The following is a 72,089-nucleotide window of genomic DNA, read 5'->3' on the forward strand; positions in this document are numbered from 1 at the left end:
ACTGCTTGGGTACAGTTTTTTGGCAAACAACCAAGACTACTAAGGAATAGTGGTACCGCCTTCGTCCCCAACCCGGTAATATATGGACCTTGCAGACCTTCTCGATTGAGCGATTATGTTGCTTACAAATCTGCACGCAGAGGAGGACCATGCTTAAATTTTATAGACATCAACGATCCATAAGCTCCACAACGCCCCATGTTCAAGGAGGACACCAGAACGGGGCTCCCAGTCAAGTTATCAAATCAAGAGAAAGCACAAAAACAGGGCACAAGCAAAGCCAGTCCCAGGAAAAGAAAAGCATTGGGAAAACGGACTGGAGGAAAGCCAACGAGAAAATTACAAAATCCAAGAGGGATGGGTCTCCAAACGGAGATGGAAAAGACAATTAATAAAGAAAAAGAAGACGACTTGTCGGCCACATCGGAGGAAAACACTTCACCCTCAACTAAACGACAAAATCAAAAAGTAACACCGCCTGCCATTGCAACGAGGAAGTCAACAAGAGCCAGACAGGCAACATTAGCGACAACTCCAGGAAATCCTATCCCAATCAACGCGATACAAACCACAAGCACAACAGGGGCGAAACAGAAGAAATCGAAACAAGATACGCCAAGCCTGAAATCTTTAATTCAGGAAATGGAAATATCTGAAAAAACTCCGCAATACAAAGCCTGCATACAATTTATCCAAGCAATTTGCCCAAAACACAAAACAAGCCTTACAAATGATGTAATTGACTTCACTTTACCAGCGGAGGCCGATGACGAAAAGATGGACAGTAATGACATATTTTGCGAAAATTCAAAAAATATAGAAGATCCAAAACAAGACGAACAACCAAACAATGGAGAAGAACACGGAGCAGTAGATGACAACACTGACAACAACACCGGAGAAAAAAGAGGGGAGAAATGACTAACCAGCTAAACAGTCCTACGGGGACTTAAAAACTCAAATAAAACTTTACCATTTTTGCCGAGGAGGGTAAGGTCATCCGGCATGGATAGATAAAACTCCCCACAAATACTTATTATGTATTTATATACCATTTATGTTTTGCTATTTTATAATATTAATGTGTACTGGTCGGTTGACCTTGGTACAAGGACGAGAACGGCGTCTGAAGAGAACTACGGCTCAGAGAATAATTAACGCTTACGAAAACAAGCTGTTTTAACTTATTTCTCTCACAAGCTTGATACTATCTATCCATACGGATTCAATAATCAACAGTTCATACCTCGAGGAGTTGACGGTATGACACTACAATAAAGTTGCAAAACAGCTTACGAGCGTTTATCCACAAGAATTATTTTGACTTCAAAAATAAACTTTGTTGAAAATTGATGAATTGTTTGAATGCTGTACAATTATATTCATATACAGATAGGTTTCCCTGCTTGTTTTCAATCTTCACGCCCACTGGTATTTTTGAGTGCCGGGCGTTGGTTTTTTTTAAATTCCGGTTCGAGAGATAGTATAAATGATTTCACGATGACACTGAGTATCATTGGTTTTTTGCAATCACGTATTTCTAAACTTTCCTCCCATATTGCATGGTTTGGTGTAGTGTGATTCCAATCAACCAAAAACGTTGAAGCTTTGATTTCGGCAACATTTTCTCGTTTTGTCTGTGTCATTGTACAAAGCTTTGCTTGTTAATATCCAAGTTAAAACCTTTGTTTCTGCTTAGTATTGATAATAGTTGCGTTTTTATTAGTTCTTTGGAATTTTTTTTCAAGTTGGATGAAATTAAAGACTGGCAGACATTGAACCTACATGCATCCAGTTTCAAGCAGTAATAATCGATTGTATTAGGATATTTGTACCAGTCTTGCTAAAATTGAGAAACAATCGACTTTAATCAATTAATAATATTTTATAATCTCTCTTTTTAAGATCAAATTATAATCGATTTTTTATTTTTCCATTTGTTGATACAATGATAATCAATTATAATTGATTATAATCCGTCATTTTTATTCAAACTTCTAATTCCTTAGTTTTGTACAAAAATCCATTATAATTGATTATAACTGATTATAATCCCTTTTGTTTGTTCAATTTGTTCTCGAAGTTACATCTAAGCTGCTTATAATTTTTACTTTTTGTAGACCTTGGTTCCTATGCAAAATGTGAAAAGTGTTTTTGAAGTTTTCCAATCAACTCAAATTTATCAGGTTTTTTTCATTTTTTACCCAATAAAGTTTGTGATGCATAATTTCAACTTTTTATCCACCAAAATATCAGAAAATTGATTTAGTTTCATGATTGATTCAGAAGATTTATTTTTCATCTACTGCGGCAACCTCTCCACTATTATGAAAGGATCTCTTTGAAACTTTGTTTTGAGGCAACACTTTGTTTTCAGATGAACCAAAGTGTTCCAGAGATCTCTTTTTTAGAGATTTTCCCATTGTCACAAAAACAATAAACCATAAGATATAATTCAAATGTAGTTTTGAATTGACAAAATTATGGCAAAATAAGAGATTATAATCAAATATCATTGACTCTAAGCTTTTATATGCGATTGTATTCTCTTGGAAAATCTTATATTTGTCAAAAAATCATCATAATAATCCGTTATAATCGATAATTTACGCCTAAACTGGGATGCGGTCACTCTTAGTAAGAAAAATTGAAAGATCTAGGAGTGGTTGTCATATAAAGTTTGCTCATGAGGTCCTTTTCTGATTTTAATTGGCGTCCTTATCTTTTTTCTATGTTGATTTTAAATATATACTCTTCATACTTGCCTTGATCATGCTCATTTGATTGGAGATTTGCTCTACTTTAACTTTTTTCGATTTTTTTTGAACGAGTACGGGCAGCTAGAATTAAGCTTCAAATAGAACGCGCAATATAATTTTTCTCTAAAATTACCAAAAGGAACCGATATCGAACAGGACTTAACAGTTTAAGCGCAATGCCAGTCTAGTTCCAATGGGTGATGCACTCAATTTTTAACGAACTCACTCAAGCAAAGGCATTTTTTGGCGAAAAACTAGTGACATCCAACAGAACCGAAATTGAACATATCTCCTTGGCTGAGAAAATTTTCAAATTTAGATTGCGAGAAGTTTTCACTGAGGCTTCCAAAGAACAAGGTCACGAAACGCGAAATCGAACGGCTCGGTAATAGAATCAGGAAACTTAGAAAATTAAACTATTTGTAGCGAATACTGTTCAGCTCAAGCACCTGGACCTTCACAAGAACATACGAGTGATCTGTGATGCTAAAGATAGTACTTAAACAGCTAGGATCCGAGAATTTTCTGTCAATCTCATTTGCTCCAAAGCTTTTAAGCCCGGCGGAAAATAAATATTTAACCAACGAGTTGAAAATTTTAGCTGTAGTGTGAGGGCACAATTTTTCCAAAAGTCTAATTTAAGAAGACCATTTACAATAATTACAGATCATAGAGATCAATCATTGTTGAACGGAAGTATTAAAACGAACAATAATCTTTTTTTTTTGAGATTAACCAAATGGGCAGACACTAATACTTTTTGGCTTTGTGGATTATGTCAAGACACTCCAGTGACCCTCAGAAACTAATTATTCAAAATTGCCCTTCTTAAGTGAAGTGAAATTAAACCGTTTAGGAAATCCTGTGGCTTTTTTGTCGAAAATCTACCCCTTGTTTGGTATATCATATCGAAAAACGTCCATAGAGTGGTTCTAATCAAATCAATTCCATCTCAGCCAATCAAAATCAAGAAGAGCAAATATGCTCTTTTGTACCAACGGTTGAGGCGGAAAGTCAAACGCGAGAGAACCAAGCAATCACAATCTAGAAAATCGCATATGGCCGAAACCAATGGAAACCACAAAAATTTCAAGGTGCGGAAAACATCGTACCCCTTGCGAACAATTGAGCTTGAAGAAAAAACTTTGAAGAAGCTTGAATTTCAGAACACATTTGAAAAGTAGACAAAATTAGAACAGCCCATTTCCTGTTACAGAAATAAACTCTGCGCCAAACTCGCCGAAAAGTTTTGATGCAAATTTTGAATTCAGTGAAATTACTGTAACTCAACCAGATTTTGAAGATCTCACAAAAAGTAATCGCAGACCCGAAAATGTACACAGTTGTCAGCCCCGATACAAAAGAACTAAATAAAGGACGAAAGCTCGTGATTGGATGGGGCTTTTTTCATACCCCTACCCTTGCAAGTGCCGGTGGAGTCCAACAAAAACTACAACCCCCACAGAAAAAAGGAACAAGTTTGAGGGATGACGCGACGTCCAGTGCCAGTCTATGTACCGGAGTTTTGCGGCAAAAGCATCGTACTGTCAGCAGTGCACGGAAAGGGGAAGGAAATCTAAAAGCTCGTCTACGCAAGGGTTTAGTTGGAAAAGTTTCCGATCCAGGGGAACCAAATGAGTGTTTACATTCAGATTTTTTCAAGATCAATCAACAAAGTTCTAAAAATTTACAAAAAGTAAATAGCTCGGCACGGAATGCCTGGAAAAACACACATCAACCAGGGATCAAGTCTTACGTCAAACAATTGCAAAAACTTCTGTAACACCGAGGGAATCGAACAAATCTACGCACTGGTAAACAAGCAGCGAGGCCTACCTTAAGAAAAATTGGCAGTAAAAAAACTTTAAACCATTCTAGGCTATTGAAAAGAAAGTATATTGAATTAATAAATGGTAGACAGGGCCTTAAGTGCATTATGAGTTTTGAGAAATGCGACCAGGCAACTGGCTCCGTTCGAAGCACACCACTGTAGAGAGGCCAAAACTGTTTGGCCTGATCTGACTAGGAAACCGAACTGGAAACTCTTGAACTTGAGGCACAGTTAAGCAAAAAATAAACTTCCTGAAACAAAAACGACTCCGAACTCGAAAGGTACCCGTCCACGCAACTTTTCATTTGAGGGAAAACGTCAGATCTGACAAAAATGCTCCAGCCCCAATAACTCGCCGATCGAACTGTTCAGCGAGCAAATGATTGATACGGACCAACTGGAAAAATTCCGGGTCGATTCAATCAATAAAGAAGACTTAGTGAACGTCTACCGAAGGTCTGCGAGAAAATTACAAAGCGGTTTAAATTGCTTAAATCCAAAATAATGTCAGAACCCAAACATAGCCTAAATTTGAATGCTTAGGAGACATGCCACACTGACTTCAAACTCACCAATATTGCCAAAAAGCAAAAACCCTTAAAATTGAGTTGCTAGCTAGCACGAAATTGGCCACAATTAGTAGTCCAAAAATGAAGAGTAGTCCAAATAAGCTGACTCAGATTGCGACCATACACGAGCCTCGGAGACAATCCCACAATCACTGCCAGTGGAAATAGCGGCGCGAACGCCGAAGAGAGGCCATAGCTCCAGTCTAGTGGACAAACTAAGTGAAAGCGAGCAGCGAAAATAAGAAAGGGGAAAATTTCGGACAAAAAAACAAAGAAAGAAAATTGAAACAGACCAGCATTTGTCTCAAGATAGAATCTCTCAAATAGCAGCCAGGAAGGAGAAGAATCGGAGATGCAATGAAAGAGAGCTCGGAGAGCCGGAAAAGCACGAGGAGCAGAGAGCCAGTCTAGGAGGTGATGGAGGAATTTATATCCCAGCGAATAACCCAAAACTCAAAAATTGTTACCGAATGTTATTAAAAATATAACGTCAATTGAAATTTTTGTTTGAATTTTACTTCTAGAGTGGAATGTGAGGAGTTACTTACAACATGCCAATTATTTGAGGTGTTATTTTTAATTATGGTATTTTTTCCATCATTGTAAAGTGATAGCAGGTACCTGCCTGTCAAAAAGTATTTCTTCTGTCTGCCTTAGTCTGACCTCCAATTAAAAAATTTCAAAAATCAACCAGAATTAACAGATTCAAATTTCATCTTTTATGATCCCTTGATACTTGGGAGTGTTTTGTTTTGTTTGTTTTTTTTCTAATCTTTTTGTTTGTTCTAATCTGTTTTGTTTTTTTCCTTATGTTCCAAATGCATATAAAAATTGCAAAAATGCTACAGTTTTGAATATAGCAACCAGGGGCTGGATCTAAGAATTTCTCAAAGAAGGGGGGGCAATTTATCGAAATAGTAATTTTTCAAGACCCAGGTTGGAAATGGCTGATTTTTGTTAGTTTCTTTTTGTTCCTTCTACAATGGGTAAAGTAAACAATAATTGTTAAGAAAAATTTCTATAATAGCTAGAAATGATACGCCCAAAGTGATAGGCAAGCTGTTCTTGAATTGTTTTTACAAAAAAGATTTCCAAACGAACTCATAAAAAATTTGCTCGGATATCAATGCAAAGCATTGAATATTTCGACTGCTCTTTTATCGATCTCGAATGGTTTTTGTAACATAAAATTTGGGGAAAGTATTATTTTGGACAATATTGAAGATCAGGTATGAAAATACTAGTCGTACCAAATTATTACCACCTGTAAGCTAGCCTCAATTCGATTTGGAGCGATTTTTATATGCGGGAGAAGTTGCCGCCCATAAATAATTTGCGTTACATTTTTAGCATTGTGAATAAAATTTTCAAATCTCGGTTAAATTAGTCCAGAGCATGGCCAGATTATCTCTTTTTAAACCCCCAACTTTGCAAAAAACAATCGGAGGTAAAATATCTGTTTATGTTTTGGCCAGAAGGTCAATATCTCAATGGGGAATATTTTTTATTTGTCAAAAACTACTAACTCGATTGCCGAACATTGACTGAATAAAAAATCACTTAGCATAAATATTCCGTTTTCTTTGAGAGTCGGATCAATAAAAGAGAGTGATTGTTTGTTTCAGCGTTCAAAGTTGAAGTGTCTCACAGTTTTAGGGTGTGAAAAACGAAGTGTCTCACAGTTTTAGGGTGTGAAAAACAAGTAATTAGTTGAAATTACTTATATATCAGAGCAAATTCCAATTGTTCCGACTGCCGTTAAATAGAGCTGTAAAATTAAAAAAAATTGGAAATTTATAGAATTAGGACAGTATCGCAGATCAACTGTGAACAAAATAGTAACTATCCTCAATTCAGTTGGAACTTTTTTTTTTGTGCGAGAAAGTTAGCCACGAATAAACATTTCATCTTAACCCTTGTTGACCAAAAATGCTAATCATACATTTTTCATATATGTAAAAATTCTAATCAAACACCTTTCTTTCAATTCCATTTGTTTTCTCAAACTTTTGGGATTTGCTTGTGACCGTTCGGCGGCAATAAACATGGTTTACTCAAAACTTGAGTTAATAAAGGTGTAATTGTCTCGCATTTACAATGCATAAACGACCTCTGAATTGTACAGGGGTTTTTTGAGACAAATCACATACTGAAAGCATCAACTTTTTAAATTTTCGGATAACTTTCAACGATGATTTTTTTAAAATTTGAGTTTTTAAATTATCATACCTTGATCAAGACATACATAAGCATTCCATACAAATAATAAGAGTTTCTAGCGGTATTTAAAAAACTCCATTTCTGTGTATTTAGGACTATTTAGGACTACTTTGCATGCATTTTGAGTGCTAACCTCCATCTGCGGTTGAAAAAAAAGCAATTTGGGGTAATTTCAAAATTGCCACCAAAAAATGTTATTCATACAATTTATATAAGGAAAATATACGATTAGCGTTTTTTGACAAATTTTTTTTTATTTTTTTAGTTCGATACACCGACTTCTATGTCAAAACAAAAATTTATATTCTTTAGAAATTCGATGACACCATTTTAGCAGAATGTATGAAATTTATTAGTATTTTTTATACATTTATTTCATGGAATTGTATGACTAGCATTTTTGGTCTATGGAGGTCGACCCGGAATGTTATCTGCAGAAATACTGTTTATTCAGCTTGTTGCGCTTTTTCTGCAGAACTAAGACGAATCAAAGATAAGTTTTGAACTAAAAATTAAACAGAATGAAACAAAAACACGAAAACAAACGAATTCACAAAATCACTGTTTTTTTTCTGCTGTTTTCTTCTTGTTGCACTTCTTTTCACCTGATAAGAAATGCCTGACAATATTAAACAATTTTGATGGATATAAGTATTACAGGTGAACGAATGGGTCAACCAATGAGCGTAGAAGAAATGCCACTGAAGTGTAATCAACCACGTCCAGAACTAGATCTGCACGGGTTCTGGCTCGAAGAGGCATGTGATTTACTGATTCATGTTATCAAAGTATTGGAAAGCAGAGGATACAAACAGTTCGAGGAAGATATCGTCAAAATTGCTGAAAATATTCAACGAAATTTTTCTTATCTTTTTTGTTTTATTCCTTATGTTCCAAATGCATATAAAAAATGCAAAAATGCTACAGTTTTGAATATAGCAACCAGGAGCCGGATCTAAGAATTTCTCAAAAGAGGGGGCAATTTTTCGAAATAGTAATTTTTCAAGACCCATTTTTAGCCAGTTTTTTTTCGCCGCAGTGAAAAAACAGCGAAAAAAAGGCGTTTATAGGTATTTATTGGAAGGTTTCGACAAAAAAATTGGAAGTTTTTTCGACGTGCCCCTTAAAATTAGTGTATATTGGCGCCAAGGACGCCTTTATAAAAGTTTTAGGATTGGTCAGCATGAAAGGTGGTCCTAATATAGAACCAGAGGGGGGATCCTTGGGTGGTCAGGTCAGGGTGTCGATTTCCGGGAAAAAAAAATAAATTCGCTACTGATGGCAACAACCATTTTTAAACCTCTTCTATTTTGTATGCAATTAATTTTGGCGATACTTGTATCAAGGTCATTACTGGCCAGGGTCATCACTCAAATTCCGCTGGGCCCCGAATTAAACCCATGGTCGAAGCAATACTCAGTCATTATGGTCACACGTGGGAGTACGGAGGGAGAAACAACCAGAATGTCGGACTTCTGATTGTGACCTTTAGATAGAAAACAACTCGCGCAAAATTGAATAATGATAACGACGTCATTAAAGTTAATTATAACGGATTATAACCTTTACATTTTTTTGCAAAATCATTTGCAACATTTCTGCGTTACTCGCGGTCTACTCGCAATCTAAGCTTGCTCAAATCAACACCCCCCTCACTTTGCCCCCATCCGCATTTGCCCTACCCCCCTTCCCCTAAGTTTATCCCTACGCCCACTCCCATGTTTACTAAAGTTTACCCTCAAACCCAACCCCCCTTCCTTTACCCCCCAGTGTTTGTTTACTATTGAACGGGGACGGGGAAGGGGGATGGGGAAGTGGGTTGTTAAAAGAAGCGATGAAATTTACGTAGAAATGAGATAACTCTGAAAAAACCTGCAAAATTTATGATTTCTTCTCCAAAATTACATTATAATCAATTATAATATATTATGATGGATTATGATTATGAAAAAATTCTGCTTATAATTCATATTTAATGAATTATAATAGACTATATTACATTTTTGAGAGATTGTGATCCATTGTTTTTTAAATTTTATAGATACTGGCTAAAAAATGACAATATAATCGGTTACTATCCGTAGAACTCCAGTGCGGGGTCGAATCTATAACTGAGTTTAAGTTGATATCTGATCAAAAAATGTTACTGACCTTAAGACTTTACAATGTTTTTAAAACTTGACGTTTACAAAAAACAGGATTTTTCTCATCATTTTGATTTTCTGTCAAGGTATCTGTTGTTGTTTTCATAAAGAAAACAAACATTATAATTGTATTTGAATATAAAAAGGTATATATAGAAAAAGGAAAAAACCAGTTTTTGCAATTCTTCCTCCGTCAGGCAATTCGTAATTCTTCTCCCGAAATTTTCATCTTTTTCTTCGAAATAAGGAAGAAAATCAATTATCAGAAAAAACTATAGCTACACTTTTCCAAAAAGATTGGAAATCAGTATATTACTTAACCCTTTTCATTTTTGCACGTTTGAAATAATTTAGAAGAGTTCTCAGCAAAACCAACCGTGATCAAACTTTTTACCCTGCCGGAGAAACAAATTAAGACTGGTCCCAATCTTTTGGCTGTTTCTCCCCGGTTAGACTACCTTGTTCTTACCGTTGATTTTCTTGATGAAGTAATTAGAAAAACGGCGGAAAAAAGCCTGTATGACCAACTTTTTTTTCGTCTGGTAAAAAAAAACCGATCAAAAACACGACATCAGTTTTCCCCAAAATTGAAAAAAAAAGGTCGTAGTTTATAATATAAGACGGAAAACAGCCTAAACTAATTGCTCCTTATCAGGCAATTCTTTCCTCGTCAGGCAATTTCAAGTACAAAGGGACGTATATCTCAAACTAGCCTAAACTCAGGATTAGCGCCTAGATAAGCGATTTCATCAGATTTGCGACATCAAAAAGATTTTTGAAACGTTGCCGAATCCAATACAAAATAGGCGAACTCCAGTGGCAATGTATGCGGAATCCAAACCATCATTAAAGTGCCCGAGCTTGGCGTCGTAATGTTTTTTTTTTGGTAAAAGTGGACAAATGAAACAAAGCTCATCAATGTCCGGAAATCGTTTGACTCCAAAATGATATCTATCGTTTCACAAATCATAATCGGGAAGGTTGAATAAGGGCTTTCCTCTCCCGCAAACATGTGAAGGTTTTTCTTGGTCGAGCAAAGTCGTGACATATGTCTTGTGGTTCTTGCAAAATTTCCTTGAATGCGGATTTTGGAAATTTTTGTCACGCAAAAAGAAAAAAACCTGCAGATGCAGGGTGCAAGCAAGGTCGCGCAGAGTCTTTTTGGTCACGCAAAGTCGCAAAGAAATTTTGTGCTCGCGTAACATATCTTTTTTTTTGGGTCGCGCAAAACCGAGACGTATCTTTTTGGGCCGGGCAGGGTCACTCTCAATTCTTAGGTTGCATAAATTTGCGGCATACCAATTTTGAGTCGCACATGCCGCATAATTACTTTTTGGGTCGCGTAAAATCCACAAAAGTTATTGGATGCCGCAAAATCACGACACACCTATTTTGAGCGATAATTTTTTCAACATACACGTTTTGGATTGGACGATTGCAATATAACTAATTTAGGTGGCTATGGTCGCATCATAGTAGGCGACCTCGGCCCGGGTAACAAGTTTGTAGGACTTAATATCCTGTCTTCTTATTTTTCTAATTTCTCACGTGCGAGAACATAAATAAATAAGAAGGCAGGATGTTTAGTCCTGAAAACTTCTGGTAACTAATGAATTTTCTGGGGAACGAAGAACACTGTGTGAGTAAAGTCGAAAACTGAAAGACCAAAACATAATTACCGAAAATAATGGCAGTTCGTTATTCTTTGCTGACCTGTTACTTCGAATAATTACGGTTATTTAACGTATGAAATTAAATGTTTTCAATCAGTAGCTACCCGAAACCGATCTACCTGAACCAAAACGAGGAAACAAATATGGTGTGCTGACCCAGCCAGGAGCAGTTCCTGAATATGCGAGCTGTCCCGGCCGACTTTGGAGCTCTCACCTCTTCTCGCTCTGTTGGGGGGGGGGGGGGGGCGAGGATTTTCGCGCTAGAATTCAGAGCGAGAAAAAATAAGGTCATAACTAATGAGTTTTCCGGTGAACGAAGAACAGTGTGTGCGAAAAATCGAAAACTGAAAGACCGAAACAAAATTCACAAGTTTATGAGGCGCTGTTTTAAATTGATTTATGTGTACTATTATGAAATTCATTTTGCGTTCTTTATGTCATTGAATTCTGCTTTTAAATGCCAAAACTTAAGGCAGTTCGCTATTCTTTGTGGGTTTTTAATTTCCGACAATTACGGTTGCTTTATGTCAATCAGCCAGCTACCCGAAACCGATCTACCCAAAACCGAACCGAGACAGAAATATTCCAGCACACATTTGTCGGATGAAATTAACTGCTTTTTTGCTTATATGGCATATTACACGGATAGTTATTTGTGGTATCCTGCTATAAGACTTGTGTGGTCTATATCTCAATCTCTGGCGACAGAGTGATATTTGTGCGAATAATTGAATCGAAAGTAGTGTCAATAAACTGAGTCGATACTTTTCACCTGTTAGAATCAGTCGATAAATCGTATCTTTCATTCCAAGTCATCGTACCAAAGTTAAGATTGTTTCTCAATAGTAACTTTAGTACTGTAGAGACTAAACAAAGTATACTCTAAGCATGACTTCTGTCAGGAGATTGACTCCAGTGCAACTAATCGAGAAGAAGCGAGACGGATTCAAATTGAACGAGACTGACATCGAGACCTTTGTGGGGTCTGTGATCGGATCTGAGGGGTTCGAGAAAATGGAGGACGCCCAGATAGGAGCCATGCTTATGGCCATATTCTTCCAAGGACTCGACTCGGACGAAGAAACGTATCTGACCGAGTACATGCGGCGCTCGGGCGAGATCCTCTCGTGGGACGAGTCGTCTGCAGTCGTAGACAAACACTCGACCGGAGGCATCGGCGACAAAGTGAGCATTCCGTTGGCACCCATGTTGGCAGCGGCAGGTGCCAAAGTGCCTATGATTTCCGGCAGAGGTTTGGGTCATACTGGAGGCACGTTGGATAAATTGGACTCCATTCCTGGATTTGGAGCTGCCAAAAGTATGGAACAGATCAAAAAGGCTGTCAATGATGTGAGTATAAGCTCAGCCCAATTGACTTGAAAAATTATATAAACATTTTCCGTAAGTTGTCTTTTTGGTTATTTAATTCTGGCCTAAATTGAACTGATTTATTAATAGAAATTAAAAACTTTGGGTTACTTTTTGATCAATTTTGGTTTAAAGTTGGTACACTAAAATAGGTCTGTATTTATAATTTTGGTTTACAAATCCAATTTTGGATTTAAATTTTGTTCAAAATTAATTTTGACCTGCCGAAACGAAACAAGAAATAAAAGATCCATAACAAGCTTCTCACCACCAAAATCTGAATCAATGACTGCCCATACAGATTGCCTGAAAGTTCCTGTCTTGATAAGAGAAAAATGATGGACAAGAAAAATGATGGATAAATTGGTACCGAAAAAAGAGCAAATAATTATATTTTATTCTTTAACAACCTTGCAAAACAATTGGTTAAGCTATGATTTGATGTATTATCTGAGCACATAATTTAATTAGAGCCAAATCCAATAGTTTGTTTATGCTTCTACTTTTTTATGCCGTGTCAGGTTGTTTGAAAGTGAGACGGAACTTTGTCTTCGGATGGGCTTCGGTTTTTCTACTCTTTTCCGCGCTAAAACAAGTGCCACATATAATCATCAGTTTAGACCGATAGATATCATACTAAAGCCACTTCTAAGTTGTAAGTCGAACGACAAAAAATTTTCGAGAAATCTACTCACTTGCTTTTCTTGTCTAATTTCGGGCCCGGTGCAAATATCCGGTGCAAATGTCAAACATCCGAACTTATTTAAAACTTATGTAATACTATGACATTAGAATTTCAAAAACAAGCCATAGTTCAATTCTCCGGTTCCAATTTAGCGGATTCTCGGTTTAAGGTCGCCGGATGGCGTGCTACGCGCGCGTCGCCGCTTTGCAGCGATAACCGGCTCTAACTTTCATACAGAGTCCTACCCTCTATTGGCAAGCTGGCAAGAGCTTGGCGCGACCGCGGCGATCCGCCTTCAACCGACCACTATAGCATCTGTTAAACGAACGCTATAAATTGGATGTTTACCCTATTAGAGCAGTTTTTAGGATGTTTGCATCACTTTTTGGTTATTGAGCAGTGAGAAACTTAGTATTACTCCAAAAAACCAAGTTTTTGACTCTTCGTTTAGCGCTTCCTTGTCAAAAAAAAATTCAAAATTCAATAAAATTTTTTGAAGCAAATAAATCACCAATTTAGCACCAAAAAATGTTTGAAATATATTCTTCATTGTTTTGGTTTTTGTATTTATTGGAAGATAACTGTATTCAATTATGGTTTGATCTTTAAAATATTAAAAAATTAATAAAAAATAGATTTCTTGACAGATTTCAGTAAGCTTTGCTTCAATTTTTGTTAGTTACATCTCTTTTTTGCCCGTTACATCTCTTTTTTGGACAGTTAGAAGTCTTATAAAACTCATAAATTTTTTTAAAAATTCTTTGCTATCTTTGATAATTTTTCAAAATTTTTCAAGATCCTGGCAAAATTTTCAAGATGATTAGACCTGGGAAGCTTCTGCTTTTCTTTTCATCAAACCACGCGTAAAAACGGCAGAAACTTGAAAAAAAAAGTTTATTTCTTTGAATGTGTTCGGAAGTTGCTTCAGATTGGGTGTATTATTGTGGGCACTACTGACAAGATCACGCCCGCAGACAAGATCCTCTACAAGTTCAGAGACATCACAGGCACTGTATGGATCTTTGGACTCATCTACGGTTAGAATCATTTAATACAAAGATAAACAAGTGTAGCCTGCCTGTTGCACTAGAAGTAGCATAAACAAACAAGAAAAAAGATATTCAAGGTTGAATTCGCAACAAAAACTGCGCAAAAACTTTTAACTTCTTTCATCAAAGCGGTGGTCCCTTTAAAAGTTGGCTCCAGAAAACTGATCCCGCACCGAGTTTCAAGGATAAAAAAACGTTTATACCGGAAAATGTTGTCTAAAATGTCCTTATAATCCATTGACCCATTGATTATTGTTGCAAATTTACCGCGACAACTCTTAATTGTCATTATAATCGATTAATGCGTAAAAATTCAATCCGTTGAAATCCAGTAAAATTCAATAAAATTGGGTAACAGTTCATTAAAATAATTTAATAGGAGTGGAATGGAACCAGTTTAAAACTAGTATCTATAACCAAATATATTCTTGATGAAAGTATCTTTATGAAGTATTTCTTACAATCCAATCATGTTCCATAACTAACACTGACAATTATTTGTAGTGCTGAAAGTACTCGTATTTTCCGCACCAGAATAATTTGAAAATAACTTAGAAGACAGTTGTTCTCCTTTTGTTCTCCAAGCTCCAGATATCTAACCCGCAAATACCAATATACGCTAGATCTATTGAGTCTATGAAATATAAAAGTAAGATTAAGATCGGTATTAGACTAAGAAGCTGCATGAATCAATCCGGCCAAAAATAAGATAGCGTGACGAACAGACGGTGTACCATATCTGAAATTACTCGATGAGTAAGCTACTCCAAGCTTAAACTCATCTGAAGCGACCAAAATTCTCGATCAAGACCTACTAAAAACTTACTTAGATTTAGCAAATTAGAATCAAAAATAAGATCAACAAACATATAGCTAAATTGCAAACTGTTAGATAGCATAGACAATTTAATAAGTATGTCTCTATGTCTCAATACGTCTACTCCATTATTGCAAGGAATACAGCAAACACCAGGTCAAAAATTGATCAGCAGAGTAAGCTTCTAAATTGTGAAATGACGCAAACTTCAAAGAAATGACGCAAATTCTCTTCAAAGTTCTCAATGCAGTAGATTTCCATTCTCTAACATGAAATAAAAACTACTTGGAGCCTTACGATCCCTTTTCGAGCTATATACTTCTTGAAGTTGAAAAATCATATTATATAACCAGCAGAAAAAACGATCAAAAATTACACAAATCGTTCCTTTCATCAAATCTGAAGTAAATTGAAAACTTCTGTAAAAATAAAAGTTATTGATAAAAAATACAAAAATTAGTTAGTAATAAAAGTAAAGTAATTTTTATTTAATTTATCAAAAATCTTTGCTTTTCAAGGAACCTAATCATCTTCGCGTTCTTTTTTCTCGTTCTCTTCATCCTTGGTTCCTCATCTAAAACATAACCAAAATTGTTTAAAAACTAAAATCATCTCAATTCACATTATAGCAACCATTTATTCCCAAATGTAAATATTCTAATTCTCTTGAAACTTAAATCTAAACCTTATCAAGGACTATCCTTGTTTTTTATTACTCTAAATTTTCTTGAAAAATTAGATTATCAGAGCTATCTTTGGATTATTCGACTTCAAATTAATTTTAGAGTTTTAATTACTAAATTTCTCACTTACAAGCTATTTATTTAATATGCAATGTAAAAAGATTTCTGAGAGAAAACGGAACGAGCAGCAAAGGGAGATGAAAACTCGGCGACATTCCGACTCTGGAATGGCAAATCTGTTGATTTGATGCCGTAATCACAACCCTCACAGGATTTAAAAAATGGACTCAATATCGCAGCAAAGGAAATCATTGAAAAAGACCATGGCCAACTCGATGTTGATCTCACATACCGATCCTAGTCACTTGGCACTTCACACAGAAGAGTCGAAGTTGATCTTGTGTCAGCGAGCGACGACCCAACACTTACGAGTGCAATCGAGCGACCGGTTTTCTGTGCGGATCCTACACGGGATAAGGTTAGAGCCCTCGTTTCGACTTTAACAGATAGGTTTCCTTTTCTGGATTCACTGTTAAAGTCAATCCCCTCTCTTCCTTTTTTCCGCTCCGCTGTTTTTAAGGCTTGGCAAATAGGTTTCCCTCTCGGGATTCATTGCAAGCAAGTCTTACAGCAAGCAATCATTACCTAATAGACCCATATCGATATAATTGGTGAGACCAGGACCCGCCTTGGTTCGGTAGATGCGAACAACTATCGCTCACTTGATCAAATTCTGTCTGCTCACGACGATGATTTAAACAAGTTCCTAAGTAAAACGAAAAAAGACAACATTGTTTGTCTATTCAAAGAATTCAACGAAAAAGAGAGCATTCAGAACGACCTTAATGCTATCAAAACTTCAATAAAAAAGTGCACGATGACGTTAAAAGATCAGCAATGTCAAAAACGCGATCAGCAGGGGGAACTTTCAACGGTAGCTACATCTCAGCACTGTTGAAACAGAAAAACTCCGAAGATGATAAAACATGTTAGGTGAGGATCTCCGGTATACTTTCTTTGAGTCACAAATTGTTGGCTTTCTTTGAGTCACAAAACTGACTAATTTACTGATTATTCGATTCTTATTTTTAATACCCGAAGCTTAGTGAACTCAAGTAGGCGCACATCTCTATCAAACTTTGTCGTCACCAACAATTTTGACATCATCTGTTTAAGCAAAACATGGCTCACAATTAACATCAGCGACTCCGAAATATTCCTCCCTGGCTTCAATATCTTTCGTTCTGACAGAAACACCAAACAAAATGAAAAAACAGCCCATGGTGGGGTCCTTATTGCAACAAGGTCTGCACTAAAATGCCATGAAATCTCTCTTCCTGACCAATTTCAAGGTTATTGCACCGCTATAAACTGGTAAACTTCCGAAGCCACATTACTAATTGCCACATGCTATTTCCCCCATCCTAGCAGCAAATTTTATCTTCCGTATTTGTCACCTAATGGAATTCTTATCGAACTGCAATGCAAATCATCGTATAATGAACGGAGATTTCAAGCTTTCTTCAATTGACTGGTCCATTCAAGCCTCAGAACCGCTCCATCAATGTATACTTGACAAAATAGATAAATTAAGCTTAACTCAAACTGTTCATTTCAAAACAACGAACGCTTCTATACTTGACTTAGTCCTTGTTAGCAACCAGGTTGAAATAATCGACACCCTACCACTCGACGTATTTACTGCACCAAAATCTGATCACAAACCTATTAACTCTATAATCCGCAATAGAGGAACTCAAGAAAAGCTCCACTTTTAGTAAAACCAGTTTCAATAGCTATTGCAAAGCTGAATTCAACGGTTTAAACGATGCGTTTTCAATCAACACCTTCTCACCTTACTGCTGGTCAAATGTTACAAAAATAGTGGAACTATGGTACGAATGAAATCATAGCTTTATGTACAAAATTCATCCCGCGTAGAACTCAACATAGACAAAATCTTCTTCCTTGGATAACTCCTGAGACGTCAAATTCAATGAAACGTCTGTCAACATTACGCAAACAAAAAGGTTCGCAATGTGCCTCGGTGATTGCAATGAATGAAAAGGTACAAACCGCCGTAGAGAATAACAAAAGCCAATACGAACAACATTTGTCTAACTCGCGTGATACTAAAGCCTTGTTTAAATACTATACAAAAATCCGTAACTCAGAACTACCTTCCGTCATGAAACTTGATAATTCAGTTGCGAAAACCTTGCCAGAGCAAGCTAATCAATTCGCCAAATTTTGTATTTCAGTATTTATAATCCCTCTCAACCATCCTGTCTTTAAAAACAAGAGCAATCAATTAAACAAATAATTCATAATATAGAACCAGACAGGAATCTGATTGCCAAACTGTGAAATGATCTAGATCTAAGTAAGTCGAGAGGTCCCGATCTACTACCTATTATATTTAAGCAATGTATTGAATCTTTAACGCCCTATCTCTACCATATCATATATAAAGCACTCCAGACCGGTTGTTTCGCTGATCAATGGAAACACTCTATTGTCAGCCCAATTTTCAAAACGAAAGGAAGCAAGGCCTCGATAAGTAACTACAGACCAATATCACTACTTACTATTGTCAGCAAAATCTCCGAAAAAGTTATTTTCATCGATCTATATAAATATCTAGAACCTATGTTGCACAACAACCAATTCGGATTTCGCGCGAAAAGGTCAGGGACCATCAAAATGCTGCTCTATCTTGATACTATATATTCAGCTATAAGCAAAAATGAAGAAGTAGACGTAATATATACCGATTTTGAGAAAAAGTTTGACAAAGTATATCACTGTATTCTGATTGATAAGCTCTACTCATTGGAATCAGAGGCAAAATATTAAAGCTAATTTATAACTACCTGACAAATAGAACACAATGTGTCAAAATCAAAGACTGTCTGTCCCAGTCATTCTATGTCACAAGCGGTGTTCCTCAAGGATCAATCCTCGGGCCATTGTTTTTTCTTGTCGTGATTAACAACCTACCAAGTGTATGTAATCATTCCACCAGCTTTCCATATGCATACGACGCAAAGTTCATACGAATTGGTACACTCAACGCAGAATTTCAGCTTGACCTAAATAACATCTTCACGTGGACTCAACAAAACTAGATTGCGTTCAATTGGTCAAAATGCATTCACCTACCGGTTAAGAGTCCCACAAGCAGCGAATTTTACTTCGACTCAATTTTAATTAAGAAAGTCTCAGAAGAAAAAGACCTAGAAATAATTGTAAAATCGGATATAGGCTGGACATCGCATATTAAATTTAGAAGAAGAAAAGCCTCCAACACTCTATGCATGCTTAAGTGCAACCCACTGCCTCTTAATACCAAGACCAAACTAAATCTGTTCAAATCCATGGTAATTCCAATTTTGCTAGACGGTTCAGTGTGCTATCAATTGAACGTCGAAGAAATGAAACTCTTTGAAGGTGTTCAACGCAATGCATGCAAATGGATAGAAACAGACCCTAATTACAGAATGTCGCCTCAGCGTCTAGGAAAACTGCCTTTACCCATGTACATTCAGCTCAATAATTTACTTCTACTATCTAAAATCCTCAATAATCACACGACTACAACTTTTTTGACCGTTTTCGCCAAAAAATGACCTAGCTAATTCAAGATCTCGTTTATTTGAATGTACACGCCCTACAAAATTTGTTTGTGAAAAAATTTTTTGGTTTCATGCAAAGAGGCTGGCTATTTTGATTCCTCAAAAAGTGGACTTTACCAACACGATAGGACTCAAAGAACGGTTGCTGCAATGGATGAGGGAGCATTTCGAGAAAAGATTCGATGACTCCAACCCCTGTAGCTGGAAAATTCTGTGCGACTGTACCCGAAACAACTGCATAAATATGTCTAACTAACTGAACTGAAACTGTGAGGGAAACCCCTTGCGTACGCTAATTCATATTATCATTATAGTCTCGCTCTAAACTTAAAAAAATCAATACATCAATGCCTCAATCTGAAATTTTGACACGATCACTGAAGACAATCTAGGATAAACGAGACCCACTACTGAAGACGAACAACTGTTCTCACTCTCTCTACGAAGACATATACATCTCTCCTTCCTTCATGCAGTCATTGCTTCGAAAGAAAACTGCTCCGAAAACCAAAAAATCTTTCCATCCATTCTTCACTACAATAAACAATTTGAAAACTAAAATACTCGTGTTGAAACTATCTCTAAAAATATTTCTTACTAACCAATCAAGATCCATAACTAACACTGACAATTGTTTGTAGTGCTGAAACTACTCGTATTTTCAGCACCAGAATAAATTGAATTTAACTTAGAAGACAGTTGTTCTCCTTTGGAACAAGTTCCAGATATCCAAGCCGCAAATACCAGTATACGCTAGATTTTTTTAGACTAGGAGATATAAGAGTAAGATTAAGACCGGCATTAGACTAAGAAGCTGCACGAATCTATATGGCCGAAAATAATATAGCACGCGAAGAGAGAGTGTACCTTATCTGAAATTACTCTATGAGTAAGCTACTCCAAGCTTAAATTTAGTAATCAGGGGTGAATTTAGGGGGGTAACGAACGCAAGCCCCCCCTCCCCCCACACCTCAGAGATTCGACACCCTGCCGACCCAAAGGGTCTCCCTTTGGTACTTTCTAAGAAATCTATTGCTAGCCAACCGACCCTAAATTATTCCGAAAAATTCTCAAAAACAGCTTTTTAACCAAATGTGCCCAACCGGTTTTGGCCAAAACTTTTGCCCAATTAGGGTCTTTATAGTGTTCTAGGAAACTCAATTTGGTCGACTTAAAAAAAAGTTGACTTTTTTTATGAGAGTATATGAGAGTTTGTTTTGCAACCCCCCCCCCCCCCCCCCCCGAGCATATCCTAGTTCTGCCCCTTAGTGTAAACGAGTAGAAACATTTCGAACTTATTAGATTTTTTCGTTATAAATAAACTTTCCTGGCCTGATGATTTTGTGGTGCTGTGCTTTTTCAGCGTCTATTCTGAGCAAGAAAGCGGCCGAGGGTGTGAAGCACTTGTTGCTCGACCTCAAATGTGGAAATGGGTGTTGGCTGGACAAATTTGAAAAGGCGGAGAAGGCTGCCGACGGTTTCAGAGCCATAGCTGCTGGACTGGGAATCAACTGTATTTGCATGATCACCAACATGGACACGCCTTTGGGCTTCTGTGTGGGAAACGCCCTCGAAATTGAAGAGTCGATTGATTTTCTAAAGAAGAACAAGGCACGAGCGAAGGATCTGGAGGAACTCATTGTTACGCAAGGTATTTTGTCACGCAATATCAACAATGCAGTCATCTGGCATGCGTTTGTGGTGGTACAAAATGCATTTTGATAAATATAAAATGAGTTTGTTTTAGTGTGTACTATCTATTATCCAGTACAAACCGTTTTTTCTTTTTCAGGAGCGGTTCTCTTACACTCAAGTGGGTTGTGCTCTACAATTGAAGAAGCCAAGAAAAAGATGCTGTCCACTATTGAAGACGGGTCAGCTCTGAAGAAGTTTGAGCAGATGATCATCGCCTCTGGTGCTACAGCAGAAGTCGCCGCCCAGCTATGTTCCGATCGGCTTGACTGCTACTCGTGTCTTCCCCAAGCGGATTTCCAACATAGAATCTTAGCTTCTGCTTCTGGTTAATTTCATCTTAATCATTAAATCAACTCCGTAGTGAGTTAGGACTGGAGTGTATAACTCATAGAGTAATTTCGGATAGGGTACACCGTCTGCTCGTCACGCTATCTTATTTTCGGCCGGATAGATTCGTGCAACTTCTTAGTCTAATACCGATCCTAATCTTACTCTTATACTATCTAGTCTCAGGTTGTTTAACTAGTCTCTGCTAGGCTCAATAGATCTAGGGTATACTGGTTTATTGCGGCTGCTGAAGTGCTCGGGAGAGTCCAACTAATTTCTAAGTTAAATTCAAATCTCTCTGGTGCTGAAATTACAAGTAACTTCAGCACTTACAAATAAGTGGGTTGTTAGTTAGATGGATCATGATTGGTTAATATTAAATACTTTACATTGGTAAAATATCTAATTTATCCAATCATAAAATGTAGTTTAGATCAGGTTCCACCCATCCGGGTTTTACAGAGTTTTTTAGAATAGTTCTTCTGCAATTTGAAGGATGGATGATGGACGTTGGTTTTTGGCGAACATCATTTTCTTCCGTTTCCTCTTTGTTAAAGAAGTTCCAGGAAGCTGGAGTTAGAGACATAAGACGTTGTGTCTTCTAGTGACAACGACTAAGTCTTTGCAACAAACTCAAATCTGATTTCAGAATGGTTGGCTATGTCAGGTTTTTCTGTTCTGCGTGGAGAACTTCTTTTGTGTCTGATCTAGTTTGGGAATGGCGTGGAGATTGTGCGTGGAGGGGATGCCTGGTTACTCGGATCTGTACGTATACTTGAACATCGAGGTGGTCATTGGTCTAGTTCAATGAAGTCCTTTTCTGCGAAGTCAAGTCGTACTCTAAATCCTTTGAGTTGTGATTGTGAGTGGCATATCGATGGTGGTTGGTCATTCTCTCTCGAGTGTAGTGGGGTCGTTTTGTCTTTAGATGTTCGTCCTTGGTGTTGTATTCTGATCTATGTATTGCATAATGTAATTTACATTTTATAAAACATTTATTAGTTTAATATTTTTTAATTATGATTTTAGTTAGTTGTTTTCACAAAAGCTTTTTGTTTTAGTTCGGTTATTTTGAAGAGTTACTCACCCTTGAGTAGCTCTTATTAAAAATAGAGGTGTGGTCACAAAGCGTGGATGTAGCGCGGTGGGTTAGGCCGGCTATAGAGCATGCTCAGGACGTCCTTCCTGGTGGGTTAGGCCAGGAGTGGGAGTATGATTTCATGCGGTTTTTATGAGGGGTCCTGTTATGTGACAACGTTTTATGTTGGGTTTGTTGTGGTTTTTCTTATGTCTTGTTGGTTATGTCCTTTTTCCAAAAAGCAAATTGTTCGTGGTATGGGTTTGTCTTTCGACTTTTTTGTGTTTTATTATTTCTTTTTTAGACTTTATAATAGTCTTCAAAAGAATAAATTATCCAGTTTTAAACTGGGTTAATCCGGTTTGGGTACCGTTGGTTTCCTTTTCTTAGTCATGCTGTTATTCTATGATTTGTGGTATTTAGTAAGCTGCGTTGGTTAGTTTTGTTTAGTATATGATTCCTTTCCAACCGGGTTAAAGGAAGGTTTGAAACATGTTATTATATGTTAGAGTTGTTGAGTGTGAAAACTTGAAACTGAAATTCATTATTTTAAACAATTCTTCGTGGGCGAGCTGTGCGAGTGTGGATAGAATTTCTGTGCGAATGAATGAAAATATCAAAAGGTTAGTACTGCATTTGCATTTTATTAATTTACTGCATAGAATTTGGAAATTTACTGCTAGTTATGGGGGAATTTTAAGTTACAAATTTTCATCATAATTAGATTTACTGCTTGTGGGGAAAATTTTAGAAATGAATTTACTGTATTGGTATTAAATTTATAAATTTATAAGTGTAAGAGATTAATAGAATTTTTGAAATCTGTTTGATGAAATTTGCGATTTTTATTTGTCTTTTGTGGTTTTTGTAGGTGATTGTCGGATGAAGGCTAAAAATCTAAAGAAAACATGGATAAAGTATGGTGAGTTTTTTAATATTTTAATTAGTTAGTAATATTTATTTAATTCATACTTACCTGTTAGTCGTCGGGGAAAAAACCGTGGGGGAAGATGTCGTGGATGAGATCGGAAGTTGTTAGTAGTTTAGCTAAGATGCGGATGATATTTTTAGTCTGAAGCAGTGGCCAAAGCAATTGAAGTGCCTTGATAGTGGTTAGTTCTTCAGTGCCAACTGCAAACTCATAAGGTGTGTTTTGGATTAGATTATATAATTTGTGATTGAATTTAGTGTTGTGGATGAATTCTAAAATTGGGATTTCTATAGGTTGTACAAACTCGTGCGGGATAAGGAAGGGTCGGGATTCTTCGGCGTTGAAGGTCTTGGTGATGGGACAGAAGATGTACATTTGGGTTATGGGATCATAATTGCGAAGAATACCATGAAGGTTAGTATCTTTAATGCAATATGTGAAATTTAGGAAAAATGGTGAAGTGTATTTGGAATTAATGAATTGAAAACGATGGTGTGGTTGTCTAGAGGGTGTGTGTAGGTCAAAGTGATTTTGGATGAAGCGATAATAACTATATGTGTGGGTTTGTTTAGTGCGCAACATAATATCGTGTGAGCAGTGTAAATCTCTTTCGTGTGGTGCAAGGAAATGAAAGGTTAGTGAAAATATTTGGAAGCGTTCTTTAAAACTTTCGTATGCTTGTGTGTCTGTTAGTGCTTCTGAAATAATGTGATCAAACTTTCGGTCGAAGATGTTTAGTGTAAATATATATGGTGTCTTGATGAAAAATTTCTCGGTAATTTGTGGATTAGCGAAGCGATCGTCGTCTAAGAATTGATCTTGGTTAGCTCTGATGATGTTGTGATCATAGTATTCGAGTGTATATTCGTTAGCTCTAGGTGCAGTGTGTGTTTTTAGTGATTTTTTATATCCAACGTAAGTAAATTGTCTAGCGGTTAGTGGTGTAGTGAGTCGATATAGCATGTCCGTATTTCGCTCTATATCGATGTGAGTGTTAGATAAAGGTAAGCAAAGAGGGTTAGTAAAATGATAATATGAGGTCCAAGAGAGAGTGGGCATTAAAACGTATTCATCTACAAAGTTGCGTGTTTCGTTAGTGTCGTGGGGGGTGTTTAAGGTGTATTGTGGGAATGAGGGTAAGGTGATGGCTAAAAATTCTTTTGTGTTAGTATGCTTGGGGTGGTTGATGTATTCACGGGCTGTTCCTGGTTTTGCTGGGAAAGGATGGTTGGGGAACTTTCTTTTAAAAGTGCGGTAAGCTCTATTAGTGTTGAGTGAAGATTCAGTTGATGTGGATGATGGTGCTAATGATTCAGTATAATTTGAAGAGGGTGTAGGGGTAGGGGGGTTGGATGAATTTATTGTGGAGGAGATTTGGTTTATTGTTGGGGTATGGAGGTGGTAGGGTTGTTGTTGAAGGGTAATAAAATTATCTAGCTCTGGGGAGATTCGGGGGGTGTCTGGAGAATGAGATGATTGGTCAGAATGAAGTGAGGAGTAGGTTGGGGTAACTTGGGAAGCATAAGAGGGTGTGGAAGTGATTGGGTCAGGGTTATTGGATAATATGGGTTGAAAAGGGGGTTGAGAAAAATTAGAAGAGTTATGAAAATTATTGGATGGGGATGGTTCTGAGTCGGCAAATTCATCGGGGGTTTCAATATTCGGGTTATTTAGCTGTGAGATGGAGTATAAAACTGAGATGTGTGAATTAGTGTCGGAATTCATGCCTGATGTTACATTACTAGATGGAAAATCGGGTGGCGGAAAAGCAAAAAGTGGTATTATTGGGATTGGAGAGGTAAGATTGGTTGGGTGGGAATTTGATCGGTGTAGTGATCCAAGTTGGCGGCTCATCGTGGGCTAAAAAAATGATTATTTTGAGACTGAAAAGCGGTGGTATGGGGTTGTTCAATAATTTGTTCATAAGTATTTTGATCTTGTGACTGGTGTGTCATTATATGTTGGATGGGACTTTGTGATGTGGTGAGTCGAAAATTTGGATTATGTGTGATGGCTAAATTTCGAAAATTTCGTGGGACTAGGGATAGTGGATGGTTATTTGGTAGGGGTGGTAATTGTGGTGCCGTTGGCGTTATGTCTACATTGTTATGTTCTTCGTCGTATGTATTTTGTCGTGTTGCTATTTTTGTGTCATATTCTTTTATTTGTGCGTCTAAAAGAATTTTGTTTATAGATGTAGAAAAGATTCCAAAAAATCCTGCAAAGAGTATGCGTGCTACGCTTGCTTGTCTGTTTACTTGTGTGTGTATAGCACATGTGTTGTAGATTCCTTTTAAAAGTGAGAAAAGAAATCCAATAAAGTTAAACATTGCGTATAAAATAGTCAATTTTTCTAAGATGTAGTAGGGCCATCCTAGAAAATCGAGGATCTCATTTTTGAGTGTAACAAAGCTAAAAATGTTAATTGGTGATATATCTTGGGGACGGTATTTTTCACCGTTTAGATATATATAATCTTTAATGTCTTTAAAATATCCGCTATAGTCTTGCGTGTAGATATCGGCAAATCCTGCGGTTTCTGCAAGTTTGCGTAAATTTTGATCTATTGATTGTCTTTGTATAGTGTCCATTTGTGTTAATAATTCTTGGAATTGTTGTGTTCTAATGTGATGTTGAATATCTGATTTTGAATAGATTCCTATTGATTGTAAGTCTATATTTGGGTTTCGAGCAATAGCGCGAATGCTTTCTGGTGAAAATTTTTTGAGTGATTGCATTAATGTGGGATATGGAGTGAGAAGATAATATTTATTTTCATCAGGGTTTAGTTGTACTACATTGTGGCTGTTTTCTGATCCACATGGGACTGCGGTATCCCAGAAATAGGTTCTTCGTGAAAGTGTATCTACGAAATGTACTTTATTCTTATAAAAGATAGGGATTCTTTTATAACATCGTTTATCTTCAAAAACGTATAGTGGTGATACTTTTTTAGTACAAGTATAAAACCATAAGATGTTTCCTTCATAGTCTAAAAAATTTGATCTATTTCCAGATAATAAGTATCCTGCATAGGGTATTTTTAATACTGCTAGTGCAAGTGATTGTAATATTTGTGTTCGTTCTAATTCGCATAGTTGGTGTAGTGTTTCTAATTCGGAGAGTGACATTTCTTGAAAAATTCGGCTAATTGTATAATCTAGTTTCATATCTAAATGAATATCATAGTGGATATTACCGAAATATGTAGTATTCATTAGTGATAATTCTTGTAAGCGTGTGCTTCTGGTGTCATGGGGTTTTAGATGTCCACCAGGTTGTCCGTTGCTTTTTTCAAAATTAACTGGTATATAGGATGTTCCTTCGTTTGGAGGATGACCTGTGGCATATGGGTCAAGTTTTATTTTTCCAGTGGTCATGTCGAATCCTTTTTCGTATTCAACTAATATTTCAGAGTATTGTGTTCTGTGAAGTGGATTCCTGTATTTACATGCAAGTTCTGTTTCTTGATATATTTGAAAACGTGTCAATTTATTTTCTATATTGTGTATGTTTCTAAAATTAGTACTTTGTTTTCGTGATGGATGTACTTGTTCATATGGAATTGATTGTATAAAGTATTTTTCGTGAAATTTTATCATACGAACGTGTATTCTTGCTACTTGAAATGTTGTACATGTATCTTCGGGGAACCAAACAATTGTTGCTTGTGTTCTCGTTGTAGGGTCGCAATAACCTTGATCATTTTTACAAGGTAATCGGATTCCTTGATAGATCATTGTATTATCTGATAAATCTCGTGTTAGTTGTATTTTTTCGAGTTGTATTTTCCAATCGAAAAACATTATTTCTTGGTATCCTTTATTTTTTGTGTCTGCTTTGCAGTTTGATGGGTCATTTATACCAATGTGTGGTATCCAATGTTTATCGTGTAGGTCATAGGTTAATCGTCCGTGTGCGCCGTTATACGGGTATTTTTCGTCTAGTTTTATATGTCCTTGGTGTCTTTCAAGTTGTGATTGATGTACAGAGTCTGAAAAAACTTGAAAATTAACTAACTTTCTTGCGGAGTTTTTATTTTGTGTGATGTTTAGTCTAAGTAATTCACTTTTACAATCGTCGGGATTGAGATGTAAAAGACGTTCTATATTACTCTGATAGAATGATTCATGGTCAAGTCGGTTTTTGTTTCCGTTCGAGACTTGTGAACAATGTACTTTCTTTTCGGAAAATGTTGCTGTGAATTTATAACCTGTAACTGTTGTTGCTCGGGCTTTTGAATAGAGTGTTGCTATTACATCTGTGGTTTCTATAGCTTGTGGTTCTGTTTCACATTGTGATACTTGATTTATTGCATATTTATGTAGTGTTTTTTGTTCATTTTCTTCACAATCGTAATGTGTTACTAATAAATCTTGTGGTCCTGTACGAGGGGAAGGGTTTATGTTTTGATTTGAGATTACTAGAAAAAGGAGTTGGAGAAAAATTAATAATTTTAGAATATACATGTGTATGATAATCCTGAGTATGGATTATAAAATGTAATGTAGCCAATTGTGTTTTTGGTATATCTGTCGTATTTGTATATTACTTCAGTAGTTATAAACGGTGGTGGTAGTGATTGAGCTGTTATGTTAGGTGGATTTAATGGGTAGGGATGTTGGGTAATATTATTTAACTTAACTGTGATTTCAAACTTTAATTGTAAACTGTTTTGTTGGAGTATTTGAATATTGTGATCACGGATATCGTTGTGAATATCTTGGCGATATTGTAATCTATTAAGTGCCCAGTTATGAAGGCGGTTACTTTCTTGATGTTGTCCAAATAATGGTGGAGGTGCTGTAAATGTATTCCAATCTAGTCTTAAAGGAATATTTATTGATGATTGTTCTCGATATCTGGCGTCGAGATTATTTGGAAAATTTAAGTTAAAAGGTGGTGGTGAAATCTGGCTTATTGATGGTGTTGATGGTAGTGATAATGTTTCTGGTAGTGATGAGGATGTTGTTGTATCCGTAGAAATATCTATTGGATTTTTGACTAAATTTAATTCACCTTGTGTAAATGAATGTGTTGTCCAATATGGTAGTCGTGATGCCTGGTTTGGGGGGTTAAAGGGATTTTCACGTATTTGTTCAGATGTTGGTGTTGAACCTAAGTAATCTGATGGTAGGCTTGAGGTGCTACGTTGTGAAAGAAGCGTAGGGGTTTCTGGTAATATACCAATGGGGTTTTCTGGAGTGTTTTGTGATGGGGATTGAGGTATATCAAAATGAACTCGGGGAGTTTGAAAATTTCTGTTTCGTCGAGGATGTATAATTTGTCTATTTATTTCGACTGTATTTTGGTTTTGACTAGGATTTCTTATTCTACTTAGTTCTTGTGGTAGTGTTGGGTATAGGTTATATGTTGGTTCGCTTAAAGGTGCTTGTCGTTGAACTGGTTCTAGTGGTTCTGATAAACGAGCATGTCGTTCTTCAAAAGTGTATGGATTGTCTTGAAAAGAAATTCGTGTAGATGTTTGAGGATTTTGAGTAATTGAAGGTGGTGTTTGGTTATCTTGGGATGTTGTCGGTGAAGACTGACTTTGTGACTGTTGGGTAGCAATTTTTGATGGATTTTTGAATTGTTACTTTAGTGGGAAGGTTTATGTTTATTATAATATTCTTCCAAAAAAAGAATTAGAAGGATTGTTGCTAGGGCAAATGTGAAGATTGCTTTCTTTATACATTTACATATTGTCAAAATGAGGGATGATAAGAATGCTATGAAAATTACAAATAATAAAAAAATATCAGTTCTACTGAAAATTTTTCGTATCATTTAGACAAGTTATATGAATCGTACCTGTGGATGTAATCAAGGGTTTTGGAAAGTTGGAGGAATAGTTCGAGTATGGTGTAGAAAATTAAAAAAATGTTACAAAAAAAGATTAGGATTATTAGAAAAGATTCAAGTATATCAAAAAGAAATATTATAAAGGTTTCAAGTATTGTAAAAAAATGTTTAAAATTTATGAGTATTTGAGTAACTGATTGAGAGAAGAGCATTTAAGAAATGATCTCTTGGTCGAATATTTTTTGCTGTTCGAGGCGATTTTCTAGTGTGGTCGGATTATTTATTAGTTTTTTGACAAGTGGGTTGAGTTTTGTAAAAAATTGTTGGGGGCAATTTTCATGGTGATTGGGAGGTCGTCTTTTTCTTTATTTTTGTTTGTCAAATGATCCGGGGTATGGTGAGATTTTTATACTTTAGGCTAATTAAAATGTTCATTTTGTTACTTTAGGCTAAGTTAACAAATTTGCTTTGGGGGTATTCGTGGTCTGAGTTGGGGAAATATTGTTGATCTTTGGGTTATTAGATAAGGGAGGGGTACGGTATTATGGTGATATTTATTTTAGTTGTCAAGTTGGAGTGGTTTGCTTATTTTTGACCTGGAGGTCGTAAAGTTATAGTTATAGATGTGCCTGGAGTTCTATATGATTCGTCTAATTGGTCTTAGTTTGAGTTAGAGAAAGTGACGGATTGGATGAATCCTATTGGTCTATTTTGAACTAGAATTATTACGTACTTGTCAGCATGTTATTTTGAAAAATGTAAATGGAAAATGTTTCGGAGGTTTCAAGATTGTGAAGTATAATGTTAAAATTACTTTTGAAATTCCACTTTCTTTAAAATTTTAGATTGGGGGATGAATATTTTATAGTTTTTACGTGGTTGATTTCGGAGTCTTGTTGTTTTTCTATTTTCTGATTTGTCGATTTGTTCTTGGGGTATTATTTGTTCGGTCATTTTTTTATTTTTTCTTTGTTTTGGGGATTCTTTATGGTTTTGTGTATTGTTTTTGGTGGCGGTTGGTTTTGTGTTTTGATTTTCGGTGGGGTTATCATTTTGTTCTGTGTTTTTCAGATGTGGTTCATTTTGAATGATTTTTAATCCTGTGAAAGAATATAATTGAGTTAATTCGCGGAGTGCGTATTCTTTTGGGTAATAAGGTAATAGGTTGTTTCGATGTTGAACGATTTCTTTTTTGTTTGAGTCGGTAATTTTATATGTGACATCAGTGGGTTTTGCAATTATTTGGTATGGTCCTTTTCGAAGGGGTTGTAATTTTTTAGAAATTCCTTTTTGAGTATTAAAATTAGGTATTAAAACAAATGTTCCAATTTTTAATTCGGAGGCTGGTGTAAAACGTGAATTGATTTGTTCATTAATGTTTTGTCTTTGTAATAACTTTTTTGTTATTTTTTGATAAATTTCATTGTGTTTTTTATCTCTATTTAGAATCCATTCGGTGTGTGTACCGGAGGCTAGTTTAAGAATTTGTGGGTGATGAAAATGATCTTCATCGTGTGTATGTAAAGGTAGGTTATAACAAATTGAGTCTTTATTTGGTTGACAATAACCTTGTGCGTTTTTATGAGAATTTGCTGTAAACATTATTGGTTTGCGTGGCTTTTGGTTAAAAACCATTTCGTATGGTGACATTCCTAAAGTTGTCGTAATTTGTGAATTATATGCTAAGGGAAATAATTTTACATCTGCTGACCATTCGGTATATTTTGTATCATTTCCGTTGATGATACATCTAAGATATTCTTGTAATGAACGGTTCATACCTTCGACTAAGCCGTTTGTCCAAGGTGCATGAGATGTACGTGGTTTGTGTTTAATGTTGTATAAATGACATAGTGTGATAATTTCATTATTTATGAATTCTGTACCGTTGTCTGTAACTAAAATTTCTGGTAGTCCGAATTTTGCTATCCAGTGTTCATAGAGTGTTGTGTAAGCGTAATAAGCGTTACAATGTGGTACTGGGTTAAGTGCTACATAATGTGTAAATGCGTCAACAATTACCATAATGTAGGAGTTTCCTTCGGATGAGGGTGAAATTGGTCCTTTGGTATCAAATGAGATACGATGGTTAAAGTACAAGCTTTGTCCTTTAAAATCTTGTTTTTGTGCTATTTGTTTTTGATTTGGGTAAGGTTTATTTAGTTGACATACTATACAGTCATTGCATAGTACTTTTATCCAAATTGGTGCATTTGGGAAGTAAAAATTTTGTATAAAATTTGAATATGTTTTTTCTGATCCAGAGTGTCCTTTAATATTTTGTGTATGTGAAATATTAAAAGCTATAAGAATCATACTTAAAGGGAGACAGGGAACTGTAGATTCATTCAGGTTATACTCTAAAAGGTCTGTATTTTCGTTAATTGTTGTGTTGTTAAATTTGCGAAAGTATCGGAGGAGTGTTTTGTTTCCTAGAATGGTTGAATCTGCCTTGACAGGTTTAGTTTTATATTTGTGCCATGATTTTAGTTGTCTAATTATCGGGTCAAGATTTTGATATTGTTTCAGTGTTGAAATTGTAATTGTTTCTGTTGGAGGGAGAAAAATGTTTTCAATTTCGAATTTAGATAAGGGTATTGTATCAAGTGGGTCGTGAAGGTCAAAAACTTGATTTATTGTGTATTTTGAATCATTTGTTTGTGGTCCTGATAAATTTATTTTATCAGTTAAATTTTCTTTTTCAATTAGTGGAAAATGGTCTTTTTTAGGCGGGTGTTGTTTTGTTCGTTTTTGTTGGGTGTTATTTTTTATCCATTGAGAATATGGGATTGGTTTGAAAGTTGATGTTCCAAGTAGATCAACTTCATAATGATTATTTTGACAATCTAAATAAAGTGGGAAATGTTGTAAATTATTTATTTGCGATTGTTCAATATCAGTTTTTACTGCATATTTGCATTCCAATCGGGGTGATGTTTCGTTTTCTGCAAGGTAGAATTTTATGTTTTTGGGTATTTCAACTGTTGTTTTTCGTGTAAGTAATTCAGGTGGTGTATTTCGACTTAAGGTGTCTGGTAATGCAAGATTTTTTCCTGCAGTCCAAACTATATGTAAGTTTGGAAATTTCATTAGAATTAGTTGAAATCTGTAAACTCGGTGGTTTGGGTTAGATTTTTGTGTAAAGAGAAAGATGATTGGTTTATGGTCTGTGAATAGAACTGTTGGATGTTTTGATCCAAGTATCAGAAATTCATATTCTGTCAGTGTATATATTATGGCTGTACATTCTCTCATTAGAGTTGAGAGTCGTAGCTCTGCTTGAGTGAATAATCGAGAATTTGCTGATATGAGGTTCATTTTATTTGTACCATTATGTGATTGTAATAGTGCTGCACCGATGCCAAAGTTCGAAGCATCGCACATTGCATAAAATGGTTGATTTGAATCTGGAATTGTGTTTGAAATTTGTTCAGTTAAAAGTTTCTTTATTTCTTCAAATCGTGTTTGATGTTCTGTGTTCCATTCAAAATTATTTTGTTGTCTAAGGATGTTATAAAATGGTCGTAGATATAATTGCATTTTATAAACATATTTACTTAAAAAGTTTAACATTCCAAGAAATTCTTGGATTTTCTTTTTATTTGTTGGTGGTTGAAGTTTTTGAATAGCGTCAATGCGTGATTTCAATGGAGTGATTGTTTTTCTTTCTATATTATGTCCTAAGAATTTAACTCTTGTCAAAAAGAAGTGTGATTTATCGGGGGCGGCCTTCAGATTTTCGTTCTGAAGTATTTGGTGATATTTTTCTAAAACATTGAACATCTCGTCTTTTGTTTGTGATTGCATAAAAACATCGTCTAAATAGGTGATTGCGTTTTTCTTGAGTATTAGTGGTCTAAAAATTTTGCTCATAAAAGCTGAAAATGCTGCTGGTCCTATGGATATTCCATAGAATAAGCGGTTGAATTCATATTGTTGGTTTCCTATAACAAATTGTGTTAAACGTCGTGATTGTTCATCTAGTGGCATTTGATTGTATGCACTATTCATATCGGCGGTTGTAAAGTATTTACCGTTTATTTTTGTTAAAATAACTTGTATTGGTTCAATGGGCCAATTACATTTTGATTCATCTATAAGTGAATTAAGGTATCTAGCATCGAGAACGATTTTTAATGATTCTCCTTTAGCTAGAATGATAACGGGGTTGATAAATGTGTTGCCTTTTGGTTGTTCTTCTTTGTTTACTGGTGATATAATGTTGTATTGTTCTAAAATGTCGAGTAATCTGTTTACTTTATCATGTAAGTGAATTGGTACTTTACTTGCTCTCTGTTTTTTGAAAACTGCGTCTGGTTTTAACGGGAGATGTAGTGATGAACTGATTTTTCCAACATCGAATTTTGATGTTGCATAGACTGATGAATATTTAATTAGCTGTTTGGCTAACTTTTCGAATTCGTCTTGTGTTATTTGTGAATGTTGGAAATTAAACATTGTTAAAAATTTTTGTTGGTCCTCTGTGTAGTTACTTATGTTGAATGTAGGTTTGAAATATGGAGTTTTTGTGAAATAATCCGTATTTCTGTTTTCGTTACTTATTATATTATTTATAGATAATTCTTCATTAAGAATTGTAGATTGGCAAATATCTAGTAATTGGAGTATATTATTTACGCGATAGGCTTTTTCGTGTATTGGTGATATTGTAGCGTTGGTTTCACAATATCCTAAAAGTCCTAAAGGTAATGTTACTTGGTAAGGTGTGTTGTTATAGACATGTAAGGAAATGATATCGGAATTCGAATTTTTCAAATATTTTATGGATGAGATTGTGATTTTGAAAAATTTGTGAATAGGTTTGAATTCAAAATCTGACATATAAAATTTTTGTTTGTTTTGTTCTTTATCATATTGGTGAACTTGTTTGATTGAAAAATTATAGATATTTCCTGATAGTGGTTTTAGGTGTTTTCTTTGTTGGTTAAATATCGGGTAGAATTTTGAAAAGAATGGTGGTTGTTTATTTAATCTTTGAAAAAATGTTAAGGATGTTTCTTTTGTTTTTGTATATTTATCTTTGATTAATATTTTACTATTTAGTATGTTAATTGTTGGTATATACTTCGAATTAAATGGTATTCCAATGATATTATATTTAATATCAGTGATATGGAGTATTTGTTTAAATGGCTTATTTAAAATTTTGCTTTGCTCCATTGTTCTGGTGGGGAGGAGAAATAATTGGATTTTTCCGTAGTTTATCAATGTTGATCCTTGTGCTGTTGCTAACTTACTGGAGGTTTCAAGAGGTGTTAGCTTTGGGTGTAAAGTTTTTATTTCATTCCATGTGGGGATGTTTATTATGTTTGATTCTGCTCCTGAATCAATTAAAAAATCTATTTCAAGGTCTGGTGGTTGAAATTCTTTATTTCTTGGGCTTTCTAAGAGAAATGGTATTGTCCAAATTTTTTCTTTGGGTTGTTCTTTTTGTATATTTTGATAAATGTGGTTTGTATTCAAGCATTTTGTTTTGATATTTTTATTGGTTTGATTTGTAGTGTTAATCTCATTTGTTTCTTGCGTCGTTGGTGTGGAATTTATGGGTGTAGTGTAATAATTTTGAAGAAATTCTGATTGATTTTCATATATGTGTGATGAAAAAGGTTGTTCATATATGACAGATTCATAGTCATTTTCGACTTTTATCATATTGATAGAAAGAGTGTTTTCAGTATCACTTTCTGAATCTGATGATGTACAGTTTATTTGATTGAGTTGTAACGTATCAGTTACTGTGTCATCAATACCTGGAGGGTCTGATGTTGTTTCTGGATTAGATTGTACTTGATTAATATGTCTTTGATGTTTAGGTGTACTACTTCTGTGGCGATTATTAGAATTATTATAGTTATTATTATTCCGGTGTGGTGATTGGGAATAATTTCTATAACGATTATTATAACTTGAGTGTCGATTTTGTGAATTATTTCGCGATCTATTTTGATAATTGTTGTTTGGTCTGTTATAGTTCGATCTATTATATGAGTTATTCCTTGATCGATTGTTCGGGTAATTCTGGTTTCGGTTGTTTGAATAACTTCTATTTCGATTATAGGAGTAGTTTCTATTCCTATCGTATGATGAATTTCGTGATTGGTTGTTTGGATAGTAGTTATTTCTTGATTGGGAATTAGATCTAGAAACAAATCGTTGTGTATTTGAATGTGATCTGGAGTAGTTATTTCGACTATTTGGTCTATTGTAGTGATTTTGTGATGAATTATGCGTGTTTCTTCGTTCTGGTGATCTTCCTCTATAACTTGAGTTATATGGTGATTGATTTCTTGTATAATTTGTATTGTTCGGGAGTGGTTTTCCTGAACTGTTGTTGCTGTAGACTGTTTTGTTCGGTAGGTTTTGATCTTTTTTCATGTATTGATGGAATGATTTATTTGGTTCTTTATATTTTTGAGGTTTATTTTGATTGTCTTGCTGTTTTTGTCTACATTCGGAAATACTATGTCCGTATCGTCGGCAATAATTACACCATTTTTTGAAAGATGGTTTGCCTTTAAAGTTTGGGTTCTTTTCGTAAATATTGAGTATTTCAGTGATTTTTTCAACGAGGTCTGTCTCTGATTCCTGTATATTATTAATATTAGTGGGAGTCGTTTCAATTCTGTTAACGTATTGTAATTTCAGATTTTCCGTTTCTTCTAGTTTCATCGTGATTTCTGCTTGTTCTAATTTGTCTACTAGTTTTCGAAAATCTAAATCGGGTTCTCGAATTGAAGAAGGATGGGATGCTCTCTTTTTTATTGCTATTTTCCTTAATTGTGGTGTTAAGGTCATCATTAAGATTTCTGTCATCTTTGTGTTTTTATAGTCATGTGTATTTAATGAATATGCTTTTCGAACTAGTGTTTCGATTCGTACTGCTATTTGCTTGATGGTTTCGTTTGGTAATCTGCGAATTTCATTACATAAAACTCTTTGTTGTTGTTTGTTTCTTTCGGAGTCAAACATTTTTGAAAATTCCTGTGTAAACCTTTTCCAGTTTGATTTTATTTCTAGAGGTAGTACTGAAAACCATTTTTGGGCTGCGCCATCTAAGGTTGTTTGTATTAACGCTGTGCGTCGATGTATCCAATTTTGATGTAGTGGCGTATTAATTGGTTCAGGTCCAATATTTAAAATCAGGTTTGCTGTTACTGCATTTAAATAATCTTCTACAGAGTATTCAGGGTCTGTTCCTGTGAAAACCATTAAAGGTTTGTTTGATGTTATTGATGATCCACCCATAAGGTATGGATTCATTGTCATTTGTAATGATTCTGCTGCATTTGGCATTTGAGAAAAATTTGAAAGTTGGTTTCTTGTTATTTCATGTTGCTGGAGATAATATGGGAGTGGTATTTCATTTTGCATTTGTGATGGTTGATACGAGTGTGCAGTCATTGGATTTTGTTGTTGAATTGGTTGAAAAGATTGTGTATTAATTAGATTTTGTTGTTGAATTGGTTGTTGATGTTGTGCATCTATTGGTTGTGGAGAAAAATTTCTATGATTTGTACGTGTTCTCTGTATTCCTTGTCTACGATATTCTTGAGTATTTGGTGCAAATATATCTGGTTGTAAGAAATCATCATCTGAGGATAAATAATCCATTTGATAAGGTGTCTGTTTTTTATTTTTATTTTGTTGAAAAAATGGGTAATTTTCACTGTGATCCTGTGGAGGATTTGTTTGGAAATTTATTGAATTAGGTTGGGTCATTGGGTTATCCCAATTTCGAGATCTTGTATATTGGTTAAAATTTCTTTGTGGTTGATTATATGTTTTTGATGGATGTGTATAATTATAATTATGGTCTGTAAAGTTGTTTCTAGTGAATGTTTTGCGTGTTTTTGATGGTATTGTCATGGGTCTGTATGTTTGGTAATCCATATGTGAATATTTAGGGGCAACCGAAGGTTTAACGGTTGATTGTAAGGTTACCTGTGTTTGTGAAGGATTTGTATTTCTTGGTGTTGTTAAATTTGGGCGTATTGGTGAAATACTTTGTTGTGTAGTTGTTGTGTGTACAATTTCTTCATTTATGAAGTGTGATGGTGTCTGGATATCTTGTTGAGTAAGATTCCTAGTTCCATTGAGGTTTTCATTGTGTATGACTGTAGAGTTTAAACTATTATTTTGTGTATCGGGCAAAAATGTATTATAGTTTAATGGTGTTGCATCAATGGTGAATGGTATTATTTTTACATAATCTCTTATGTAAGATATCGTACTTATTGCTTGACTTGAGATTGATTGTGGGAAGCTTATAAATGCGGGATGAGACCATTCGGGGTCCCAAACATAATCTGATTGTTCTGTGATAGCGGTATCATCGTTCGAGTTTTGGGGTCTAAAATTTTTTCTTGCTTGTGCAATTAAATCAATATTGTGTGTGAAATAATCTATTATGAACCATGCCAAAATTTTTTGTAGATCGTGTTTTGTATGTTGTGAAACGTCGTTTTTCGTGAAATTTTCTTTAATGATGTTTAAATAACTAGAGAGTAGTGTGATTTCATGTCGTACTCTTAAATGTTTAGATGTTTCTGTCGGTGAGACATTTGTTATTGGGATTTCATTTTCTAATATCGAAATATAACTATATATTATTGCGAAAACTTCATTGGTGAATATGGGGTTTGCTCTTTGTGAGTTATGATATTGGATGCTTTTTATATATTCTGAAAAAACTTTTGAAAATTCTAAATCAAGATCGTCTGTTTGAATTGTATATTTTCTATTATTATGGTTTGGTGAGGTGAATTCTATGGAGTAGATTCCATACTGTTGTGTTATGTTGCATATATCTTTTAAGTAGTGGTCTATGATTTGTCTTTTGATTTTTACATCTGGGAACTCTGTTTTACATGGACTGATTCCGGGTTCAAATAAATTTAATAGTAAATTATTGCAAAATATATGCTGTCCTCTATCAGTGGTTGCATCTATTATAAAAGGAAAGATTTCATCATCATCTGGGCTTTCGTCACCTGGGGTGTGCGTTGAGCTCATTTTTTCGTTCGATGACTGTTAATATGTAATTATTAATGTGTCGAATTGGTTGATTCCAATTGTATAAATGTACTGGTTTGTGTTTATACTGCTTTTTTATTCTTCTTTTTCCTCTTTTTGATGAATTTGAAGTTGTTTCTGAGTCAGAAAAATATATTTGATCGTGAAGTGGGCAATTTTTATCTATTGATTCTTTTAGTTTGTAAAGTTCGTCTAAACTGTTGGTTTCTGATTCTGAAAATGCGTTTCGATTTTTTGAAAATCTTTTTCGTGTTATTTGTCTTTGTTTCGTTATTATTTTTCTTTTTAGTGTTTGTCGTTTTGTTCGAATGTATCCAACTGTTTGTGTATGAGGTGTGATTACAAGGTCGTATTTTTTGTTATCTATTTCACAATTGTGTAAAACGATTGTTTGTTTATTTCCTAGGTTTTTAAATGACATAAGGTTTAGGATGACGGATGCAAAAGGTTGTTAAATGATTTCTATTTTCCTAAACTGTTAGTTCTTACGATTTTTTGGTTAGCTTAACCTGGGTCTATTTGTTCAGGGTTGGAGAGAAAAGTATATCGATTCCGAAGAATGATTTTTTACTTTCTCGTGGCTAGTATAAGTTAAGGTGTTAACTTACTTAATCTTACTTAGGGGTAGTGATTGTGTTCAAGGGTTGGAGAATAGTAAATCGATCCACAAGGTTCAGGTATAATTAGAACGCGAGTAGTTCGTTAGATACTATTTTAAACTTACTAAGTCTAAGATTTATCCTGGGTCTGGTAAGAGGGGGGGTCAAGTGAAGGATGAATAACCGAAGTTCTTCACTGTTTATCCTAATTTGAATGATTAGTTTTGTTTAAAAATTTCTATTAGTCTTAGGTCTTTAGAAAGGGTTGGGTAGTGAATCGACGTTTGAGGTCGTTAGACACTAATTAAGTGGGTGGGGGAGAACAAAGTTGTTCTGTTTGATCCAAGGATAAGCCTTGATGATCAAATTTGAAATTTAATTAAGTAGAAAATGATTTAAGATCCAAGGATAAGCCTTGATGATCTGGTTTTAAAATTAAGTGAATTTAAGTTTTAATAAAATTTTAAATGTGTGTAAAGGAAAGATTTAGTGTTTTGATGATATTAGTGGGTTTATGATTGCTGTTATGTTTTAGGTGATGGAGCTGGAACAACAGGATGATTTATGATTACTAACCATTTATTGTCATGCTACTAATTTTTATTTTTTATTTTTCAATAAATATTTTTCAAACATGTTTTGTATATTACTGCAGAGTTTTAGGAAAACGATCTTAGATCTTTTTATCAATCGTTATTGTATATTAATAATTTTGTTTAGCGCCTGAAATGATTTTGAAGATTAACTTCAAGGTTTTATGTTTGCAAATGAAAATCTAAATTCATTGCTAGTAGTATTCTAAATATAAAAGTTTGTTCTGGTTTTTGCCTAACTATCATATAGCTATATGGCAAGTTTCTACTTTGTCGTATGTCGTCTCTGGTTCGAGGTCTTCTTCCAATTCCGGGTAGTTCTGTTATGGTTCGGAATATTGGCTCTGATCTATTGAGTCGTAGAGACATTTCGATTAAATTATTGTCGTATAACATTTTGTAAATGTTTTTGTCTAATTTCTAATCTATTTTGGTTAATTCTAAGCTATTAAGGTCTTGTTCGAGACTTATGGTCGCACCAGATGAGTTAGGACTGGAGTGTATAACTCATAGAGTAATTTCGGATAGGGTACACCGTCTGCTCGTCACGCTATCTTATTTTCGGCCGGATAGATTCGTGCAACTTCTTAGTCTAATACCGATCCTAATCTTACTCTTATACTATCTAGTCTCAGGTTGTTTAACTAGTCTCTGCTAGGCTCAATAGATCTAGGGTATACTGGTTTATTGCGGCTGCTGAAGTGCTCGGGAGAGTCCAACTAATTTCTAAGTTAAATTCAAATCTCTCTGGTGCTGAAATTACAAGTAACTTCAGCACTTACAAATAAGTGGGTTGTTAGTTAGATGGATCATGATTGGTTAATATTAAATACTTTACATTGGTAAAATATCTAATTTATCCAATCATAAAATGTAGTTTAGATCAGGTTCCAGTAGCTTAGCAATCCATTAAAAACACAATAGTTCAGATCCAATGAATACATATTTATTCGGCTGAAACCTCGAGATTTAAAAGACCTAATTAAACTTTTAGATAAAAATTTAAATGAAATTCTATAACATAAGTACATTGTGTTTTTGTAGAGTAAAGTGCTGATTTAAAAAAAACGCTAGTCAAAACAATTTTTGTAGTATGAAATTATATGACGAGCATTTGTTCAACTACCGTTTTTTTCTTATGGAGGTCAACCCGGGAAATTAATTTGTACAAACTGCCTTTTTCAATACATTAAAGTGCTGCGGTTTAATTTGTCCGGATATATAGTAATTTTTGAGAATTTTTTTTTGTAAAGAATTTTTTTCGAGAAATTTTTTTTGAAATCCGTTATGATGGGTTATAATGAATTATAATTTTCATAATTTTTTCCAAAACTTTTCTGCAAATTTTGGAGCCTTTTCTGCATTTCCCAATTTCTCTCGATTTCTAAACCTACTCTTATGTTTTAAAATTTTAGCAAAACCCTATCGCTCACTTTTAAAACCCAGTTCTTCTCATTGTTAACAGCCAAGTTGTACAAGCCCAAATTTAACCCATCCACCCACATTGATACACACACCTAACCCCTTCCAACCTACCCTCATCACCCCCACTTATCCTAGCCCCCACACACCTACCCGCCCCCGTAAGTTTGGGGGGCGTCACGATCTGCGGGGGGGGGGTCATACGCTTACGACATTTTAAATTTTTTTAAGGTGGAAGTTGGTAGGTGTAAAATGTATGTGGGTGGGGGAGAGGAGGTGGTGGTATGTGAATGAATTAAGAATGATGGGAGCTAGTGCGAATGGAGAGATAGAGACAAAAAGAAAAAAATCGAAATTGATCCAAATTTTTGCTGTAGCCAAAAATAAATAACAATTTAGCGATTGCAACTTTCAAGTTTTGATTATTTAGTTTCAAGGTTTTGGAAAGTTTAGACTCATAAATATCTATTATAGTCCATTATAATTTATTATAATTACGCTTGCGATAAGCAAGCGTTATTCATTATATTTCATTATAATCAATTATAAGGTATTAAAAGGATCTCTACCTTTTTGGTTTTATAATCTAATTTATCCATTTATAATTGATTATTTAAGAAGATTCTGGAGACACACCATGAAAATCCATGATAATCGATTATTATCCACTGAACAACTAGGCTACACTGAAGCTCTAGGTTTGTCTAGGCTACATTAGTGGGATAAAGGCGCTTCCGGTGGGGCTGGCCTGCAACTCACTGGGGGCTGGACGGAAGAGGAGTGAAGACCCTCTCAAATACGGAGTGGGAATTAGATTCCACAAGAAGCTAGCAGACTACGTGACAGAGGGTACTTTTTCAGCCAATCAGAGAAGAGCATTGTACAAGCGCTTTGCATATATAATTCAAATTGAACTCTGGGGTGGAGGATCCTAACTTTGAGGTTTTTTGGGTTTTTTTTTTGGGGGGGGGGGGGGGGCGTTGGTTTTGTTAACTTGATTCAAATGATCCAAATTCAAAAATCGCTGATGAAATTCTGTAAGACTTCTTTAGGACAGTTAACACAGCAACTATTTGAAAAAACAATGCAAAAACCTCAAAACATATTAAGTTTAACAAAGTTTCTACGATTTCTGAACTTCACTCTACTGCTTGATGCTATATTAAAATTATAATAGTTTTCAGGGAGCATTGCTTTTATCCGCTACCCCTCACATCTTAATACATCATTTGACACAAATAAACAGACACAAATAATCAAAGGTGAAATAATTTCTTACTATTGACTTCAGGAAACCGGTATCTTCATAGATAAGGGCATAAAAATCTCGTAAAAACTTTTAATACGATCACCAAAGTAAGTCTGAATAAATAGAACCAACCCAAATGAGTAAGTTCCCCCTTTTTTTCGAAAACCGGACAAAAAACTGATCTTCTTTTCAGGAGAAGTTATTGCAGTTTTGCATGCAGACAAGGAAGCCGAGCATGTTGATGTGATGCACGCAATCCAAGAGATTCGAAGTTCATTCACGGTCTCAGAAGACCCACCGGAATCTCAAACGCTGATCTACAAATTATTGAACTAAGAAATTTTAAATCTGTACTTGAGTGAATGATGCAACCAAATTATAGCTTCATACAAATCACAGACTCAGGTATCAAAAAGAATACAAAACTACTCCGATTGCACTTTAAGGCCAACTTAAAAGTTTTTTGGTTCAATAATTGACGATAGAAATGAACAATAGAACGATAGGAATGAAAATAAAAATTTCAATCTCTCCTTCCTTTTATCCCCCCACATGCTAAGTTAGATACAAACGCTGTGTTTTACGTCTCTTTTTGTATAAAAAGGACTAAATTCCTGGCCTCAATTCAACTTGGAGCGCATATTAGCTTGCCACTTACGTGTACTATAAGCACGCATTATGTCGCGCGTTAATTATCCCAAATTAGCATGTTTCAAACCATCTTAACTTGACAAAAAAGCTCAAAGGTGGAATATCATTTTAAATTTGAGCTGAAGACAATAATATCTCTCAGATGGTATGAACAAATATCCGTCAAAAATGCTTAGTTAAAAAGTCGAAAACTGACTTAATAAAAAAACCACCTTAAGCACATACATTTCACTTTTTCTTCAAAATTTGGAATAAAAATAACGCTTTATGTGAAACAATATAATTGCCTCAGCTCAACTCGGACTGATTTTTGAGCTGGATTTATTTGGCGCCTACACTACACGTCAAAGCAAATTTTTAATTATTGCGCTCTATTTATCTCAAAACCTAACAAAAAAGGGTCACAGGTGAATTATATATGCTCAAAGGTTGATTTTTCGAAAACCTATCATCAATATATTTAAAATGAATTAAATATTTTTTCCTGCCTGGAGTTAAAACTCGCCATAAATGAGCGCTCTTGTTTTTTACTCTTCTCATAAGCCTTTTAAATGTTTTTTTAAACAAGAAAAACTATTAGCCCTTCTGACGATTTTTGACAAAAAAGGAAAGAGAATTTTCTGCTTCTCTCTCTCTCTCTCTTTCTCCATCTCTCGCTCTCTCTATCTCCCTCTCTCTCTTCTCTCTCTCTCTCTCTCTCTCTTTCTCTTTATCTTTCTCTCTTTCTCTCTCTCTCTCTCTCTCCATCTCCATCTCTCTCTCTCTCTCTCTCTCTCTCTAATTCTCCCTCTCTCTCTCTCTCTCTCTCTCTCTCTCTCTCTCTAATTCTCTCTCTCTCTCTCTCTCTCTCTCTCTCTCTCTCTCTTTCTCACTCTCACTCTCTCTCTCTCTCTCTCTCTCTCTCTTCTCTCTTTCTCTCTCTCTCTCTCTTTCTCTTTTTCTTTTTTCTTTCTCTTTCTCTTTCTCTCTCTCTCTCTCTCTCTCTCTTTCTTCCATGTACAATCCCAACAGAAGAAAATTGCATCCGCGTGATACATAGTAATCTTTTCAAAAACAGGCACCATGATTTATTTGGATAACAAAAGGTTAGCATCAGGGTTCCGAGATAGATCCCAGCTCAGGAAGCGTGTAATCTCTAAGCTTTGGTCCGTCTTGAGTGTTAGAATTGGACTCGTAAGATCAAAATTTGTTGCAACATTTCATTCATTATGAGCAATCATAGGATGTATAGTTTATGGTGGTCTCGAATTTGTTGTGGTGAAAAAAGTAACCAACTTCGTTGCTTATTGAGTTTTATCATATATTCATGCTCTTGGATTTACTCATTTAGCCTGGGAGCCAATGTTATGAAACATTTTGAATGATGAAACTTTGATAAATTCATTTAGTCGACAGATTTCCTCTGGCATCATTGCCTGTTTAACTCGGACATGGTAATCAAAGTATCAAGTTGCAAAACTTTTTTTTTTAGATCTTTGATTGATCGAACTTCTGTAACCTGCCAATTAAAACTGAAGCTCAAGCGAATTAATATACAAACAATACTGATAAAGGGAGTTTGGTACGATTTCATGAAATTAGCTGATATTTTACAGACCCGTAGAGAGATAAAAAGAAGGTCAGACATTCGTTATCAAACAAACATTAAATTAGGAAACTGGAAATACATGTTCTTTTCACGTTATTGACGTTTTCTCTGCAACGAGCGAATTTTTAAGATCGAAATTTTGACATATACCAGATGACATAGACTCTTGGTTCGAAGGCGTAAAAATGCCAGTACATCACAGATAATTTCAGATATGTTCTTGCTGTGGAACTTGCATACAACAAGTAAATTGAAATTGTGAGCTCAAATTGGTTCTTGAGCAAGCTAACTATTCCACTTACTAAGCTTTGAGCATCCTGTGCATGCAGTGTTTTTTCAAATGTTTGCTGCAGTAGTTCTTTTATCAGCTTATTTCGATCATCTTCGCAATAGTTTTTTATACAAATTCAGGACTCATTTGACGCCAGACTAAGTAACCGGATCAAGTGGAATCGAGTTCTGCTTTGACTCACACGTGTTTGAACAGAAAATCATTGAAAAAGATGTAGGCATAGAACTTTTAGATAATCTAAATTGGGATTTACATGTAAATACAAGGTGTAACAAGGCGTATGCCTCATTCCACATGGTGAGACGTAACATATCGCTACATACCAACCATTATACCAAACTGCACTTACTTCGAGGACTTTCGATACTAATCTTATTATATGCATTGTAGGTGTGGTATCCGAGTATTGGTGCACTTCGTTTTATTGAGCTATTTCAAAAACGCGTTACAACATGGATACGCCCAAACACCGAGTACAAAGACCGTCTCATGCATCTCAGAAAACTTCCTTTATCGTTCTACAGAGAAATGCATAATGTTTTGTTCAGGAAAATCATTCAAAGAAAGTTAAGCGTTCCTTGGAGAGAATATGTTGGCACCAACGAAAAACTCAAACAAACCAGAGCAACATTTGAACAAAAAGAACCGTTCGTACTTCAAAAAGTTCGACTGTCATCCAGCAAACAAAGTTTTTGGGACCGGGTTATTTTCCTACATAAACTAATTGACAGCCAAAAAAAATTTTTTTAAGAAAGCGCTATGAAAGAATTATAAGACTTTTACTGGAACTACTTTATATCTTGTTACGACTACTACAACATACTGACTTGGACCTTATTGGATATAAAACAAAACAGACTAGAAAACTCGAACTTCCGAGGGCCTTATAAGCCCTTTCATTTATTGATTTCTCGGAGAAACCCATTATTATTATCACCATCATCATTATTATGATGACTATTATCATTATGATTATTAGTATGATTATTATGATGATTATTTATATGACTATAACTAATTTAATTCCTTCATGTTTTTTTTCCATGACATAAAGAGTATGCATAGATCAAAATATCGAACTTGAGCTCCTAACTTAATTTTTTTTGTATTGGTTGTGAGGATTTTACTACAGCAAAATCACCCTTGAAATTGACTAATGGCTATTAAACGCCTCTGAAACAACAGTTCTAATTTTTTGATTAGCTTAGTTTTTTCCCAACGGTTTCAACAAGAATGATTCAAAATTTCAGCCCAATATCTTAAACATTACCGATAAGTTGCAGAGAAAACAAACGTTAAAAATGATTCGTTTTCTCATTGAAGTCAAAAAGATGCAACTTTTATGTCGTATAATGTACCATTAATAAGCGCCAGATATCATTAACCAGGCCATTTAGTAGACTTACAAAGGTTGGAACATTTTTTCAGTCGTTATTTGCTATTTCCACATTTGCAAATTATAGTACTTTTCTTGTTTCTCTGTGACTTTTTATCAAGCTGGTTTGATTTGAGCTGGGTTCTTATGCGTGAGTTCACCAGCATGCTTTATTGCTAAAGCCCATGGAAATCTTACCTTGCCTGATACGCTGGTGAAAATCATACCTCGACATTTGACTTTCCTTCCCGTCTACTTTTCTCACAATTCCATGATAACTCGAGTAAAAATGTTTTTTGATAGAACATGTTTGAAATCAAATGCTCATCTCATGTAAATGCTAATACTTGAACGTTCCGACTGCCTTTTATCCGCTACGAAGTTTTATATTCAAATCATGGATAAAGTTTTCAAAAAAAAGAACTATTTTACTTTTTGAATCTGTAAGCTAGAGCATTTTGTAATGTTATAATAGGACAGTTTCGCTTCGATTCTACTTGTAACGCTCTCTGTGACAGATCAAAATTTTGTTTTTAGTCAATAACTCTGCTGGAAGAAAATGCAGCGTTGAAATTAGTTTCATTGCGAGAAAAAAGTCTGCAAAAAATTCCAAGGAGTTCATTTAAGGGTTATGTTAATCAAAAACACTTGAGAACTCAATCATGAATGAAAAAGTTGATTGAACTGATCTCAGAAAAAAAGCAATGATGTTAGTTTTGACAAGACAGATATTGATGTTGCAGATAATGCGCCCTGTACAGCATCTTTTTTTGTCGTAAGCATTGTAGAATAATTCCCAAAAACAGGGGGAGCAGTCGAGGTTTAAAGCCTCTGAGATTCATTTCTGGATAGGCGCACAATTCTGTGTCTGAATGTTCCTGCATTCCCGAGACAAAAGTTTCCAAATGGTAAACGGATTTCACTTACAAAATTTCCGTGGAATCCACGTATAAATACCTGTATCATTAATTTTGTTGGCACATTCGTTTTATTGGGGATTACGCAACATGCAAATTTGGCTAGTTATTCTAGGTTCCGCAACTGAGAGAAAATTCCTCGAAATTTAACTGAAATCTACAGATGTAAATTGAATCCGCAAAATTTGTATGCAGAATCCGCAAATGTTAGCGGATTCCGCAAATTGTAGGAAGATCCGCAGTTTTGATAATAACTGAAATTGCCAGAAAAAAAACGAACTTGAGCTGGAAACTCTGATCAAGATCTTGAAGTTCATTTTCCTCATGAGCACAATCCGATGCCATATAAATGCTTACCAAGGTTTACATATCTACCTTGGTAAGCATTTATGTGGCATCGGATTGTGCTCATGAGGTTTAAAGTCATGATCAACCACCAGGTAATTGATCAACCATCGAGGACAACTGCCGCGATTTATTCCGAAATAATATGGCCGAGTCCGTCCGAGATTATTTTATGACTTGAATAAACTACTTGAACTAATTACTCTTTGTTGTTATCGCTGTTTGTTTTTATTTGTGCTTTTTATTTCAGCCGTATTCTAGTTTGCTGTATTCTTTTTAATGTATGCAGTATGTGTTATAGTTTTATAATTATGCCATCCCATCAAAACTGTTCTGATTGTTATAATTATGTTTAAAGTAAGTTGTTCATCGGGAGTAGTTGTTCTATTATAAAAGATTAAAATAAGTTAGTAATAAATAAAAAAAAACTTGAACAACTACAGTTGGAATAATTGTTTACTTAAAAAGCAAAAAAAAACGTTCCTGAAAATGTTGCTGTATCAAATTTTTTGTTTTGGTTTCGGAATTTGAAAATTTTTGAAAAAGGCTAAATTAAAACATATTCAGTGTAAATAAAATGATTGAAATTAACTGCTGAATTAGTTTACTTCTGTTACTCCAGTTGGCAGAAGTTGAGATTGATGGCAGGAGTTGAGACTGATGGCAGACTTTGAGATCGAAGTTGAATATGTCTGACAGCAATTGTGATCGAAGTTGGATTGACAGGAATTGAGATCGAAGTTGGGTGTTGAGATCGAAGTTGGGTATGTTTGACAGGAATTGTGATTGAAGTTGGATTGACAGAAGTTAATATCGAAGTTGGGTGTCGAGATCGGAGTTGAGTATATTTGACAGGAATTGTGATCGAAGATGGGTTGACAGGAGTTGAGATATAAGTTGGGTGTTGAGATCGAAACTGGGTATGTTTGACAGGAATTGAGTTCGAATTAAAGTTACAGGAATTGAGATCGAAGTTGTGTTGACAGGAATTAAGACTGACTGGTTTTTCAGTTGGTAACTGATCAACGTAGTAATTGAGATTGAAATTGACCAGCTAGTAGATGAAAGATAAAAATTAAAACGTTACTATATATACATATATGTAAATGGAATCAGCAAACAAAATGAGAATTCCGCTTACAGTTGTGGATTCCGCAATAGCTCAGTTTAACTATACATATGTCTTATTGTTTGTTTGTGGATTCCACAAAGTGTTCTGGACTCGGCAAAAACTGTTGCGGATTCCGCAAATTGGCTTGTTTTTGGAGCGATTTTGAGCGGATGAATGTTTTAGGTTTTTGTTTGTGGAATTCAAAACATCAAAGAAGATCAGAGAAAAATAACAAAATTGCGGATTGCTCGACAAAAATGTGATTTTGACTTGTTGCGGGGTCCGCTTACAATGCGCAGAATGCACAGGTTTGCATCTTACTGTTGAATTAGTATCCAGATCGAGGTAAACTGTTCACAAATATCTGTGCGCGATAGAAGAAATTATTCTTAACTTCGAAAGTTTTAATTTCTTCAATTCAAACATTCCTGCTGCACGTCGTTTGTTTCTATCTGGTGCAAAAAATATTGCAGAATCTATTGGAATTTATAATCGTTGTTGATGACACTGGAGAAAGTCAGCAAGTCTTTGAGATCAAGTGCAGTGAAATAACTAGGACAATAAATTTGCAACTATATCCTCATTGTAACCAAGAATCCACCCCGTGACTTTTTTCTGGAAAGCCTCCTATTGTTTCAGATCGGTCTGTGAAGGGATCCAACAGGGCGAAGCATTAACCAGGATCGATATGATCAAGCTCTTAAAAAGCGATAACTTCACAAAGCAATCGGCTGACGGAGCATCACACTTCTCATCATTTGGAAGGTCCTGTTAGCTTCGGAGATTCTTCACTATACTTGAACGCTCCTCGACAGGTTTTCTGATAGCAGAACATCAAAGTTCTTCATATCGTTGACTGCTTTCAATTTTTTTTCCATCTAACAGGCTTGTGGATCTCCGCCGAAAAGAAGGTTCTAACATTTTTCTATTGCACAAGACATTCCATTTTCAATGCTCCTTATATAAACACTGCTCAAATCTTCTTGTAGGTAGATGTTCTCATTTCAGTTTTTGCGTAAACCAATAATTAGTAGTTTGAGATTGTCAGCGAACAATGATATTGTTGAGTGGAAGACTCAGTCGTTTGATATTGTTTCGACAAGACCTTTTTACTGACACTTTCACCTTTTTAAGTCCCGAGTCGAGATTTTTCAACTAATTTGAAGCAAGATTTGAGCGGTTCGAGCGGTTTTTTTAGACAATTACGCTCAAAATCTTGCTTCAAAATGAACCGTTTGAGCGGTTTTTGAACGGTTTATCTAAAAAAAACCGCTCAAAAACCGCGCAAGATTTGAACGATTGAAACAGCATGCGTAACTTTTAGGTCCTGAAAAAAAAGTTTTCAGCGAATTAATTTGATACCAATTTCAGTACCAAATTCAGGTTTATTCTTGCCAGATTTCTCATGCTGCTGAGTGAGCCTTGAGGAGGTATCTTTGCCAGATTTCTCATTCTGCTGATGAGTGAGCCTTGAGGAGGTATCCTTGCAGTATTTCACTTGCTGATGATGAGTGAGCCTTGAGGAGGTATCCTTGCAGTATTTCACTTGCTGATGATGAGTGAGCCTTAAGGAGGTATCCTTGCCGAATTTCTCATGCTGCTGAATGTTGAGCCTTCATGAGGTATCCTTGCCATATTTCTCAAGCTGCTGCTGAGTTAGCCTTGAAGGGATACCCTTGCAGAATTTCACTTGCTGCTGATGAATGAGACTTGAAGAGGTATCCTTGCAAGATTTCTCATGCTGCTGTCGAGCAAGCCTTGAGAAATTATCCGTGCCATTTTTCTCAAGCTGCTGATAAGTTGGCTTGGAAAATATACCCTTGCAGAGTTTCACTTGCTGCTGATAAGTGAACCTTGAAGAGGTATCCTTGCAAGATTTCTCATGCTGCTGTCGAGCAAGCCTTGAGAAATTATCCGTGCCATTTTTCTCTAGCTGCTGATAAGTTGGCTTTGAAAATATACCCTTGCAGAGTTTCACTTGCTGCTGATAAGTGAACCTTGAGGAGGTATCCTTGCAGTATTTCACTTGCTGATGATGAGTGAGCCTTGAGGAGGTATACTTGCGATTTTCGCATGCTGCTGATGAGTGATCCTTGAGGAAGTATCCTTGCCAGATATGTCATGCTTCTGATGAGTTAGTCTTGAAGAGATCCCCTTACAGAACTTCACTTGCTGCTGATGAGTGAGACTTGAAGAGATATCCTTGCAATATTTCTCATTCTGCTGATGAGCGAGACTTGAGGAAGTATCCTTGCCAGATTTCTCTTGCTGCTGAATGGTGAGCCTTGAAGAAGTATCTTCGCCAGATTTTTCAGGATCCTGATGAGTTAGCCTTGAAGGGATACCACATGCAGAATTTCATTTGCTGCTGATGAGTGCGCCTTGAAGAGTTATTCTTGCTAGATTTCTCATGCTGCTGATAAGTTGACTTTGAAAAGATATCCTTGCAGAATTTCACTTGCTGCTGATGAGTGAGCCTTGAGGAGGTATTCTTGCCAGATATCTCATGCTGCTGATGAGTTAGCCTCGAAGGGATACCTCTGCAGATTTTCACTTGCTGATGATGAGTGAGCCTTGAGGAAGTATCCCTGCCAGATTTCTCATGCTGCCGATGAGTTAGCCTCGAAGAGATACCTCTGCAGATTTTCACTTGCTGCTGATGAGTGAGTGTTGAGGAGGTATTCTTGCCAGATTTCTCATGCTGCTGATGAGTTAGCCTCGAATGGATACCTCTGCAGATTTTCACTTGCTGATGATGAGTGAGCCTTGAGGAAGTATCTTCGCCAGATTTTTCAGGATCCTGATGAGTTAGCCTTGAAGGGATACCCCATGCAGAATTTCATTTGCTGCTGATGAGTGCGCCTTGAAGAGTTATTCTTGCTAGATTTCTCATGCTGCTGATAAGTTGACTTTGAAAAGATATCCTTGCAGAATTTCACTTGCGGCTGATGAGTGAGCCTTGAGGAGGTATTGTTGCCAGATTTCTCATGCTGCTGATGAGTTAGCCTCGAAGGGAAACCTCTGCAGATTTTCACTTGCTGATGATGAGTGAGCCTTGAGGAGGTATCCTTGCAGTATTTCACTTGCTGATGATGAGTGAGCCTTAAGGAGGTATCCTTGCCGAATTTCTCATACTGCTGAATGTTGAGCCTTCATGAGGTATCCTTGCCATATTTCTCAAGCTGCTGCTGAGTTAGCCTTGAAGGGATACCCTTGCAGAATTTCACTTGCTGCTGATGAATGAGACTTGAAGAGGTATCCTTGCAAGATTTCTCATGCTGCTGTCGAGCAAGCCTTGAGAAATTATCCGTGCCATTTTTCTCAAGCTGCTGATAAGTTGGCTTTGAAAATATACCCTTGCAGAGTTTCACTTGCTGCTGATAAGTGAACCTTGAGGAGGTATCCTTGCAAGATTTCTCATGCTGCTGTCGAGCAAGCCTTGAGAAATTATCCGTGCCATTTTTCTCTAGCTGCTGATAAGTTGGCTTTGAAAATATACCCTTGCAGAGTTTCACTTGCTGCTAATAAGTGAACCTTGAGGAGGTATCCTTGCAGTATTTCACTTGCTGATGATGAGTGAGCCTTGAGGAGGTATACTTGCGATTTTCGCATGCTGCTGATGAGTGATCCTTGAGGAAGTATCCTTGCCAGATATGTCATGCTTCTGATGAGTTAGTCTTGAAGAGATCCCCTTACAGAACTTCACTTGCTGCTGATGAGTGAGACTTGAAGAGATATCCTTGCAATATTTCTCATTCTGCTGATGAGCGAGACTTGAGGAAGTATCCTTGCCAGATTTCTCTTGCTGCTGAATGGTGAGCCTTGAAGAAGTATCTTCGCCAGATTTTTCAGGATCCTGATGAGTTAGCCTTGAAGGATACCACATGCAGAATTTCATTTGCTGCTGATGAGTGCGCCTTGAAGAGTTATTCTTGATAGATTTCTCATGCTGCTGATAAGTTGACTTTGAAAAGATATCCTTGCAGAATTTCACTTGCTGCTGATGAGTGAGCCTTGAGGAGGTATTCTTGCCAGATATCTCATGCTGCTGATGAGTTAGCCTCGAAGGGATACCTCTGCAGATTTTCACTTGCTGATGATGAGTGAGCCTTGAGGAAGTATCCCTGCCAGATTTCTCATGCTGCTGATGAGTTAGCCTCGAAGGGATACCTTTGCAGATTTTCACTTGCTGCTGATGAGTGAGCCTTGAGGAGGTATTCTTGCCAGATTTCTCATGCTGCTGATGAGTTAGCCTCGAGGGGATACCTCTGCAGTTTTTCACTTGCTGATGATGAGTGAGCTTTGAGGAAGTATCCCTGCCAGATTTCTCATGCTGCTGATGAGTTAGCCTCGAAGGGATACTTCTGCAGATTTTCACTTGCTGCTGATGAGTAAACCTTGAGGAGGTATTCTTGCCAGATTTCTCATGCTGCTGATGAGTTAGCCTCGAAGGGATACCTCTGCAGATTTTCACTTGCTGCTGATGAGAGAGCCTTGAGGAGGTATCCTTGCAGTATTTCACTTGCTGATGATGAGTGAGCCTTGAGGAGGTATCCTTGCAGTATTTCACTTGCTGATGATGAGTGAGCCTTAAGGAGGTATCCTTGCCAAAATTCTCATGCTGCTGAATGTTGAGCCTTGATGAGGTATCCTTGCCATATTTCTCAAGCTGCTGCTGAGTTAGCCTTGAAGGTATACGCTTGCAGAATTTCACTTGCTGCTGATGAATGAGACTTGAGGAGGTATCCTTGCAAGATTTCTCATGCTGCTGTCGAGCAAGCCTTGAGAAATTATCCGTGCCATTTTTCTCTAGCTGCTGATAAGTTGGCTTTGAAAATATACCCTTAAAGAGTTTCACTTGCTGCTGATAAGTGAACCTTGAGGAGGTATCCTGGCAGTATTTCACTTGCTGATGATGAGTGAGCCTTGAGGAGGTATACTTGCGATTTTCGCATGCTGCTGATGAGTGATCCTTGAGGAAGTATCCTTGCCAGATATGTCATGCTTCTGATGAGTTAGTCTTGAAGAGATCCCCTTACAGAACTTCACTTGCTGCTGATGAGTGAGACTTGAAGAGATATCCTTGCAATATTTCTCATTCTGCTGATGAGCGAGACTTGAGGAAGTATCCTTGCCAGATTTCTCTTGCTGCTGAATGGTGAGCCTTGAAGAAGTATCTTCGCCAGATTTTTCAGGATCCTGATGAGTTAGCCTTGAAGGGATACCACATGCAGAATTTCATTTGCTGCTGATGAGTGCGCCTTGAAGAGTTATTCTTGCTAGATTTCTCATGCTGCTGATAAGTTGACTTTGAAAAGATATCCTTGCAGAATTTCACTTGCTGCTGATGAGTGAGCCTTGAGGAGGTATTCTTGCCAGATATCGCATGCTGCTGATGAGTTAGCCTCGAAGGGATACCTCTGCAGATTTTCACTTGCTGATGATGAGTGAGCCTTGAGGAAGTATCCCTGCCAGATTTCTCATGCTGCCGATGAGTTAGCCTCGAAGAGATACCTCTGAAGATTTTCACTTGCTGCTGATGAGTGAGCGTTGAGGAGGTATTCTTGCCAGATTTCTCATGCTGCTGATGAGTTAGCCTCGAATGGATACCTCTGCAGATTTTCACTTGCTGATGATGAGTGAGCCTTGAGGAAGTATCTTCGCCAGATTTTTCAGGATCCTGATGAGTTAGCCTTGAAGGGATACCCCATGCAGAATTTCATTTGCTGCTGATGAGTGCGCCTTGAAGAGTTATTCTTGCTAGATTTCTCATGCTGCTGATAAGTTGACTTTGAAAAGATATCCTTGCAGAATTTCACTTGCTGCTGATGAGTGAGCCTTGAGGAGGTATTGTTGCCAGATTTCTCATGCTGCTGATGAGTTAGCCTCGAAGGGAAACCTCTGCAGATTTTCACTTGCTGATGATGAGTGAGCATTGAGGAAGCATCCCTGTCAGATTTCTCATGCTGCTGATGAGTTAGCCTCGAAGGGATACCTTTGCAGATTTTCACTTGCTGCTGATGAGTGAGCCTTGAGGAGGTATTCTTGCCAGATTTCTCATGCTGCTGATGAGTTAGCCTCGAGGGGATACCTCGGCAGTTTTTCACTTGCTGATGATGAGTGAGCTTTGAGGAAGTATCCCTGCCAGATTTCTCATGCTGCTGATGAGTTGGCCTCGAAGGGATACCTCTGCAGATTTTCACTTGCTGCTGATGAGAGAGCCTTGAGGAGGTATCCTTGCAGTATTTCACTTGCTGATGATGAGTGAGCCTTGAGGAGGTATCCTTGCAGTATTTCACTTGCTGATGATGAGTGAGCCTTAAGGAGGTATCCTTGCCGAAATTCTCATGCTGCTGAATGTTGAGCCTTGATGAGGTATCCTTGCCATATTTCTCAAGCTGCTGCTGAGTTAGCCTTGAAGGTATACGCTTGCAGAATTTCACTTGCTGCTGATGAATGAGACTTGAAGAGGTATCCTTGCAAGATTTCTCATGCTGCTGTCGAGCAAGCCTTGAGAAATTATCCGTGCCATTTTTCTCTAGCTGCTGATAAGTTGGCTTTGAAAATATACCCTTGCAGAGTTTCACTTGCTGCTGATAAGTGAACCTTGAGGAGGTATCCTTGCAGTATTTCACTTGCTGATGATGAGTAAGCCTTGAGGAGGTATACTTGCGATTTTCGCATGCTGCTGATGAGTGATCCTTGAGGAAGTATCCTTGCCAGATATGTCATGCTTCTGATGAGTTAGTCTTGAAGAGATCCCCTTACAGAACTTCACTTGCTGCTGATGAGTGAGACTTGAAGAGATATCCTTGCAATATTTCTCATTCTGCTGATGAGCGAGACTTGAGGAAGTATCCTTGCCAGATTTCTCTTGTTGCTGAATGGTGAGCCTTGAAGAAGTATCTTCGCCAGATTTTTCAGGATCCTGATGAATTAGCCTTGAAGGGATACCACATGCAGAATTTCATTTGCTGCTGATGAGTGCGCCTTAAAGAGTTATTCTTGCTAGATTTCTCATGCTGCTGATAAGTTGACTTTGAAAAGATATCCTTGCAGAATTTCACTTGCTGCTGATGAGTGAGCCTTGAGGAGGTATTCTTGCCAGATTTCTCATGCTGCTGATGAGTTAGCCTCGAAGGGATACCTCTGCAGATTTTCACTTGCTGATGATGAGTGAGCCTTGAGGAAGTATCCCTGCCAGATTTCTCATGCTGCCGATGAGTTAGCCTCGAAGAGATAAATCTGCAGATTTTCACTTGCTGCTGATGAGTGAGCGTTGAGGAGGTATTCTTGCCAGATTTCTCATGCTGCTGATGAGTTAGCCTCGAATGGATACCTCTGCAGATTTTCACTTGCTGATGATGAATGAGCCTTGAGGAAGTATCTTCGCCAGATTTTTCAGGATCCTGATGAGTTAGCCTTGAAGGGATACCCCATGCAGAATTTCATTTGCTGCTGATGAGTGCGCCTTGAAGAGTTATTCTTGCTAGATTTCTCATGCTGCTGATAAGTTGACTTTGAAAAGGTATCCTTGCAGAATTTCACTTGCTGCTGATGAGTGAGCCTTGAGGGGGTTTTCTTGCCAGATTTCTCATGCTGCTGATGAGTTAGCCTCGAAGGAAAACCTCTGCAGATTTTCACTTGCTGATGATGAGTGAGCCTTGAGGAAGTATCCCTGCCAGATTTCTCATGCTGCTGATGAGTTAGCCTCGAAGGGATACCTTTGCAGATTTTCACTTGCTGCTGATGAGTGAGCCTTGAGGAGGTATTTTTGCCAGATTTCTCATGCTGCTGATGAGTTAGCCTCGAGGGGATACCTCTGCAGATTTTCACTTGCTGCTGATGAGTGAGCCTTGAGGAGGTATCCTTGCAGTATTTCACTTGCTGATGATGAGTGAGCCTTGAGGAGGTATCCTTGCAGTATTTCACTTGCTGATGATGAGTGAGCCTTAAGGAGGTATCCTTGCCAGATTTCTCTTGCTGCTGATGAGTTAATCTCGAAGCGATACCCCCTCCAGGATTTTCACTTGCTGCTGATGAGTGAGCTTTGAGGAAGTATCCCTGCCAGATTTCTCTTGCTGCTGATGAGTTAGCCTCGAAGGGATACCTCTGCAGATTTTCACTTGCTGATGATGAATGAGCCTTGAGGAAGTATCTTCGCCAGATTTTTCAGGATCCTGATGAGTTAGCCTTGAAGGGATACCCCATGCAGAATTTCATTTGCTGCTGATAAGTTGACTTTGAAAAGGTATCCTTGCAGAATTTCACTTGCTGCTGATGAGTGAGCCTTGAGGAGGTATTCTTGCCAGATTTCTCATGCTGCTGATGAGTTAGCCTCGAAGGGATACCCCCTCCAGGTTTTTCACTTGCTGCTGATGATTGAGCTTTGAGGAAGTATCCCTGCCAGATTTCTCTTGCTGCTGATGAGTTAGCCTCGAAGGGATACCTCTGCAGATTTTCACTTGCTGATGATGAATGAGCCTTGAGGAAGTATCTTCGCCAGATTTTTCAGGATCCTGATGAGTTAGCCTTGAAGGGATACCCCATGCAGAATTTCATTTGCTGCTGATAAGTTGACTTTGAAAAGGTATCCTTGCAGAATTTCACTTGCTGCTGATGAGTGAGCCTTGAGGAGGTATTCTTGCCAGATTTCTCATGCTGCTGATGAGTTAGCCTCGAAGGAAAACCTCTGCAGATTTTCACTTGCTGATGATGAGTGAGCCTTGAGGAAGTATCCCTGCCAGATTTCTCATGCTGCTGATGAGTTAGCCTCGAAGGGATACCTTTGCAGATTTTCACTTGCTGCTGATGAGTGAGCCTTGAGGAGGTATTTTGCCAGATTTCTCATGCTGCTGATGAGTTAGCCTCGAGGGGATACCTCTGCAGATTTTCACTTGCTGCTGATGAGTGAGCCTTGAGGAGGTATCCTTGCAGTATTTCACTTGCTGATGATGAGTGAGCCTTGAGGAGGTATCCTTGCAGTATTTCACTTGCTGATGATGAGTGAGCCTTAAGGAGGTATCCTTGCCAGATTTCTCTTGCTGCTGATGAGTTAATCTCGAAGGGATACCCCCTCCGGGATTTTCACTTGCTGCTGATGAGTGAGCTTTGAGGAAGTATCCCTGCCAGATTTCTCTTGCTGCTGATGAGTTAGCCTCGAAGGGATACCTCTGCAGATTTTCACTTGCTGCTGATGAGTGAGCCTTGAGGAGGTATTCTTGCCAGATTTCTCATGCTGCTGATAAGTTCGCCTCGAAGGGATACCTCTGCAGATTTTCACTTGCTGCTGATGAGTTAGCCTTTCAGGGATACCCCATGCAGAATTTCATTTGCTGCTGATGAGTGCGCCTTGAAGAGTTATTCTTGCTAGATTTCTCATGCTGCTGATAAGTTTACTTTGAAAAGATATCCTTGCAGAATTTCACTTGCTGCTGATGAGTGAGCCTTGAGGAGGTATTCTTGCCAGATTTCTCATGCTGCTGATGAGTTAGCCTCGAAGGTATACCTTCGCAGATTTTCACTTGCCGCTGATGAGTGCACCTTGAGGAGGTATTCTTGCCAGATTTCTCATGCTGCTGATGAGTTAGCCTCGAAGGGATACCTCTGCAGATTTTCACTTGCTGCTGATGAGTGAGCCTTGAGGAAGTATCCCTGCCAGATTTCTCTTGCTGCTGATGAGTTAGCCTCGAAGGGATACCTCTGCAGATTTTCACTTGCTGCTGATGAGTGAGCCTTGAGGAGGTATTCTTGCCAGATTTCTCATGCTGCTGATGAGTTAGCCTCGATGGGATACCTTTGCAGATTTTCACTTGCTGCTGATGAGTGAGCCTTGAGAAGGTATTCTTGCCAGATTTCTCATGCTGCTGATAAGTTAGCCTCGAAGGGATACCTTTGCAGATTTTCTCTTGCTGCTGATGAGTGAGCCTTGAGGAGGTATTCTTGCCAGATTTCTCATGCTGCTGATGAGTTAGCCTCGAAGGGATACCTCTGCAGATTTTCCTTGCTGCTGATGAGTGAGCCTTGAGGAGGTATTCTTGCCAGATTTCTCATGCTGCTGATGAATTAGCCTCGAAGGGATACCTTTGCAGATTTTCACTTGCTGCTGATGAGTGAGCCTTGAGGAGGTATTCTTGCCAGATTTCTCATGCTGCTGATGAGTTAGCCTCGAAGGGATACCTCTGCAGATTTTCACTTGCTGCTGATGAGTGAGCCTTGAGGAGGTATTCTTGCCAGATTTCTCATGCTGCTGATGAGTTAGCCTCGAAGGGATACCTCTGCAGATTTTCACTTGCTGATGATGAGTGAGCCTTGAGGAAGTATCCCTGCCAGATTTCTCATGCTGCTTACCAAAAAAAACTTATTCAAGTTTTTGTTTTTCGTTTTTCTTTCGTTATGCTTTTTTTACCAGCATCTAGCTATATTTGACTCTGCTAGATCTAACTTGTAAATAAATTGTTTATTCTTGACTTTGTGCCTTGACTACTCAGCTCAAACAGCATCTGCTCATTTTCTTTTTTAAAATCGCTATCTATTATGCGAATCAAACTTTCTTTTTTTCCGACATTTGAAAAGGGTAATAGGTTATATTCTTGGGTCCACTTTTTTTAGTATCGACTTGGCTATGTGAAATAAAAGTTTTCGCAGAGTTTTTCTACACCCCAATGGAGATATTGACACCCTGAGTGCAATAAAAGATATTTACAATCACTCCTGCAGCCAAGCCAAACATTTTTATCATTCCGATGATCGGTTCAACTTTTAACACTTATTTTCTGGCATTGACGGGCTAAAAACGATAGTTTATCAAAAAATATATATATAAAAAGTTATTGCACTGTTATTTTATATTGCATTTTGCACTGATATACACGCAATTTTGGTATCCTATGAAGTAATTTTTGACTGCTTTGCAACGAATAAATTTTGTCGCATTTCAGTACCTTTGAAAACAAAATTTTGAAAAAAAACGCTTCGTTTGGCGAGTTTCATGGTTGAGTTGCTTGGTTTTACAAAAACTAGAAGTACATTTTGCTTTAAATGTTCTGTGCTCATAATTTTAAGCGGAAGAGAATTTGAAAACTTTTTGAGTTTTGAAAGCTGTGTCTATGTAAACATATAGTTGACACAAACTATTGGTTTTTGAATGATCTCAAATATTCCTTGCAAATGAAATCCAAGAAATTGAACTAGGGGCTTGCGCCATAACACATGTTACTACAAAATATCCAAGGAGCTTCATCGCATTTTCAATAAACATTACAGATTTGGCGTCAAAAACGCGCCTAGAGTGATACTTTTGAAAAAAATGACATGTTGAGATTCAGCATTTGGTCGATCTAATTTTTGTATCCGCGCCTCTAATGCAGCTTTAGTTTATGCTTATTATACTTTTGTTATAAGCAAATTATGATTTCACGTTGCTTAATTTTATCTGGGAAATATGTTTTTATAACCTTCTACAACATTCAAAATTTATGAATCCGTGGCAAACCAAAAAAAAAGAAACAACACGTAGCTCAACTGAAACCTTTGTGTCAAGCACCGAAGGATACTATGATTTCAGGAAGTTCTACTCCACGCAAATTCAAGCACCCTAGAAAATATGCGCAGTAAAGTTCATCGAATTAAATTGTTGCGGGTCGAGGTTGTGTTTTTATGTTCAGACTTATTAAATCTGAATCGACCCGCGTAAATTCATGGTCCGAAAATTCATGGTCGCCACGCCGGTCAAAGTCTTCAAAGTCTAAATTTAAGTCTGCAAAGTCTGAACATAAGTCTACAAAATCCGAAAGTAAGTCTGCAAAACTGTTACCATACATGCAAGGCTATTTATGTTAGCACATGCAAAATTATAAATACATTTATTCATATATACATAATTTAAAACACTTACATCTACGTTCATAAAAACACACACTTGCATCAAGCAGAACTATAGGCATTTATACATTCATACATATATACATACATACAAACATACATTCATACATACATACAAATACATATGTAAGCAAACTTACAAACGAAAAAAAAACAGAAATTCCTGGAACCTACAGTCAGTGTTTTAATACCGCAGTACAAACACAGAATTTTGTTGGTACCATAAGTCTGAATCCGAGTCCTGATCACCGGCAATTTTATTCTCTCGTGCAGCCAGTTGATGATGGACCTCATAGGCCTTAAAGTAGATTAAATAGTCCCAACGGTCTTGTGCCGAAATCTTTTGGTCCACAAGGACCAAAAGCACAAAGCAAATGGTCTGAACCCGGAATCCTTTGGGCAAACACTGTCTGAACCAGCTTTCATTTGGTCCACACGTTCCTAGACCAGACTTCTTTGGTCCACGTAGTCTGAAACCGGATTTTTTTGTTCCACATGATCTGAATGATCAAAATTTTGTCCGTCCACATGGTCTGAAAACGAATTCAATCGGTCCATACGGTCTGAATCCGGATTTCTTCGATCCACACGGTCTGAACAAAAATTCAATTGGTCCACACGTCCACAGGGTCCTAAACCAGGCTCCTTGGCTCCATGCGGTCTGAATCCGCCTTTCTTAGTTCCACACGGTCTGAATCAGCATTCTCTCGGTCAACATGGTCTGAAACTGGATTCATTCGGTCCACGTGGTTTGAATCCGGATTTTTTTGTCCACACGGTCTGAACGGGAGTCTTTTTTATACAAATTTCGCCGGTATTTTTAAAAAAAATCTGGTCGGATTCCATATTTAAGACTGTTATGTTTTTGACTTCTTGATAAAATACTTTTTTTACTAACAAAATTTTTCATCGCAGGGCAAAACTCTGAACGTTCCTGATGACCGGTATTGTCTATGAAAAAAGGTATTTGATTAAGCGTCTAGTAACTTAGTATTCGGACCAATAATTAGCCTTATATCGACTTGAAAAAATATCTGCGCTTGAATAAATACACTTTTACGCATTAAATGCAACAAACAAAAATCACTTTAAAAAGTTCAACATGTGCAATTTCATCTGTATTGCCGTAATCCAGAATATGATAAGGTCTATTACCGAATCCGAATTGATTGGTAAGCCAAAACTCGTAAGCGAGTGAACTAAAACAACTGATTTGTTTATTCATTTAGTGTCGTCTGAAATTTAGCTCGACCTATTCAATCTCTTATATCCTACAAAATTGTTCCTCCTGAAGTTCCCCCTGGGAATAAATAAATAAACAAAGTTTTGAAACAGTTTGGACTAGAGTTTATAAAGTCCCTATTTCTCTCCCTCTATTTTTGAGTTTTTCATTTGACTGATCTGCTTTGTTTCGTCGCATCATCGTCTTGTTTGTTGTCGTGTTGTACCTGCTTCTCGTGTTCTTCGTATGTTGTTTCTTCTTTCTCGGTCGCCTTGTCATTTCCATCTTTTCTTTCTATCAATAATACTTCAGCAGTGTCCTATCTACGGGGCAAACGAGATCTATCATCTCTGTCGAATTGATTGACTCAAGGAATTTCATGCAGGCCTGGATATCGGGTGATTTGTCCGTAAATCTCAATTTCTGGATTAGGTTTTTAGGCTCAGTTTTGTTGTTGTCGGTTGTCGGTGTCGTGTCTGTTGATGATTCTATGCTGAATTGTTTTTCCTTCTAGCCTTTTTTTCGTCGGTTGTATTGATCTGGACAGGGTGCCCGAGAGCCTTCGCTAGTACAGACTGACGATTTCTCAGTGATTTTCTGGTCGGTTGGATTTGTCTTCTTGGATTTTTTTGCATTTCTTGGATTTCTTGGATTTCTTGGATTTGTTGGATTTCTTGGATTTCTTGTCTTCTTGGATTTCTTGTCTTCTTCGAAACAAAAAATCCAGGATCTTCTTGGAAACAAGGTCTTCTTGTCTCCAAGAAACTCCTTGTTTTCTTGGAAACAAGAAATTTCGTGGATTTCTTGTCTTCTTGTCTTCTTGTCTTCGTGGATTTCTTGTCTTCTTGGATTTGATGGATTCTTGGATTTCTTGTCTTCTTGAATTTCTTGGATTTCTTGTCTTCTTGGATTTCTTGGATTTCTCGTCTTCTTGGACTTATTGGATTTCTTGGATTTCTTGGATTTCTCTTCTATTGGTTGAGCCGTTTCGGTTGCGGTGCAGAGTTTTACGAATTTGTTGAATACTCTTCTTCATCTTGGCTTGATTATGTCTTCTCTGGGGGTTTCGTTTTTTTGATGTTTTTTCTGCTTTCTCACTTGCTTTTGCTTCCGTTTGAAAGCTCATTCATCGCGTGGTTGTTCTTGGCGTTGGTCGACCGCCAGTTCTTTTCCCTAAGGGTTTTGCCCGTTTTTTCGTTGTGCTATTTTGTTTTCCTGCTGTTTTTCTTTGCGTGTTAACCTTTTTGGAAGACCCATTGTGGTATCATCCTTGAACATCGGATGTTATGGGGCGTTCGGCTGCTTAATGTCTAAAAAACGTAAGCAAGGTCCGGATCTCCGTGCGGATTTATACGCGACATAATCACTTAGTCTTACGGGCCTGCGAGGCCTGTATATCAAAGCATTAAGCTCATATATGAATCCACTTTTTGTTAGAAGTCTAGAATGTTTACCGAATGTTTGGAGCCAAGCGGTGTGTGTTGTATAAGTGAAAATAATTCCGTCCTTGGTTTTACATTTTTTTTCAATAGTTTTTGGTTCTTTCACTTTTTTTGCAATACGTATGGTTTTCCTTGCCACTTGTTTTTTTTGTCGTTTTATGTTTTTAGTTACCGTTTCCTGAACATTCTTCTATCTTATGCTTAGCTTATCCTCATCTATTGCTATCGCTTGTCTGGTTTTGCCCACCTGTTCTTTGTCGTTGTTGGCTTGCGAACGTTGATGCTTCCACCTGTTGAGGGTCTGGAGACTGTACTGAGCGTTGCTTGACCTCAACTTCGTCCTCTGATTATCTTTGGAGGTCGTACATGACTTCACTTGGAAAACGCTGTTGTGTTAAATTTTTCAGATTTAACCATTCGTGTTTTGCTTTTTCACAGATTAGATGATTTGGGGAGCTACTTGTTGCTAAGTTCAAGAGTGTTTAGTTTTTTCCGATATGAGCTTCAAAGAATGAGTTTTTTGTTACTCTTTTTTTACTCCATTAGAGTGATTTTAAGCATTTATTATAGTTTCGGCTACGTCTGAAACAATTTTTACAGAGTATTGTTTTTGTCTATTCTCATAACCCCTTGTCTGCGTTTCAATTTTAGGGATCAATCTTTCGACTACCCCTTTTGTTCTATGATTGTCAATTGGCGCGAAAAGTAGCTTGATGTTATAAGTGTTCGAGAACATTTGAAATTTTTTTGGCTCGAATTTTTTGTGCTTTGTTACGTTTTAATCTTCGAGGCACCCAATTATTTGACCTTAACGTTTCATAAAAATTATCGCAATTTCTGCCGCTGTGTTTGAAACGACCATTGACATCAGAAGTTTTCACCACTTATCTATTGCATCCAAGATAATTTCATCCTTTTTAATTTCATTGGGAAGGGCCAGCAAAAACTTCTTCATTCGATTCTACCACTGGATCCGTTTGGAATGAATGTTGTTTTCCTATTACCGGTTCTAGAATTTTACCTTGTTTGGTGCATTGCCGGTAGTTCTCTGCAATATGCACTATGGAGCGGTGTATGTGGAGGAACCTTACTTGTTGAGATAGATCCAACATAGCAGCGGATCCGGGATGTGGTAAATGGATGCTGTCTAGCACTGTTTGACGGAGTTGAGTCGGTGTTACTATTCCTTCATTAATCAGTAGGTAGTCATCTCACACATGCAGTCTATTCCGCGTGTTATACCAGCATTTCATGACAAAGTTGAGGAGTGGTCGCATGTTTCTGTCTTTTTGGTGGCGGCGGCGATGCATTTTTTTCCGGGGAATTTCTGTAGTTTCTCACTGAAAGCGGCATGTTTTCTTACATTTCTGTTTTAATCCTCTGTTCGAGTGTTGCGACCAGCCCCTGCGTAATTAATTCTTGACTGGCGTCTAATTGGGTTTGGCGAGGGTTGTCAAAGTTGGGGGTTCGATGTTGGTTAGCAGCTCCACCTGACTGCACTTTGTTGGGTCCATGCGGCTCACACAGTACTCGTACATTTCGTTTACTTCTACGGAGAGTTCTGTTTGTGTTGATGTTGAAAGAGCGTGGAATTCTCTGTCTGTAAAGGTTGCGTGGACTTTTCGTTTTGTGTTTCTTTCGGCGGTTGCTTCTCGGTGCTGTTTGTTTCGTCGCTAAAGTTAATTTTCGGGAAGCGCAATTATTTCTTGAATAGGCCCGTCATTAGCTCTCTGGTGTCCTTGATTTCCACTGTTGGGGGTGTTTGCGGTGTTTGTGTTTTGTCTGTCGTCCAATTTTTATATGTCGTTTACGTTGGTTTTTGGTGATACCAGCGTTGATCTGACACGCTCTCCTACCGGTCTAACTTGCCCGCCATTTCGATTACTTTCTACTTCCGGTGTCATTGATGGTCCCATCCTCCGGAAGAAACTCAGTTTTATGTTCTTTCTATAATGTTTCCGTCGTCGCATCTTATGATTTGAAGGATTCTGGATTAATGGACAAAAATTTTTATGATTTTTTTTCTGCTTTTTGATCAGCCCGCGATTTTTGATCAGCTGATATGGTGCTGGATTATGATTGGCTAGATTGTTCATTTTGATGTTGTCAACCATCTCAAGATTGTTTATGAATGAGTCAATTGAGCCATTACAAAATCATCATTGTACGCGCTTTGGGTAAAACTAATCCAACCGAATTTGGTGACATGTAGTCTGTTAGTCCGATTTTATTTCCCGCCAAGTCTTCTATTTCAAAGGAAAGGAGAACTATTCGCTCGATCAATCTTGTTAGCCTACTTTGGCTGGTTTTCGATCTTTCGCTTTTGTTTAAAGCGCTGATTAAAACTTGGTGGTCTGCAATGACGGTAAAATTTTTCACGTAAAGATAGTATTTGAATTGTTCGATGGCCCAAACTACCCCCTTGTAATTCGAGTTCATTTACTGAGTAATTTTTTCTGGCCAGTTTGAGAATCATGACTCGTACGCTAATAACAACCAACTTTTCTGGAGTTTTTCTCTAACGCGGCCCTTAGCCTGATGTTGATGCATAGATCTTTTTAAACCATTTCTTGTAAATTTATTAGGATCCTGCATTAGTTTGCCGAACAAGAATTGCGTCTTTTATGAATTGTGTTCGCATTACTGGGTTTTTTGATTTTCCGCTTCGTATGCACAAATGTTTGCAATTATCTTCAACCCACTGTTTCATTTCGGGGTTTGATTTTTCCGTTTCTCTTTTAGTTAGCATAGTTTTGGTTTTTGTTGGATTAGTCTTATGCCGATTTGAGGTAGTAGCTTTTTACTTATTATGTTCGCTTTTTGGTCATCCACAATAATGAACGGTGCTGATTTTATTGCCCAACTCCCGAACTCCTGCGCAACTGTTAGTCTTTCCTTGGAATGATAAGTTCGCCGTTGTAATATCCTAGATTTCTTGACGCATGTTTCGTTTTTCTTCTGTTTGCGGCAAAGGAAGTTATATCCTTTGAATGCAATAATTCTTGTTGTGATGAAAGTGTCCTCCAGTATTTTCATAATTGATCTCTTTGTTGCATTGTGTAGGTCGCGATTTGGTCTTTTCTGTTATACTTGACGTTGGCCTTCCCCGCCGAGACAGAGAAATAATTCACTGCGGACTTTCCCATCAGCCTCGTCCCTCGGGAAAGAGTTACAAATACGCCTTTCTCTTTTACCTTCTGGATTCTCTTTTCCAACCAACTCGCTTTTCTTGATTTCGCACATCTCGGTTTTTCTTTTGCGCTTCTGTTTTGCCGGATAATTCGAGTTCGTAATTCGGTTCTGTTGGTTCGATTAAAGGCGGTTTGGCTCTCAGTAGGTTTTTGACCTCTATTCCGTCTTTTGCGAATACCGCTTGTCTTGTATACCTGCTCATTTGGACAACTCTAATAAAGATTCTGCCCTTTAAAGAGTTGATGCTTAAAGAATTTTTCGTATAGCCTGATGGCTGCGCAATGTCATAAACTCAAGTATGATAATGTCTTATACCGAATCCGAACGGATTGGTAAACGATAGTTCTTAAGCGAGCGAAGTAAAATAGTTTATTTTACCGTTTGCTTAACCGATTAGTGTCGTCTGAAATTAAAATTGGCCTCTTCATTATCTTAAGTTTTACAAGGTCAACCACCAGAAAGAACAAAAAAATTTGAGCTGAAAAAGTCAATAGTTTTCAGCTGGCCTTTAATTGCGGTTCAAAAGTCGCCAGGTAAAATTAAAGTTGCCGTGCAGAGGAATCCATACTTCCACGAAAGTCGTTGGAATGAATATATTAATGAACAAAACTCGCGATCTACCACGCTTAATGACACACACGCACACGCACACACCTGTTTTCAGTTCCTGCTCAAAAAAATAATAATGTTTCTTATTAGATTTGTTTCAAAAACGTAATATGTTGTTTATGTTATAGCGCTATTTCAGTTAACCCAGGCAGTAAAATTTTAGAGGATGCTTGTAGTGTTATGTCCAGTTTCTTTCTTAAATCTTTATACGAGGATGAATGGGCGAGTTTGAAGAGAATGCTTACCAATTAGTATTCAAACGCACAACTTTATTTTTCTATGCGAGTTCTTAGTTTCTCCATTTTACCGAGCTTAGAAAAATAGGAAATTATAGTCCGATGAGCCTATGGAGCCTATGATGATGAGCCTGTGGATTTCTGCACAATGTGGCTATTAATTATTTTTCTCGTGATTCTGTGTCTTATACTTTTCGGGCCACATCAGAAGTCACTTCATGAAAACAATATTGAGTCTGAAAACTCTATCATAGAAACGCCATCTTCTCCAACAAACGTTTTGCCAAGATCTCCCTCGAACACTTTTCAGAAGCCGATAAAAACTTCTCGAAAGATCCGAAATAAGAAAAACAATCGACTTTCGAATTCGTTTTTCGTCGACAGACCATCATATTCAAAAACAGGTAATCAACGTTTTTTCTTTTAAGATACAATTTTTTTAGTTTAACCCGATGGTTAACATTTACACGTCACAAGATATTTTTATGTATCACTTTGTGAAATCACTGCAACCCAGATGGCCTATAAACCATAGAACGATTTATGGTTTCAGACTTTGAAGAGCTAAATTAAGTTCCCAAAGTTTCGAATGCTCTGAAATTTTTTTGTTCGTAGCTGACGACGAAAAATTTTACCCGTTAAATTATGATCAAAATGACAACAGATCAGAAATCAGTGCCAATTACAAACAAATGATTATCAAATCATGCCTATTGTATGGGTTCACAAAAATGTAAAATCTGATGTCATATGAAAAATACTGATCTTAAGATTTTTGGCATCCTTCTTGGTTATAATAGATGATAAGATATGACTATAAAAACTTAATTTTGTTTTTGTGATTTTTATCAGCCCTTTTGTCAATTGTCTCATTTGTTCAGCTTCAAAACCGAATGAGACTTCCACTGAAGTGAATAAATTTATCATAAACTGGAACTCGGAAGTATCTGAAGAACTGAAAAGATGTCAAAGACTAGGACAATGTATGAGCGATGACGAGATCCCGTTGAACTTGAACCGTGACCCCCCTCAATTGGATCTGCATGGGTTCTATCCAGATGAGGCTGTTGTTCTGCTAATCAATTGTCTCGTTTTAGTCAAGAACAAAGGTTACAGTAAATTTCAGGTGAAAGATCAATGTTTCATTTAATATGTGCTATAAACTTGTGAAGATAAGGGAAACTTGTAAAAGGGAAATTTTGACCAGCAGGTGATTGCTATGAAAGACCTATGGTCTATTGGATGGTCTTAAGTTTAGCCTAACTCAGATCACATATGTTCCCAGATTATCACTGGGAAGGGCTGCCACTCTGCTTGTGGTGGGCCTAGGATAAAACCGAAGGTCACAAGACTATTGGACATCAATGGGCTCAAGTGGAACTATGGGGGAGTGGATAATCAAAACAACGGTTGTGTCATAGTGTTATTGGGAAAAAACAGGACGCAATTGAAAGATCACCCTAGAAGAAATAATATCGACTTGGTGAAAAAGTATTAACTCTGAATGAAAAACTCTTTACAAACTTCACATTTCACCTTTAAATATTGTTTTGTTTACTCTTCACTTACTGAAAATTGAATTCCAATTCTTATAAAATAATATTTTGTTCAAATTTTTATACATTTTATTACATCGCGTAAGCAAGAATTCAATTTTTTTTTCAATTATTACATTTTTTCAAAGAAGATTTAGTTTTTCTTGTATCAAGTAACAAGGGGTGGTTTGCCACTTGGTATAAAAACACACTACAGCACTGGGCAAGTGCCACGATACAACTGATCAAAAATAAATCGGGACAAAAACTGCAAAAATGTTCCAGTAGTGATTCAGTACTGAATCAGTACTGTTTTTGAAATAATTGATTCTGATCATTACCATGCTGCAACCAATTCATAAACACGCTGCAAAATTAAAAACAAAAAAAACTCGATCATCGAACTGATTTCGCTATGAAAAACTTAGTGAAGTAAAAAGTTGATAATTTGATCTGAGTGTTAGCTGTTGGGGAGGGGTGCATCATTTTTAAAAAATTTTTAAACTAATTTTGTTCACAAGAACTTACCTTGTTTCTAGGCAAACTTTTTAATTTAAGGCTTCCTGCTACCAATGCTAACATGTGTCTCGTTTTCATGCCAAAACTAAAGCGTTTTTATAATTTTTGTTTTTGACGGCAACGACACTTAACAAAAGATTAAATTAAATTCAAAGATTTGATTAAAAAAATTGGAATTAAAAAAATAATCATAATCAAGCTGATTTATTCAGACCAAAAGTTTTGTTGATGAATTGTTTCAAACTCATAATCGCGCTCAGTCACCACTCGTAAGCACCAAAAGGATTTTAGATTCAATACTAATCTAATACAAAAACGGGAAAACAGAAAAAAAAAAAAACAGTACTTTAACAGTACGGTTTCTTTATTGCAGTAGTACTGTTTTCGCTGGCTTCTCTGTTTTGTCCTGGAACAGTTCTGCAAAGACTGCAACACTGGTTATATTCTGAAACCCTACTAATTATTACTGGTAGACCAATATAAAACAGGAGGTCAGACTCTTTAAAAACTTTAGTGGTTGCTTTTGGATGTGTCATTTTTAAATGATTACCACTGTAAAACTATTAGGTAGGAAACACTAATATTTCCTATGAGGTCAATTAGAGTGGAACGCGTTGAAAACATGTTTTGCGCACAATTGCGTGTTTGCCACCATTCCAACTTATTCTTGCACCAAGGCATTTCAGGTTTCCACAAAATAATAAGAGAACAAAATCAGGCTTTTCTTTGCGCAACTAAAGTCATCGTCGACAATTGTGAAAAGAAACGAAAATCAATTACACGTTAGTTCAGCGACAAATATTTCAAATGAGATTGGGAGAATTTTATAAAAAAAAATGGAGTATCTTTGCTGCCTAGAAGCACGCCCCATACTGAGTGGCATACTTTGCAAATGCACTATGATAATCCCTCTTGTGAAATGAAATGATTTCTAAAGATAATTGCAATGAAATTTAAGTACTGGATTTAAAGGTTTTGACACAAGTAGTAGACTCCGAATTTTAACCAAAAAGTGAAATGATTATATTTTTTATCCCTTTTTGAAATTCAAACTCCATCTCCGCTTCTTGTTATATGGTCGATCATTACTGCGGTACGTATCATTACTGCAGCCTAACTTATTTACTGTGGTAAGTTTTCGGCCGCTTCGTCTTGATCCAGTCTCGGCTTGGCTACTGTCCAAGTCCTGGCTAGAATAGGAGACGACTCTCTGTTTTTATCCTTTTTAAAATGCCGAAGGTACTGATTCCGTTTGCTCCCTCGACTCGTTCGTTCGGGCCCTAGTCTCTTCGAATACTTCGTTTTCCTTTTTTTCGCCCTTTCTCTTGTTTACTGTTTGCTGAGATGTTTACTGAGATTACAGCTATGCGTTTCCTAAACGTCCACCGTTTTCGGTTTGCTTACCACTGCACGGGTCGAGGTTGCCAAATCGGAAACAACTGTCCCTCCGGTGATTGTTCCTCCGGTAACGTGGAAACCGTGGGTAGCTTCCCCATTATCCGCTTTGAAGCTAGTGGCCTACGTCGCTCTCCGAGTCCGAATTTCTCTCCGATTCTATACGCTGCCCCTTCCGTTCGATTTCGCTGGTCGCAATCGCTTTCAACGTGTTGGCGCTCTCGGGATCCCCTCGTGAAACTGTTCTTTGGCGTGTTGACTTTTCTGGTCGCGACCACAGTTTCCTAAGCAGGCTAACGTTACTCATTTTCAAAGTCTCCGCCTTGATTTTAGTTTTAAAAAATTTTTGTCTGTTGTACGCTGAAACAGTAGGCCTAAGGGTATTGCCATTGTGTTTGGCCGGAACGCGGTTGATGTCTGCTCATTCTCCTGATTATTAGCATGCTCCTCGGCCAGCCTCAGGGGGTGGTTTCTCATGTTTCTCCCATTTTCGGAGTCAGAACGAGCGCCTCAGTTCGTATCAGCCGGATTGTGCAATTTCTGTGCCAATGGGTGTTTTCATCTAAACACAAAAACTTAGATTTTGATATTTTGGACGAGTATGAGATTTTGAGAGACGGTTTTTTAAGTTTTTCATCTATTCATAAACAGTTGTCCCGCAGAAGAAAATTGTTCAGAAATTGCGAATAGTATCTGTTAATTACATCCTTTTTTAGGGTCTATCTGGTTCTTTTGTTCTGATCATTTCGTATATTGCATCAATTTTGGAATCAGACGAATTTTACGACTCGATGAACCGCCGTGTGTTTCGGAATTATCTTGCTTCTTGGGGGAATCCTGACGTTGCAATATTCAAGGAGTCTATCGAGGGAAATGTTTCGCCTTTGAACGCTGATAATTTTGATAGTATTGTATTGCTCTTTGTACTGGTTGTCTCTACTGTAATCGCGGTTAATTGTCTTTCTCCTTGTAATTCTTCCACTTCGTTCTCGTCACTGCTTTCTATACTCGGATGTCGCTCTAAAAGTCTTTGTAAAGGTTTTCTCCATGCTTATTGACTGATTATTTTAAATTTCTTTCTGAATATTTTTACATGAGTATATTTTTACATTTTACATGAGTATGAGGAAGTAATCGCTCCCATTAAATTATCGAATTCCTTGCGTGACTGTCCGCATAGTTCGTCTTGTGGCCATCAGCGTATGTAAATTGCCGTCCTCTGATTGGCTGATTGTTAATTGCATGACAAACCGCCCTCTATCGGCCGTTTTGGTTTTGTTTTCGAACTTTGCATATTGTGTTTTGATTTTTTAGTTTCCGCTCACTTATCTTGACTTCAATTTTGTTTCCGAGTCCCGGGATATTTTCTCCTTTTTAACTCCGAAGGCATTTCAAAATAAATTTATTTTTGTGACAACAAAGAGCATCCTAGGCTGACACCGGTTTTGCTTCTTTATTATGGTTGCGGGAAAAGTAATCCACCGGCTGATTTTCTCCCCCGGCATGTGTTTGACTTCGAAATTTAATGTGATTAATCAATCTTGTTGAACAACTGAACATTGTAAGCGACTAACTTCGAAATTGAATGTGATTA

General features: G+C 36.9%; 1 protein-coding gene across 2 annotated transcripts; it reads left to right on the top strand.

Annotated features, from left to right (window-relative positions):
- The first annotated feature begins 11,847 nt into the window (after window positions 1-11,847).
- Window positions 11,848-42,714, top strand: LOC134848403 (thymidine phosphorylase-like). Of its 2 annotated transcripts, none has more exons than XM_063865833.1 (6): window positions 11,848-12,546; window positions 14,178-14,286; window positions 20,797-21,084; window positions 21,226-21,453; window positions 41,643-41,814; window positions 42,377-42,714. In XM_063865833.1, the coding sequence occupies exons 1-6, from the start codon at window positions 12,085-12,087 to the stop codon at window positions 42,423-42,425; spliced, it is 1,308 nt and encodes a 435-aa protein (XP_063721903.1). In that variant the 5' UTR covers window positions 11,848-12,084; the 3' UTR covers window positions 42,426-42,714. The 2 variants fall into 2 exon arrangements, with proteins under 2 accessions (XP_063721903.1, XP_063721902.1); XM_063865832.1 differs by having other exon boundaries at window positions 11,853-12,546; window positions 41,643-41,783.
- Window positions 42,715-72,089: the final 29,375 nt, after the last annotated feature.

The sequence above is a fragment of the Symsagittifera roscoffensis genome, chromosome 6 (genome assembly GCF_963678635.1).
Source record: "Symsagittifera roscoffensis chromosome 6, txSymRosc1.1, whole genome shotgun sequence".
Lineage (NCBI taxonomy): Eukaryota > Metazoa > Xenacoelomorpha > Acoela > Convolutidae > Symsagittifera > Symsagittifera roscoffensis.

Excerpts from the sequence above, each read along its gene's own strand:
- LOC134848403 (XM_063865832.1), top strand. The coding sequence starts at position 12,085 with ATGACTTCTGTCAGGAGATTGACTCCAGTGCAACTAATCGAGAAGAAG. Across the intron at positions 12,547-14,177 it reads TCAAAAAGGCTGTCAATGAT|ATTGGGTGTATTATTGTGGG; the intron begins GTGAGTATAAGC and ends AAGTTGCTTCAG. Across the intron at positions 14,287-20,796 it reads GATCTTTGGACTCATCTACG|CGTCTATTCTGAGCAAGAAA; the intron begins GTTAGAATCATT and ends GTGCTTTTTCAG.